The sequence below is a fragment of the Cyprinus carpio genome, chromosome B7, assembly GCF_018340385.1.
Source record: "Cyprinus carpio isolate SPL01 chromosome B7, ASM1834038v1, whole genome shotgun sequence".
NCBI classification, from domain to species: domain Eukaryota; kingdom Metazoa; phylum Chordata; class Actinopteri; order Cypriniformes; family Cyprinidae; genus Cyprinus; species Cyprinus carpio.
Genome location: NC_056603.1, coordinates 26192249 through 26249910, shown reverse-complemented (window position 1 = coordinate 26249910; position 57662 = coordinate 26192249). Strand labels below are relative to the sequence as shown.

The window sequence follows — 57662 nt, the reverse complement described above, 5'->3', positions numbered from 1 at the left end:
AATACTGTGATTTTAGTTGTATTTACAGTAACTTACTGGCTAATTGTTGCCAGTAAGTTACTGTGAATACGTTTTACAGTAAGGATACTGTACTTCCATTTACAGTATTTTGTGTATTCACTGTAAAATAAAAAACAGTGAAACACTGTGATTTTAGTTGTATTTACAGTATTGATTGTTTTACTGTAGAAGAAAAAAATAAATACTGTGATTTCAATTGCATTTACATACAAAAAACAGTTAAGCACTGTTTTTATGTATTGTATGCAATACAGTACTATAAACAGTAGATAACAGTTAATCATTGTAAATTCAGTTTCTCACTGTACAATTTAAATACTGTATCACTGTGATTTAATATTAGCCATCATTAAAAGAATCACCCATATTCTAAAACCCTGCAATCAACTGCAGACAATAAGAAAATTGTTAACAGTTATTTATTTAAAAACATTTGGTGAACAGGAATGACAAAACAGGTACAAACATATAGGGATAATGGACATTGGACAACATGCCATTATACCATCCAAGGTTAACGAACATTCTGTGTTTGTAATTTTTAATGGCGTGAAGTCTATTATCTGCGTATTCTACTGTTGCTAAATTTAATTACCGACTTAAGAAAATTTTACAAAACGAGGCTATTTCATTACAAGTTTTGTAAAGTTACAGAGCAAACTGTTACTAGTTCATTCACTAGTTCCACATGACTGGTTGCTATGGCAAAACAATAACGCAAATTGATACAACACGGTCAAAAAATTTAACTACTTTGAAGCTGTGCAAATAACTGATTATTACCACATTCTAAAGAGTAATAAATAACACTATGGCAATATTGAAATAAAATAAAACATTGAACATTAAAAAAAATTAAATATTTAACATTTGCATGAACATTTAAAACAGAAAGGAAAATAAACTTCCCCTGCCACTATGGCCTCTTGCATGCCCTGACCTTGGAGACCTAGAATCCTAGTTGGAGCCCTGAAATTAAAGAAGAAAACACATTAGATCAGCTGAATGGTTTCGAAAACGGTAAAACTCAACTGTTTAACTCTGGGGGAGTTATAAAATGAGCCTATTTCCAAAAAAAGTGGAGTGTTCTTTTAACAAATACAACTTTTTATTTTAATAATGTAGGCTACTAGTAAATAGTGAAATTAACATTTAGAAAGATTAATAAATGCTGTAGAAGTGCAGTTTATTATTAGTTAATGTTAACTAATGTAGTTAACCAGAGTTTAATAAATGGAACCATATTGTAAAGTGTTACCAATTTGTTATACACCGATTCAGACGACTCGCGAGTTCAGTGTTGGACAGATCAGTTGTTTTAACCATTCATTAAATATAATCGGTTCAAAGGAGTCATTAGTTCGAGAATCGGACGTGTCATTAGCGGACTATGGCACGCGTTTTATTATCCTGGGAGTTTAGGACATTGCACAAGATTTTTGTCAACACAGGAAACATTTTATCACTGGATAGTTTTTTATTTGTTTTTGAAAGTGTTTTTATTTCAGCTGATGCGGAACAATTTTCAGAGTACACAAGGCAACGTTTTTTTTTTTTAGCACAATTCACACCCAGCGGTAATTCAGGGGAAACAAAATCTCTGAATGCTCGACATGAACTTCGGTCTTCCGATCTTTTACCATCATGTCAATTCTCAATTGATTTTGATTAATATTTACATTTACATTTATGCATTTAGCAGATGCTTTTATCCAAAGCGACTTGCAGTGCATTCAGGCTAACATTTATTACCTAACATGTGTTCCCCTGGGAATTGAACCTATAACCTTTTGCGCTGCTAACGCAATGCTCTACCACTGAGCCACAGGAACATGCCTGAGGGAGCGAGAGAGAGCAAGACAGTTTGACGACTGTGAGAGTGCGCGCGCGGCCAGGGCTCTCTGCTCATTCTATCAGTAACATGCGCCCTGTCACAAGTGCAGCAGTCATCTACATCACACCATTCAAATGGCTTTGGCGGGACAAAAATTCGTTTTGGCGGCTGAGAGAAATGGAGGGTGAGTTAATCATTTTCTTTTAACACTATTTTTTTTTTTTCGATTTTCGATTAATTGTTTTTTAAAACGTGGTCGATTCAAAATCGATTATTAGGGACCACGAATCTATTTTTTTCCATATTCAGGGCTCTAATTTCGGCGTGGTATTATGCACATCATTTTAATCATTCCCGTTGGTCTCTCCCACTTATAATGCGGTAAATTCCTGCGAACACTGGTTCACTTTAGCCTGTAGTTGAGTATATTAATCCACACAGATTCTAAAACCAAATCAGTCATTTAAAAATCAACAAAAAAAAAAAAAAAAAAAAAAAAAAACACAGAAATTCAGGCCCTGATATTTATCTATCACCCAAAAGCCGGTATTAGTTTTCCTACACTGTTCATAGGCTTGCAGCCTCCATGTTACAGCTAATGCTGTGAGATTTTATGTATGTTTAATCTTAAACATAAAATAACCTGATCATGTTTTGATCAAGGCAAGCGACTGTTCTGACTTGCATAAAAATCCTGTCTATTCATTTGAAATATAGAGTTGGGTTCTTTTTTAATGTACCCAAGTGTACCTAAAATAAAAAGAGTTTAATATACAGGTTTGTGGCTCTTAATTTCTTTTTATTAATTTAAAATCAAGAATCAAAAGCTTGCGAATCGAAATCGAATTGGAACATCTGAATCGTTAAGGTTTTAATGGTATTACTACTCTTACCGATACGGCTTCGATCGATCGATCCGATACTTTAATGGTATTCTTGTCGGTACTCTTTGATATAGATATATATATATATATAAATATATATATATATATATATAACAAAAGATAAACAATTAACAAAGACACACATTATATAGGCCTACACAGTGCTTTAATTTCAGGAAGGTCTACTACTGTTCAGGTATGGTCTAAACAGAATTCTAGTAAAGCAATCAAATGTAAAATAACGCTGCATAGTTTATCATAGATAGAGTAATGCTTATTAAAGCTGAAGTTATTCATTTAAGCCTTTTTTTGTTTAATTCACAGTAATGGTGCAATCGTCAGCATGTTTATTAGACACTGCCTCTTTAAGACCGAGTGCAGATCTAATAGGCGACTGATGCACTATATTTTCTCACAACTATTTCCATACCTACGTCCATTTTAGACATATTTTTGTGTACATTTGCTAGTTTAGACGTGCACATGAAACCGAAAGTATAATTTGCTCATCTCGTTGCGTGCACCGCCTTGGGAACAGCATCTCATGACCAAATTTTTGTGCTATTAATAGCTCTTTTTATTATTAAACGCGTCCCGCAATTTAGCAACAGTAGCTAGACTGCATTTTACAACAATCACTGAATGCTGAATCTGATTCTGTCGTAACGTTTGAGTTTTAGGGAAAAATGAGAGCGTAGCCTACTGCTGCAAAGGGAATTAAGTTGCGCTATACAGAATGCAGCTATAGTTTTTAATGGTTTTACCTCAAATATATTATTATTATAATCTTTGGAAGCCAAAACCTAAAATAAAATCAGAGTAATCACAAATCTGAAGTGTAACCAGGATATGTTTGAATGTTTAGTTCTGTCCTCCATCGTCACTCATTAGGGCTGTCATGTGCGCGCTGTGGAGATCTCTCTCGCTCTTGGACTGCGAATAGCAAAAATGCATCACAGACAAATGGTTTAATATTATGGTATATAGAAATGGCTGGCGAGATAAAACGTCTTTATAGCAATAATAACATTAGGTGTATTTTTCCAAGTACCGACAGCAGAACCGATAACGTCCGAGCTTATCGATACAGCGGTCTTTCAAAATTCAGCCCCGGGGCCCGTTTAATACCAGCTTTCGGTACCCACCTCTACCCAGCCCTATATGTTAATGGAATATTTTTATGAATAAAGGCATGTATCACTGATATTAGTAATATAGCTACTGATGTCTCGATGAAAATGTTTAAGAATCAGTATCAGTTTTGCAAAAATGAGAATCAATTAAAATAAAAAAAATCTATATTTTTTTACCCAGCCCTAATAAATAAGGTAACAGTTTATGTTTTACTTGCATATATGATTTAGTCAATCAAGAGCAATCAACAAGTCTCTCTCTCTCTCTCTCGTCAGTTAACGTTGATAAGCTACTATTGTCTTGTTTGACTTTCTTTGCCATTTACATCTGACTGAACTACAAACTTTCCAATGACGTCAAAATAAAGCGCACGACCACCACAAGCTCACGCCCCTCTCCACCTCCAAACCCAAACCACATCACTCTCTTACCATCACCAGCACCAAAACAAAATCAATTACTATTACTACTAGGGATGTCAAATTTCGATTATTTCCATGATCGATCGTCGTTTAAATTAACGATCAATTAATCGATTAATCGTTAACCATAATGCTGCAAAATGCTCTATTGCATGCACGCAGTCACCGGTATGACAGGATGTGCCAAAGCCCCACAAACACACACACAACGCTTTCTCACTTGAATTAAAGGGATTTTAGTCTGAATAAAATGCTAGTAGCAGGATTATAAAATGAATAGATGTGATTAAGATCATTTGATAAAATAAAGAGAGCACGCCATACTTTTGAGGTAATTTTAGTTTGTTGACTGTTTTCTATCCCGCACGGAGACCGCTGAACTCGCCTCTTTAAATGATTTTGTGGTGCTCGTTGTTGTATTTTAAAACACAATTGCAATGTTTTCAAATGACATTATGGTATTTAAAATAAAATTATCCCAAACGTAACTGTGGCGCGCGTGTGGCTGCGCTGCACATTAAGTGAACTAAATCGGCGCTGCTGCAGCAAAACACTGTTGCTCACATTAATTTGATCCTGCTGGATTCTGTCCTATAAAATGTCAGATTTTTAACTTTTGCATTCCGGTAGGCCTATTTGTTTTTAAAAATCCGGCATACAGTGCATTAGATAGTGACAGTGCATGTGTGCAGACGATGACGAGCGAGCGCGGCTTTGGCTAGATTTATTTGGAGGTTATTGCTCATGTCTCATTCGGCACAAATCCAAATGTTTCCATATTTGCAATGTATTTGAATATTAAACTATTATTTATAATATTAACTAGGCTTGTACGCATTCGCATCTAGACGGAAAAGATAATCCTCTTCACATGAGCAAAAACGTCCTTGGCATAACAGCAGAGTGAACCGGTATAAGGTCTATTTAAACTGACCAGTGTAACCTTTTAAATGTTTAGTTGACTATTTTATTTTGATAATGAACAGACTGCGATGTAAGTTTGAATCGCTAGAATATACGTGTGCAGCAGGCTCCGGCGCGATCGAAACAGCTGAGACATTTAAAAAAAAAAAAAAAAAAAAAAAAAAAAACCTTTTCCGCAAAAGTGTTTACTTTCATTTGTGCGCACACACAATAAAAACAGAAGATTTGTGCTCTTGTAAAATAAAGCAAACAAACAGAATGCGTTGCCATCCTTTTTTTTCCGTGAACGTATGGAGCGCCGCCACACTTCTGTTTTAAATCCGTTATCTTAATTAAGTCGGATTTATTTCGCATATTTAAAAAAAAAAAAAAAAGTTATTTTTATGTTGGGCCTATTACTTATATAGGCTATACATTTTCCTTAAAGCATCATATTTTGTCCCAGGGCTTGAGAACCTGTGCACTAGTTAGGTCCATGCAGAAACTTGTGAGCGATGGCGTCACCGTTTAGTGAAAACGTCATTGTCGGTCACAGCGTCTTTTAATCGCTGTTTTGAATCCAGCAATTATTTATTTACAAATTATAAGCTCTGATTATGACAAGTGTGGTATAAAAGCTTTGTTTATTAGAGGAATAATAGGATAATGTTAGATCGTGACCATGCCTCTGGATGCGCTCGAGCCCATAGCCTTCATTTACGCGGCTTTGTTCTGGTTTGACGGTTAGTCACTAATTTCCACAAAATTCAATAACATATAGGCATCGTTTCTTTTCCTAAATCTTCACAGTCCTCTAATTTCGCAGGTTTATTTTATTATCTTTCACTTTTAATCACCGTTTTCGCATCTCTTACTGTGGTAAACATGGGAAGGGAAATTAAAGATTTCATGAATTAGGAATTCGTTCGATTTATTAGTTTGTTCCCTTAATTAGTTAAATCATGGGTTATTTAAGGAACAAAAATTAATGAAACATGGACAATTGCCACAAATTAATAAGTCGTAGGAACGAATTAACAAGTAATAGGATAGCCTTTCTGTCCTGTGTCCCGCAACCCTGCAAAGCGCATGATATGCTTTTTATGTTGAATAACTTTTATGTTGTTTCTATTTTAATGTAGGCTACTTTAAAGTTTAAATCACATTAAAAGCTTAATTTGTACATTGTGAATGAATGATGATGTTTTTACTGCTACCGTCACCGTCGCTCACAGCGCTCGCACGTGTTCTGCGCATGAGCCGCACGCAGCCCAACATTAAAGCGGTTAACCGACCATCGACAGCCTTAATCGATTGCATCTCTTATCGACAATTAATCGATCGTCGATTAATCGTTGACATCCCTAGTTACTATATTTCGTTTAATATTCCACTAGTAAGATAGATTTACTTCATAGACTGCCTTTTTTATCCCCATTATACCCTCTGTTGTCAGTGTTTCTTTTTCTAAACACAAACACTGTTTACACGCCTGGTATCGGTTGTTGATATCGGAGTAAAAAAATCATTTTTACGAGTACGAGAACATTGAGCTCAGTATCGGCCCGATATCGATACCAGTATTGGTGCATCCCTAATAATTATTATTATTATCAAATTATGATTAATTATATTAAACCCACAGATACCTATATTATTAATTGTATTATAATTATTATTAAAGCTATTATCAGAACCTCACCTGTATCTAGTCAGTTAGCAAATAGAACTCCGTGAAGTCCCTGATGAAGGAGATTACATGGGGGTTCATGTATGAAGTCTTCCGCTTCACCACTCTCCCAGTCGTCTTGCTCATCTGCTCCTTGGCAGTGCACTTGTTGGAGTCAGGATTAATCCTGACTAAAAACCTATGAACATGAGTATAGGAATTAGGGGATGGGACAATATGTGCACATTAATGAATAACTGTAAGTGCAGTGAGCAATGTAGAATCATACATAAAGGCCAGCTGACAGAGGCATTTCACATCTCAACAGGAGTTAGTCAAGGCTGTCTACTTTCTTGATTACCATTCCTCTTCGAAGGTCGACTAGATCATGCGGCAAGCCACTGACAACAGGCGCAATGGGATCCAATGGACCCCATTTACACAAATGGACGACGTAGACTTTGCAGATTATATCACATTACTGTCCCAAAAACACCAACAAATGCAAGAGAAATTGAGAGGAGTAGAACAGAAGTCAGCTGAGACAGGTCTCCACATTAGCACAACGACCAAAGTGCAAACAGAAAGACACTGGCCAGCTTGATGGTTAACCACAAGAATAGGCAAGGCAAGAGCTGCATTTGGCATGATGGGGCCCAAATGAAGAGTACGTAACATCACACTTAAGACCAAACTACGGCTATTCGACTCAAGCATTAACACCATACTCCTTTAAAGATCTGAGACGTGGAAAACAACAAAGAACCTCCTGAACAATCTACAATTCTTCAACCAGAAGATATATTCTCAACATCAGATGGCCTGAAAAAAATGAAGAATTAAGAGCTTAATTACTCCCAAAAGGTTTTATGTAAAAAGGTGTGTACATGCCCAACAGTCCTCCTAAAGCATTCAAGTTGTTAGGAGGCTTCAACCTACACTATTTAGATACTCAGATACTTTACACAATGGGGCTGGGCGATAAAACATTAACAATGTTTTCGCGATAGACATGTAATTAATATCAATAAAAAATGCGTTCGATAAAACGTTCGATTTTTTTTTTTTTTCTTTGTCGGAAGAAACCAGAGGTTGCAAAGCAAGTTTGGTTGCATGAACAAAGGCACTCACTCTCTGGTAACCTAGCAACGTAGGGAGTAACACGCTACCAGCCAATCATGTAACAGTTTAGTTGCACCATATCGTTGTCTCGTGTTGGATTCTTCAGTAACAGAACCGGCGTGGAGTGATAAGTGGAAAGCCTTATTTGTTCGGTCAGTGATGAAGAGTAGATGACTGACTGCTGCGCCAATTCTGACAGGCGCCCGCGCATGTTACTGAGAGAACGAGCAGAGAGAGAAAGAGAGCCCCTCCTCCGGCATCGCGCGCACACTTTCACAGTCTTCAAACTGTCTTGCTCTCTCTCCCTTCTTCGCGCATATTAATTAAAATTGATATTACCATCAAAATCAATTGAGAACTGACACAATGATAGGTCGGAAGACCGAAGTTTCACGTGAAGCATTCAGAGATTTTTTTTCCCTGAATTACCGCTGGGTGTGAATTGTACTAAAATAACGTTGCCTTATCTTCTCTGAAAAGCGTTCAGCACATTCAGCTGACATAAACCACACTTTAAATAAACGACAAACACTATCCAGTGATGAAATGTGTTCTGTGTTAACACAAATCTTGTGCGATGTCCTAACTACTGGAATAATCACACGTGCTGTCACCGCGTCATGATAGGTGCGCATTATATTTTCCTGCTTTTTTGTCCTTTGCCAATCACACCTATGAATCAGAGGAAGGTTAAAGGATTAGTTCACCCCAAAACGAAAATTTCCAAATCATTTACTCACCCCAATGCCATCCAAGATATCCATGTCTTTCTTTCTTCAGTGGAGAATAATTTTTTTTTTGAGGAAAACATTTCAGGATTTTTTCTTCATATAATGGACTTCAATGGCAACTAACTCAGTTGGTTGCTATTGTTTCCTCAAAAAACTTAATTTCTTTTCCACTGAAGAAAGAAAGACATGGATATCTTGGATGGCATTGGGGTGAGTAAATTATTAGGAAATTTTCATTTTGAGGTGAACTAATCCTTTAAGTTTAAAATAAAAATGTTTAAATGTAATATATTTTTCTCCTGGTCCTTATTTGAAATAGGTCATAAAAATATCAATAATTATCGATATCGACCAATATGAAACACTTATATTGTGATACAGTTTTCAGCCATATCGCCCAGCCCAATTACATAACATTTTAAATAGGGGTGTCAAAATTTATCGTTTCTACGATGCAGATGAGGACGATACGGTATCGGCTCAGTAATAGACCATAACCGATTATAATGTACTGACACTTCTCTGACGTCATTTGTCGCGTATGTGCTTTGTCGCGGTAGCATACAATGGCAGAGGGAGGCGAGACGCGGGTGCGAGTAATTAAAGATGCTCCAACTACTTTTAAAGCCTACATCTGGGCACATTTCAGCTTTTATGAACAACCTGGTAAGCACGACCTGCAGAAGACGCACTGTGTGCGCTCATGTCACGCACAAATAGAATATGCAGGAGGTAATACCACTAACTTGATAAACCACGTTAGCCGTTTTCACCCCGAGCTGTTAACGCCTGGCAGAGTCTGATTGCTTTTAGAGATTCATGGACGAGCTCCAACGCCGAATCCACAGCCAAAAATAAATCATCCACCCGCCCCAACAATTTTCTCTGACTTAAGTATCCGCACCCGATGGTCAAATTACTATTATTCTGTGTTGTTATGCGTGATTATAAATGGATGATCATAACCTTCAACAGCGGACTCAGCGACGGTTGATGCGTGCATCTTTAATGGTAACACAATACACCGATTAATAAACGCTGCTTTTAAATGAATATTTCTTTAAAACAATTTATATGACAGATTTTTCTTTTCTTAATGGCATAAACAAGCTTTACTCCCAACTGGAATGTCACCGTTTGAACAGGCGAGCACACACACGCGCGCACACATCACTTTTGAAGAAAAATTTAAAATTGAGAATGCGGTGCATCGCGATGCATTGTGATATCGAATTGAACTGAATCGATGACATGATAATCGCAATCGAACCGAACCGTGAGACCAGTGTCAGTTCACACCCCTAATTTTAAAGGGAGAAGATGATTTTGAAACAGCTTTTCAATTGTCAATTTGCTTTTACAATTCAATCAAACTATTTAAGATAAAAAATACCTCTGAACAAACTCCAGTGTTGTGCTGGCTTCCGAACTCTAGGTTGAATACATAGTAACAGGCCAAGAGAGCGGCCAAGGCAGTGAAGTCCGCCATGTGTCACCAGGTGGGATTACGACCCTCCCCTCGATCGACAGCATCCATTTTTTTGCAGTCAGGATTGTCTCTAGTAAAGACAAGAGTCATCACAAAAATTATATTTCATAGCAATACATTCTATAAAAGATTTTCTCCACATAAATTATTGTAAAAACAGGGCAGGGAGCATACATATCTTCGAAGCAGTGCATTAAAGGGTTAGTTCAGCCAAAAATGAAAATTATGTCATTAATGACTCACCCTCATGTCGTTCCAAACCCGTAAGACCTCCGTTCATCTTCGGAACACAGTTTAAGATATTTTAGATTTAGTCTGAGAGCTTTATGTCCCTCCATTGAAAATGTATGTACAGTATACTGTCCATGTCCAGAAAGGTAATAAAAACATCATCAAAGTAGCCCATGTGACATCAAAGGGTCAGTTAGAATTTGTTGAAGCATCGAAAATACATTTTGCTCCAAAAATAAAAAAAATTACAACTTTATTCATCATTGTCTTCTCTTCTGGGTCTGTTGTGAACGCGACTCCTGACGTACGACGCTGCTGACATGTTCTCTGGTGCGCCCAATAACAAAGAAAACACGTCAGCAGCATCGTACGTCAGCGGCGTCACTGCAGTGTTGTGAACGCGCTCACAACAGACCCGGAAGAGAAGAAAATGCTGAATAAAGTTGTAATTTTTGTTATTTTTGGAGCAAAAAGTTATATTCGATGCTTCAACAAATTCTAACTGACCCTCTGATGTCACATGGACTACTTTGATGATGTTTTTATTACCTTTCTGGACGTGAAAACTAAAACACACATACAATTGAGGGTCAGAAAGCTAAAGCACTAGCACCAAATCTAAAATATCTTAAACTGTGTTCCGAAGATGAACGGAGGTCTTACGGGTTTGGAACGACATGAGGGTGAGTCATTAATGACATAATTTTTATTTTTGGCTGAACTAACCCTTTAAAGGATTAGTTCAACTCAAAATGAAAATTTCCTAATAATTTACTCACCCCAGTGCCATCCAAGATATCCATGTCTTTCTTTCCTCAGTGGAAGAGAAATTAAGTCTGAGGAAAATATCTCTGGATTTTTCTTCGAATAATGGACTTCAATTGTAACCAACGTTTTGAAGTCCAAATCAATGCAGTTTCTAAGATCTTTGAAGTGCTTCAACGGGCTGTGCAGGATCCCAGCTGAGAATTAGGGTCTTATCTAGCGAAATGATTGGTCATTTTCAAAAAAAAAAAAAAAAAATGTATATACTTTTTAACTACAATTGTTAGGATTGAGCTGGGAACTACATCATCATGTCGAAAGGTTGCGCTCGATATCGCCGGCGGAAATACCCAAAGATGGCCGGCGAAATGGAGCGTGACCTTTCGATGTGATGATGTAGTTCCCAGCTCAATCCTAACAATTGAACTGCATTGATTTGGACTTCAAAACGTTGGTTACAATTGAAGTCCATTATTCGAAGAAAAATCCAGAAATGTTTTCCTCAGACTTAATTTCTCTTCCACTGAGGAAAGAAAGACATGGATATCTTGGATGGCATTGGGGTGAGAGTAAATTATTAGGAAATTTTCATTTTGAGGTGAACTAATCCTTTAAGCAGCAATAACTGGTTTGGTGATAGAAAAACAATGAGTGATACAGACATAGCAAGCAATCTGAAATAGCAATCACGACATTATAGGTGGCTACTAAAGATGAGAGATTACTCCACATAACTTAAGTTTTGGAGTGACTGTGCTGTTACTGACTGGTGCAGAGGCAGAGAATGACACAACACACATTCACTAGTGTTTTCCAGAAACTTTGCTTTGCTTGTGCCCTATACATTCAAAGGATTCGTTAGCATTGAATGTGAAACTTACCGAGCATGATGATCCTTGGAGTGACTGGGAGAGACAGCTGGGCCTCTGCGTCTGCGGGAGTGGTAGTCTCCTATGCCAGCAAAGATAAGAGTTACTTGAAACAAGGTAGACTGTATATTATCTCTAGGATAGAAAAAGCTTTTTGAAATTTGTTGATAAGGAAGCAATGAGCAATGGGCCTTTTTTTTTTGCTCTGAAGGTTTGTGAAAGGTTTACACAAAAAATTAACTAAGTACCACAATATCTTTATCGATTACAACACTACATCAATTTTCTCTTAATTAAAATATTGTGCTCACAGTGGACAACAGTGACTTTAGCCAGCATTTACCCAAGAATTGAGATAGAAGCTTGCACCATGTGGGTTATATTGTGAGGTGAGGTCTATCAAGGAAAAAGTGCTCAACCACCAATAACATAAACCTGACACAAACCTGTATTTATTTGAAAAACTGGAGGTTCGTCAACCTGCATTAACAATTTGGGGGGGGGGGTTCACTCTAATCAGGGAAAATGATTCTTCCACAATAAATGTGACAATTAATTGTTGAAAACTCCAAATAAAATATTTAAATAATTAAGGAACTTACATCAGCAATGAGAAAAAGTGACTCCTCTTGCTCTTTGAAGTGTGCCAACATCACAAGCATCGCTGCTAGGCCATCAGATCCTTCTCGGTCCTTCTTTATGGCTTCCTTCAGAACAGCTCTTACTTCTTTCCTCCACTTTGTAATCTGACTACTGAAGAAATCCAGGAGTCTTTTACCCTTTTTGTCCATATCTTCATTCAGTCTTGTGTATAGTTCAACATTGGTGAGATTGGTGAAGTGTGACAATAAAAACTTCTGTGAAAAGAGAAATGGCCACTCTACCCACATCCAGAATGCTTGGGGAAGGCTTTGCGTTGATGTATTCCCGCTGTTTGGCATAAGTGATTGCCATTAGGTCTTCTACCCTTCCTCTCTCAGCGCCCTTTAGTCCCTCTCGGCTGAATATATCAATCATCTCAAGCTTCTTTCCTCTAATGATGCTGATGTTTCCCCATCTGGATAGTCCTCTGGCTGCCAACAAACACACCCATAACTGTCGATTCTTGCACATGTAGCTACTGCTGGCTGGTCATCATCACCATCCTCATCATCTCTCTGGGTGCGTTTGTGCTTCCTCAGACGGGAAAGAGAGTTGCCTCGATTCAAATATTCTACTCTGGTTTTGAGCTGATTTATAACGCTGAAATACCCACATCCAATTAGCTCCCCCTCTTCATTTTTGTCTAAAAAGCTATTTGGATATTTTTGAGTTATAGCTTTAGCCACTACCACACACTCTCTGCGAGCAGGGTTCAAGGAACGCTCTCTCATCACATCAACAGTGACTTTTATCAAGTGTCTGCGGTCATCCGGAGCTGGCCTCTCACCAGCATCTACTGCTCTTCTAAGAGTCAGCCTCACTTTGTTCCATGGCACCTCAAAACTGTTCACCCATGCAGAGATGGAACTTATAGATGATATGGGGCATGTGCTGGAAGAGGCAACTGACAGTGGCTCAGACGATGAAGGGCTCAGCTGGGGATTGAAAGGACCTGCATTACACACGTATGAGTGAAAGCACAGAATAGTCAGGTGAAAATAAGGTTTGACCCTAAAAAAAAAAAATCTAACAAAAGGTTTCTTAGTGGTTTACAATAGTATCAGATGTACTTAAGGTTAAACCAAAAAATAAAATTAATTGGGGAAAAAATATACTAATTTCAAAAATGGTTGCCATGGCTTCATCTCAATTATGGCTAATCTCAATTACTAATCAGCCTAGATGGGTGATTTGAGGTCAACTGATGGTCAGAACAAACAAGAAAATTATTTTACATGTTACCATTGAAATATTTTTGATGATGTGCTTTTTTCAGCCGCATTGCAGGTGTATATTAAAATCAATGTGTTCAAAAAAAGAGCAAATGCAATGCATGACTATGTGATCTGCATGGATGGGGGAATATGGGCAATATCTTAAATGCTGTTTTCAATTGCAATGCGACCACTATCCTTCTGTACTGTATTGCACTGTTCTTACATACTTGGGCCTATAATCAAGTGATTGGGCTCTTTGGAAAGCTGTGGTTCTGTAGTTTTGCGTGGAATAACTGTATCTAGTGCAGAGACAGCATTGCAGAGGCAAGAATATAGTTTTTATTTTTCCCGTATATACCATCTTTTTTTTTTTTTTTTAAGCAAATTTGGCTTTATATGCTGCCATTAGCAAACTGCACATCCAGAAGGGCATTTATTGCCGCGGGGGATTTCAATAATTCTAACCTCAATCTGTACTCCTCAAGTTCTATCAACATGTCACCTGCCTGACCAAAGGGGACAGAATCTTGGACCAGGTATACACTAACATCCACATATAACCACTTTTTTTTTTTTTTTTTTTACAAAATTATGATTGAATGATTGCGGATTTATTTAGTTATTAATTGTAGCGGATCAACTAATATATGTTAATTAAAACAACTAATCTCACCTTTCAAGGAATGAATAATTTTTCTGCACTGAATGGGTGTGAGCAGATGTTTGATGTCATCTTCTTGAATAAACTGCAGATCATCTGGTCCTTCAACACCTACTTTCACCAACTCATTGACTAAAGTTTCAAGCTTTGCTTCATCTAGCTGTGGTAGCACGGCCTGTATTGCCTTCTCAATGGAGTCCATTACTCATTCTTCTGAAACACAGAATGATGCAGAGCAACAAGATTAAGACCAAATTGATTATATACAGAAAGAGGGTAATAATCTGCAAGGTTCTCTACAGTCAGACACTGATATTGTGCTTCTGAGTTGCTTTGTAAGCAATAAACACCAAGATCCACAACAGGCACAGACTGATACTGCTGGACAACAAAATGCACGTTTGCCTCGTTTACCAGTATCAACAGTATTTTCCCAAGTAGATACCCTGTGTCATTTTGGTCCACTACAACAGTCATGCCTCTTTTGTACAGAGTGCCTTTGAAAGTGACAGAGGGTGTTTCAGTAGTGTCTTCTGGGCGGAGACCCTTGAGACTGATAGCTCTCTGAATGCCAATCTGGTACAGTTGGTCATCGAATTTATTTGGTTGGCCCATTTGCAGAGTTGGAGGAAATAAGTTACCAGCATGTAAATATGCTTGTAGCAACTGGTGTCTTTCTGCTAAGGTACTGCAGAGGTAAATTTAAAGTTATGCAGTTTCCTTGCACACTGCTTAAAATATGAGTGCTTGCTTTCAAAGCGCAATGTCCACAACCTAATGAGGGGACCAAACTGAAGAATGAGTTCTGGGTAATGGACAAGATAGTGGTGTTTGGGTTTAAGTGTCTTTTCTGGGAATGTGGCAGTTCTTAGCTGGATGTATTCCTCAATGAGAATCTTAAGGTATGCTACTTGGTTGGTATGGATCTTGGGTGCACATATCAAATCCACAATTTCTCTGAGCTTTAAGCACAACTGCCACACCTCATCATCAAGTGGATTTTTGATTCGGTCTCCAACCAGAATAGGAAAGAGACGTAAGAGGCACCAGTTTTGAGCAGCATGTCCTCCCAGCTTCTCCGCATTAGTTTTAACCTCACATGGCTTGTTATTTGCATCACTGCCTAGGTATGTGAACTGTGATATAGTCCGATTCAGTTGACCATAGGTGAAGTGTTTGCCCACTGTCACTAAGTGCTTAATGTACATAGCAAGATCAAATGAAACAACCCCTTCAAACAGGTCATGACCCAGGCATGGAGGTAGCCCTGGCTGGCAAACATGAAAATATTTCAACTGATTGAAAATTGAGTCAAATTTTACTCCACTGTTCATTTCCTGGTCTGCCAGGTCTGCCACACTGGTTTTTGTAGCTATCTATGGTTCTTTTAGGACCAGATTTGCAGGGATCTGTTTGAAAAGACACTCTGTCGATGACACAGTACCGGCAAAAATGTGTGCTTTTACTGAAGTTTTCAGTAAACCCGCCAATACTGTGTGACCCCAGATTATCTCCAGTAATGGCAATCACAGAGCCTTTTATTTTCTCCTCAGCACCATATTCAATTCCATTTTCCTCCATTTCTTTTAAGTCACTGACTAAAGTGGAGAACACTTTTTCTTGTCCAAAAAATTGGAAATCCTCCTCTCTGCACAACATAACAAGTTGCATTGGATCAATGGAAGACCTGTTGTGTGGTGCAATCTCTGCAAGTGTCATGTACATGGCCAGTATTTTGTGTTTTTTTCTGCCTGAGCCCAGTGGGTTCGCAACTTCGAAAGAATCCTGATACAAGATGAGAGACAATGAAGATGGTGAATCTCGTAAAAGTATATTCTCTTTAAAGTTTCTACCATCTCTCACATCTTCGAGAACATCAGGATTTGTTTCTGTGTCACCTTTAGCTTGGGCATACTGCTCTTTAACAGAGTTCTGAGAGAGGAGTGATTTTACTGTATCCTTGATGGGCACGTACTGGTAGAACCTCTCTTTGCCTTTAGCATCAATGCCCAAATAAGTCTTGACTGGCTCAACATAGCTAAATCTGCTCTTAAAGAAGGTTTTACGGGTTTGATCTGTTCTAAACACTCCTTCGTTGCACATTTTCAGAAGGTTATCTTTTGAGAGATTATCAAGGAGCCTCTTAATATCACTTTCAGGCACATTCAGATTTGTTAACTCTTCATGCATCCTAGACAATAGATGAGTCAAACCAGTGTTGTGTACCTCTTGTATTTCCTCTATTAAGGTCTGAATTGTACTGGCTGGTAACAGCATTTTAGCCTGCATTCGGAGATAAAACATGGCCAGATTGTTCATAAAATCATCTGTGTCCACTTCATCTTTTGTGTTGTCATTATCATCGTCAAAAGTGGTCTCAAAAGTGTGATCTAGTTCACTGTCTGATGACATGGAGTCACAGGCAATTTCAATACAAACATCAAACGTACAACTAAATCTAATAAACAAATAAAATAAGATATACTCTTGTGTTTCCGATTCAAGTGCGAGGCAAAGGTTGAACGGACACGGAAATGTTTTAAACAATTAATATAAGGGCATGACACTTTTGTGCCATATTTAATATGCCAATGAAGATGTTCATGTAAGCTTGGAAAATTTGCTGACACATAGTTACAACCTTCAACAGAGCAAGCCAAATCAACTCCATCAATTTTCCTTTTAAGTACTGGTTTAGCTGTCTTATTGTGAAAGCGGTACATGTGGCTCTGAACGGCACCACGCGTCACAAAAGTGGCAAAGCATTTTGCTACGCCACATGGAAATCTAAAGTTAGCTAGATTCCTGTGTATGCTCAAATGACGAACAAATGCAGTAATTGAAGCTGTGGTGAAATTACAGTGCTTGCACGAGTAATTCATTTTGATGGAAAGCTAACTGGTTATACTCCTGGCTCTAGCTGTATACACATGGCTTTCCACAGCCTGACAAGGGTGTGGCACTGAACTTTCTTTCTTTTTTTTATTTTTTTTTGCTCGTAGTAGTGATGGTAAAGTTACTTACTGATTTTCTGGAAGTCCCGATAAGCAGTTGGTGAAGGATCCGCGATTCAAAGATGGAAACTCCGGCAGAGGCCACGGGTGGGAAAAATACGTTAAAGGCTGTGAAAACGTCTCCGTCGGAGCTCTCACGGAAACGTTTTCGCTGAATTCCTCTCAGGCAAAAAGTTAAAGATATCAACACAAAGACGAAAACAAAATAAATAACTTTACAACCACAAGACAAAGCCGTGTATAAAGAAACGTAAATTTGAGTAATAGTCTGTTATTAACGGAGCTTAACGTTAACGACTGTGAAGACGTCTCCGTCGGAGCTCTCACGGAAACGTTTTCGCTGAATTCCTCTCAGGCAAAAAGTTAAAGAAATCAACACAAAGACGAAAACAAAATAAATACAACCACAAGACAAAGCCGTGTGTAAAGAAACTTAAATTTGAGAATTAACGGAACTTGTCTGTCACTGACGACGAGTCAGAAATTCAAGTGCTGCCTCTTTCGCGCTTTTTTCCCCACAGATTCTAGATCTCTCTAGACTGGGTAAACCCCGCCCACTCTGGCGCTTTGATCTCGCCAAACAGCTCTGGAAACTTGGACGTTTATCTCTCCTGCTTCCGAAGAAAAAAATATAGCCCTGATGTTTGTAAAATAAAAATCCCATGGTACGTATTTATGAGTTAACCGGACAGCCCCAATTTTGGCAAGTAATGCACATGACATAGCCTACCCAAAATAAAAAGGCTGCTGCTCATACGTCATTCTGAATAGACACATAACCAACATATATTTACAAAGCTTGAGAGTTTTGGCTCAAGTTCAAAACTCAAAATTAATCAGATGTTATTAATATTGAGATATATAAGCTCAAAAATAAAAACAACAAATATTAAGATTATATTTATTAAATGTATAAAAATATTAATATTTAAATATTAATATACATAATTATGTGAAAATACTATTGCAACTTATAACCAATGGTCATGCTTCAGTTCAAATCTGAGGATGATATCTCAAAAAATTATGCGTTTATGAAGCCTATATGTTAGACCATGTCAGGGGAGACTTTGGAGAAGTTTAAGATAAGGCTTATCAAATATTTTATTGCCCTGTTAACACCCATTTACACCCAAACACCCATTTACAGTCACAAAACAAACAAACAAAAAATATTCTTAGAATCTTATGTGAATTCTTTAAAAAATATCTATTGTATGGAATAGAAACCTCCTGCAGCAGGTGCATCAGAGTACAAGTTACATGACACATTTTAATTTATTAATATTACACTTTTACTTAAAGCTCACCATCGAGTATTTACATCATATTCCGGTAATGAATTATGAACAACAATAATCTGGAGCCGTCCATGTGAAAGCGTTACAAAGAAAGATATGATAAAAAAAGGAAAATTACAGTAGTTTACTTTACTATTTACAGTACTATAGTGGCTAAATTGTGATTTTTTTACAGTAATGCTTTGACTACTGTGATTTCAACTGTAATGCTTGGACTACTGTGATTTTTACAGTCTTACTGTAAACTTTACAATATTTTACTGTAAAAATCTTATACAGTAATGTTACTGTGAAATCGACAGTAAATAACTGTAGATTTCACAGCCATTTTTTACAGTGTATATATATATATATATATATTATATATAATGTTCATTAAAACCTAATTTACCATATATGGTTAAGTGTCTTGTCTTCCCATTCATAGCATTTTCACATTGTTTGCTTTTAAAATCGCGAATTTCTGAGCTCAGCTTGAAAGACCAGCTTAAACCACTTAAAACTAGCAAGATGACAAATAATAATAATAAATAAAAATATTTATACCCTGACTTATTTACCTATTTATGTTCCCCCATGAACCATTTGTCATGTTCGGACTATACGCCTTTGCTTTACCTACATGCAGTGAAGAACGCATCTCATGGCTGTAGTAAAAGCGGGACATGATTCAGCCCTTCGCCCGCGCAGGGGAGGGAAGACCCTCGCAGAATTGTGAATCACACGCACTGGATCCCGCTCCTCCCTCAAAATGATGTTACTACTATAAAGACGCGTGGTTCTTGATCCGAGGCAAGCCCTCCCTCGGGCTGACGTCAGTCACTCGCATAAATAAAGGATGTGTCTCATCACCGATCATAAGCGAAACCCTCAGCGGAAGAATAACGGCGTTAAACGGACTAACTGGAATTTTGACATTAAACGAGAAACGCTGTAGCCGCAGTCACATGTAAGTATCATTTTGACATGTTTTCAGATCTTCTCAACTCCTCTTGGTATTTAATATTATAGGTAGCCTATAAGTTCATACTAAAGTGTCATTATACAGTACAGTTGTTATAATACAGTTTCACACAGACAGGTTTGGAGTCATGACTTTGAACAAAGGAGACAAGTTGAGAAACATGGACAAGAGGAGAGGTAGCATGCCGTTTCCCCTGCACCTGCAGAACCTGCACAGGAGGAGCATGCCTGTGGACGACCGAGAGCTGCGCTCGATGCCCGAGGCTCAGCCCAGCCTCCTGCGCTTCAGTCCGGCAGAGGAGCACAGGAACAGCTGCGTGTCCGACTCCTCCGACTCGGTCATCTCGTCCGGCAGCGACTCAGACGGACAGGTCTACAAGGTGGTCCTCCTGGGCGAGCACGGCGTCGGGAAGTCGAGTTTGGCCAGAATATTTGGAGGAGTCGAAGACAGCAGCGACTGCGAGGAAACAGGTAAATGTCTTTATTCTTAAGTGCTTGAATTAAGATTTTCCCTTCAAGCTAAACATTTCTGACCTTCATTTCAGGAAACACATATGACAGATCCCTTGAAAAACTTGTGTAACATTACAGATGTGTAATTAAGTATTGTGCACCTTCATTTCAGGAAACACATATGACAGATCCCTTGTGGTTGATGATGAGGAGACGTCAATCCTTCTCTATGACGTATGGGAACAGGTAAGCAATGGCATTAAGAGTAATATTTATTTTAAATAATTTAACCAAATTAAAATAATTAAAAATTAAAATAAATACAAATATAAAAAATGTTTATAGTAATTTATCTTGATTTAAACGTATATATATATATATATATATATATATATATATATATATATATATATGACAAAATGTTTAAAATTTATATTTATAATATAATATATATAGAGAGATATTTATATTAATATCTCTCTCTCTCTCTCTCTACAGGATAACAGCCAGTGGCTGAAAGATCAGTGCATGCGTATGGGAGACGCCTACATCATTGTGTACTCAGTGACAGACAAGTCCAGCTTTGAGAAAGCTTCAGAGCTACGAATCCAGCTGCGCAGAGCTCGGCAGTCAGAAAACATCCCCATCATCCTGGTGGGAAACAAGAGTGACTTGGTGCGGTCCCGAGAAGTTTCTGTAGATGGTAAGATTTCACCTGATGACTTCTCTATTTTTTTAAACCTGGGAGATAGAAACAGACTTTGCAGTCTCTGGTTGGAGTCAGGTTGTAGATGTTTTGGATAAAGTATTTCTCGGTCTCCTGAGCTCTGAGTAACAGCCAAGAGGCATAGTAAAGATGACACGTAGCCTCCATCCCTCTGGTAATGGAGTCAATGCTCACTTGCACGTGCGTCTCTTTTTCCTCGTCTCTCTAGAGGGCAGTGCCTGTGCTGTTGTGTTTGACTGCAAGTTCATTGAGACCTCAGCCTCCCTACATCACAATGTGCGTGACCTCTTCGAGGGCATCGTCCGGCAAATTCGCCTTCGCAAGGACAGCAAGGAAGAAAACGCCCGCCGCATGGCCAACTGCAAGCGCCGAGAGAGCATTAGCAAAAAGGCCAAACGTTTCCTGGGCCGCATTGTGGCCCGGAAGAACAAGAAGATGGCCTTCAGACAGAAGTCCAAATCCTGTCACGACCTGTCAGTGCTATGAAAAACTGGACTAATATGCCCTCTGATACCCACGACCAGAAGCTGTGTGTTTTTCATGCTTATATGAGGACTATTTAGCTGTACAGAAAAATATGAACTTGTTTTGTAAACTGAGAAGAGATAATATATGAAACAAAGCTGACAAAATCAAATTGATTATGTTGACTGGCATGAGGCTTTTTATTGTTATGTTACTTTTTTCTGTTATGCTGCCTTAATATGTATAGTTGTCATATTCTGCGCATGTAAATAGGAGGTAAATGCACAAATCACAATGTTCCCTTTGGAGGGCTGTGGGTATGTTTGCACAAAGGCAAAAGAAATAGGTTATTTTCCTTATGTGGACTAGAGCTGTATCAGATGTCTAAAGGATGAGCACAAGTCATTTTTCTTGTTAAATAACATATGGAATCAAATGTTACTTGAAACTGAGTGCGCAGGTTCGTAACTCAGCCAAGACACCGAACTAGAAGGTTTGGTTTATTTGGGGAGGTGGGGTGGGGTAGGGCAAGGGGCAATATAGGGTGTTTCGATATAAGAGTTCTAATTATTCTGCCATCTATGCTCCATGTGCAAATGAATGACATAGAAGCAATAAATTATGTGTTGTGAGCTGTTTTTAAAAAATGTTTGATTTGCACTTAATGCCATTTGATATTATTGAGTTTTGTTACATGTTTACAGCTGGATTTATAATAAAATAATAAAAAAAAATGCAATGTCAATTTGCATGGTGTTTTATCTACTACAAACACAAAATACACTTTCAGACTTGAGGCTATTATACCATGTAATTTATTCCCCCATACATATGCAAGCGAGGGACTTGCTAGTCAGTTGTGAAATTGGAGGAAACAAGGTAGTTAAAAGTTTTCTCAGCAAATTAAGAAAGCTAATCATTAATAAGTTTCAAAGCAGATGCAATGTTCTTGTAACACTTAAAGCCATTCTCAATTTCGCTCATGGGAAATGGGGACTGGAGGTAAGAGCTGCTTTTATTAAACAGCATGATCTACAAAGAAGCGCATACGATTTTTTTACAGTTAATTTGCAGAGTTGTGTTTTGCAGCATCACTGATTGCAGTACAGTGTCTTTATGGGTTTCTTTAAAAGTTCGACTACAGAGACTAGCCTATTTAGTTGTGCAAGGCGTAGCCTATTCATTTATATTTCTTTGTTTACAGATGAGATTGTAGCCTACAAACTTTGGTTTGTTTGTTTGTTTGTTTGTTTGTTTTCATTCATGTAACCGCTGGTTACACGCAGAATTTACTTTCATAGGCCTACCTGACAGATTGTTTTATGATCATGTTTTGTGTGTGTGTGTGTGTGTATATATATATATAAAACTTCAGCCTAAATCCTGTAGCCTACCTATCGCTGAAAATACGTAGGCTGCAGAAGTAACTCGATGCCTAACGTGATGTTACATTAATGAGGTGCATGATAGAGGCTATTTACACTAAGTGCAAATAGCAATGCATTCTATTTACAGTAAGTGAAAATAGCAGTATTTTTTAACAATATGCTATTTACATAGAGCTATAGATTCTATTTACACTATGTTAAAATATCAGGATGTTCTGCTATTTATACTGGATGCACCTTATTGGGACAATAAAGCCCAACTATATTTTATTTTCAACTTTTTGATTGTTTCCTTCATTTTTATTGAAAATAAATGCCTTTTCGATGTGATATGACTTTGAGTATGAAAAGGGAGGGCAAAAAGTTAGCCAAAAGGCGGGTTCGAAACCGGGTCGATCGCATCAAAAAGACTACTATATAATATTAGTGTAAATAGCCTCTGCCAACAAGGCAGGCTATTTGCACTTAATGTAAGACACTCCATTTCTTTTATGTTGGCCGGTCATATATGTATATTTGTATATATATATATATATATATATATATATATATATATATATATATATATATATATATATATATATACATATTGTTTTTACAGGCCAACAGCGCATAGGAAAGGTTTTCATCACTTGCACGATTTCACTAATAATAGCTATATGTTAAGCATTTGGCCCAGTCGACAACTGCCGGCCTGGTCCTGAGATGGGCAGACCGACCCGATCAGAGGATCAGAGGTTACCCAAACTGGACATTCAGTCAAAATCAAACACATCATCAGAGAAGTGCAACACAAGCTTACTGTCAGTAAAAGCCAGATAATTTACTGTAAAAAGGAAAGGCAGTGCAGAAGAACTTTGAGAAAGCAAAGTTTGTATAAAAGCCCTGCGCGAGACTGTTTTCTTAATCACGCTTTCACTGAATTTCTGACCATTACGCCTGCTCCTGCAAACATTCTAATATTGCATATAATTTTGGCGCATCAGGGAGCCACTATTAATATGTAGGGTTGTTAAATCGCTTTTGAATGAGCGCTTACTGTTCACTTTCACTTTTCACTTTTGATTTCACGATCACGTGCACTCTGTGTAAAGGAAGCACATGTTATAAAATCATATATCTGTCAATGAACTCAGGATCTGTTGAGCAGCAAAATCCTCCATTATGGTCTTGTCAGTGATCCTTAAGCCCAGAACACACCAAGCCGATGCCGACGAATTAGTGGCGACGAAAGCAAACTGCGGGGTCGGCTCACGTCAGCAGCGTCTGGGTCCAAAGTTGCCCTGACACACCAAGCTGACGCTCGACACCTGGCAAAGTAGCACGTCCGTTCTGCGTTTTTTCTCGTGCACTGGTTCGCCAGCTGAACAGCCAATCAGAATGATCAGATGGCCTGACTGACCGACGAGTTCCGACGCAGATTCAACATGTCGAGGACCAACTTCAGCTGACAGTGCGGAACACACTGAGAAAACTGAGGAACAAAAGCTGCCTGACGGCCGACCGTCGGCTAGATGTGTTCCAGGCTTTACTCTCAACCTGTGATCAATCAAATCTGACTCCTGCATGCTGCAGCTTGAGTTGGATGAAGGGTTGCCAAATCCGCATTTTTTTTTTTTCACAGAAATTGGCTACTTTTAAACTGTTGCAGCGGGTTGATTGTCCCCATGGGTTAAAGGTTTGAAATATTACATAAATTACATTTGACTGAAATCCTTGTAATGAAACATTTTGCACCTATGCTATGATAAAACAGTGCCCCCCATTTCATCCTGTCCCCACTATGTCCTATTTTTGAAAAACTAAAATATGGTCACCCTAGGTAAAGAGACTGCTGTGGGCTATTTGCAATATAGTCTATTTAGGCTACATCACAACACAAACCTACAGTATGGCAGCTGACGCTGTGGCTTTAAGATAAAATAAATATCAACACAAACTTACAAAGTGCACCTTTAAAAGAAAATCCATTAGTCAGTTTCTGTCTCTTAGAGGAACTTTAAAAACTACTGTATGCAGGGACAAAAAAAAAAAAAAAAAAAAAAAAAATACATCAACAACAAAATAGACTGAACTTTGAAGCAAAGCATGAATGCTAAAATGATGTTGTTGGTTTTTTTGTCTTAAGGATGAAGGCACCTGTTGTCTTGATGGAATCTCTGAGTGCTTGGTTTATTGCACTGAGTGTAAGTTCTCTTAGTTAGCCTTTTTGCCTGTACTATATAAATGTTTATCACTCAACATGTTTTACCTTCTGCAATTAATTGCTTTCTATTTTAGGTGCTGTCTCAGAACATTTTGCTTTCTGAGACTGCTCATCTTAAAATTGGTGTTCCAGAAAACTATGATGGTATTTTCCCATGGTACCTCACCAAGGTGAGTTCTTTCTGTAAGGAGGACAAAATGACTTTGGAAAGTTTACATGTGAGTAGAAGCTTTAGCTTGGCTTATATTGGGTATGTCCATAGTAAAAAAATAAAAATAAAATATAATAATTATTATTATTATTATTATTAATAACAGGCTCAGTTGAAGCAGGTAATTAATCCAGTAACTGAAACTGTGTGTACAGACTGAGTAGATGTGTAGACAGAGTAGACAGATGAAGAGGGGAAGCGCTTTGAAGAGCTGAGAAGGTTAAAAGGAGTGTTTTGCACCTAATACAAGATGATACAAGTTGCCAATTTGTCTAGCTATGTTTTCGTTGACTAGACTGATGAAAATGGCATTTCAAGTAATCAAGACAGGAGATGATGAAGGCATGTAGAATGCAAGCCTCTTTCATATTACGTGTGGTGTGGAGGTGTACTGTTATTTAGTCTAGACAGACAAACTGATGTCATTTTTAAAAGTGTGCGGATGTGACACCAAGGTTCTGAACATTTCAGTAGGCAAAGAATTTTAATAAGCAGTTCTGACTTATTAGGATACACGTTGTTAGATCAGGTGAGTAAAGTACAGTACCACTGAGTGAAAGAAATTGCTGTGTATGTTATTTATAGACTGCATGTACTGTAGATGGTTAAAATGGACTGTCCTTGTGCTGTGATGTGCACAGAACTAAAGAGTTCTGCAAATGTATTAATGACTGCTTCTAAGAGCAACATAGAGAAAGGACTGAAAAAGCAGAGCACTGAACACGCCATTCAATAAACCCTACATCCCACTTCCCAGAGCACTCAGAACTCAAGGTGTAATTATGAGCAGGCATTCACGCACAAACCAGTCGTCACCAGACTAAATATGGCGCTCCTGTACAATGCCTTACTTCAAACCCTGTGTCAGACATCTTTACCAGATGTCGTTTAGTAATAGCCTGGTTGCTCTCCAAAAAGCTTTTCACTTTGACACTGTAATTGGAGGCATTTCTGAAAGACTGTTTGGGTCCTAGTGCTACTCGCTCATCATTTTCTGTATCTGACGGCATGCTATCAAAACTGTTTTCTGTGTCCAAATCAAGTATAATGGCCTACATACGAGTGGGTGGATAATTACGTGCCCCCTGTATGATCACTGAAAGAACAGAATGATGGATACATAATATTTGTTTAGGCTTACAAAAATAAGCGACAAATGATGCCATTTTTTTTTTTTTTAGCTCAAGTTGAATTGTGTTCTTGCTGCAGGTGCCACAGATAGAACTGATCCATTTTTGTTAGCTTTTTTACCACAGTCAGTCAAAATAACCAAGCATGGGTTTAAAAGACTCTGTTCCCTGGATATCCTGTGCAGACGTGTAGGCAGCATTTCAGATTGAGCAAGGGGAAAAGCGAGCTACAAAGTGCCACACGAGTCATGCTGTGTGGAACTAGCACTTCGATCAATCTTTACCTTTCCTAATAAAAACTCACTGGCATGCCATTCTAAATATGCTAGGCAAGCATGAAAAAAAATAAAAATAAATTTAAAAAAAACTATTCAGAGATACATTCCAGGAACCAGACAAAAGAATTACAATTCGGGCCAGGCAGATGGGAATTTTTGGCATGACACTGACTGTTCAGGTCTGTGTGCTATTTAAAATATGTGACCACATGCACACTGTACCCTGTATTGGATGTGCCAGTACTGAACACAAAGCATTTGGAGCCTCATGCCCAGCTTAATTCTGAATCTCTATGTGCACTGGTGTCAACCACTGAGCCACACAACTGCTGTCAACAGCAACAGCCACATTTATTCACAGACATTTAGAGAACGGTCAGCCAAACATCAATACCGTCTCACTGACCACTTCTACTACGCAACCAGTGTTTACACTAACAGCCATTAATGTGCTCTTCAAGTGCTCTTTTTCGTAAATATCTTAACTGCGAGTTCCGACCACACAAATGACCAAGCCATGTTTACAAGTGGGAACTTGTATTTACTAGATGGTACATGAGATGCCAAGCTGTGACGCTGGAAGGAGCATGCCGATTTGAAACATGGCAGAAACACTGATCTAAATATGGATGATATATTTATAATCTATAAAGAGATCTGAATGCAAGTGAACAGAAAGCAAGTCTGTAGTTAATGGTGTTTAATATTCAACTTTCACAGTTTGCTTTACATATAGGCCTATTTGTGATTCCCCATACATTAAGTTAGTGACATAAATTAATATTTCCAATATATCATTTTGAATTCTGGTGTTGTTACGCTGGTTTATTGCTCGCAATATAATTAAATTGTTTTGTTTAGGGTACTTCCATGTTATGTACTTGAAATCATGAGGTCATTACAAAGAATGCCTGACTCGTTTCCCAGAATATGCATTTAAAGGCAGCAAAAGGTGGTCACTGTGATTTAATCAAGCAGCTCGAATCATCAGCCATTTAGAATGTAGCTTGTTTAACTCGTCCACATAAAGTAGCTTCGGTGGCCAGATAACTGGTTAAATTACGGCTGCGTAATTAATCAAAAAAACAAAACTGTGATTATGATTACAGCTCCCGCAATAAAATAACTGTGAAAAGTGTCGGATAAACCAGCATTCTGTTTAAATATAGTACCACTGCAGCAAATGTTATTTTCAACAATGTGCTATTTTGCAGAGTGGAACATTGTAACTAATTACAGAGCACATTGACACAACGGCCAATTGGATGCATTTGAATGTCACCTGCTCAAAATGCCAGTTTGGTTTAGCGCAGACACTTTTATTGTTAGCAGCAAAGTACAGACATAATGTAAATAAGGTATACTTTCTGTAGACAGCTCTATTGATTGTTAATGGATTTGTTTTTTGCGAGAGTGCAGAACTGAAGTGATTCATAGCTTCAGTGATTATAAGGGGATTTTTTTGTGCATGTCAGTGTACAAACTATTCACTATTTGAAAAGAAAGTTTTTCATGCTGTTAAAAAGAAAATTGGTCATCTATACACTGCAAAATGTAGGGACTGACAACCAAAGAAATGACAAAGTAGCATTTGCGTGAAAAGCTAGTGATTCCTTTCCAAAGAAAAAGGGTAGGTTGACCTGGTAAAGCCCTTGGTGGAGTGGGTGGGGTGTTTGTGTGTTTTTTTTTTTTTTTTTTTTTATGTAGATATGATGACTATATGCATATTTAAAGATTGTGTTATACTTATCATATTTTGATTTTACAGTTGCCAGATCTCCCCCTGACCTTCTCTGATCTGACTGTAAGTGGTGACGATGAAGGGATTTTTGGGGTAGAGTCAGGCTTCCTGTATGCCCTTAAACCTCTGGACAGAGAGAAGCAGCCGTCTTACTCCTTGCAGGTGCAGAATCTTAAAGGAATTTCATTTATGTTAAAAATCAATCAAAAAAAGAAATGAAGAGTTTAAATGCAAAAGCCTCTAAGTGCCATTTGAAATTTTCTTCTAAATTTAGCATTTTTCTCAGGCTCCTATGTTTATGTTCCATTATTTCACTGACAAGAATCTATTTATTGCCATTAATGTGAAATTTCTGAACCTACACATACAGTAGGAGCCTGATAAAACTGCTCACTTTTGCATCTGAACTCTTGAAATGTTCCTTTGTCTTAGACCCATATTTAATGCAGATGTCTTTAATGTAAGACTTGTTTTTGTCATTCATTCTTTTAACATTTGCCTACATTCAGCATTGGCTATAGCACATGGCTTCTTGAGTGCAGCCCAAAATAACAAATGCTGACGAAAATCGCAGGTCAATGAAACGTGAGGCAAAAAGAATTGAGCTCTAATAAGACATGCTGCTCGAGTGATTTGACCTGAGTATTTTTTCCCAGGTGTCCTTCACAAAGTCCATGCACGCTCAGAGCTTTACTGTCGAGGTGTGCGTCATCGATAAGAACGACAACGTGCCGGTGTTCTTGGAAGAGAGCATGAGAGGCAGCGTGCAGCTGGGGCTTCTCAAAGGTGGTTGGGAGAAGAGCACAGCAGGCCTGTGCTAGAGAACTTCCTTTGCTTGATGCTCATCCTAATTGCCTTGACTTTTTCTTAAATTCTACAGGCGTGCGATGCTAAACGAGATCAACTGTTAGTCTGAATGCCACACATTTCTTATGCCACACCATAAATTAGAGTAGCGTAGTAGCACGGTTAGAAATAGCTTAGTGTGGCATAATTGAATGGTATTTTTTTATTTTTCATTTCAATAATGAGACACATGAAAAGCCTATTGGATTATGAGGACAAGCTGTTTTACTGTGATGACAGATGAAATGAAGCACTAACACTAACATGTTCTTCAGGTTTTCTCAGAAACGCTAACAGAGATTGGAGTGAATAACAAGACCAAAATGAAAAATGCCATTGCTCAGTAATGCTCAGAGATTTCTCATCTTCTATTTTAAGAACATGACCTCAGAGGCTTCATGCTAAGGAAGAAAACGAAAATACTTAAGAAGCAAATGTTGATAATGATTCAACATTTATGTCAGCGCAGTGAAGTCACCCTCTTATGCTGAATATACATTGGTAATGATTTGAATATAGAACATCATTAATGACCTGTGTTGAATGTCAGCCTAGTTGTGAGATTGTAAACTGTTTTGCAATCACTTGATTGCAATCAAACATTAAGAATAGGGCAATGAAGGAAAGTAGAATGTATTCTGGTTCAACAAAATAAACTCTATAGCCAGCTGTCGACTCATGCCAGTAATTAAAAAATTATTTTCTGTGGTAATCAACGACTTTACATGATGCGTAGTATAGCCAGTCACATTTCCTCAATCTTCTCGCTGTCGTTTCCTGTCTCCTTTCACACTGTATATATTAATAAAATTATTTAATTGTAAGAAAAAGCTATTTTTGAAATTCAGTTCTGTTAATATGCAAATAACCACCATTTGCTCGTCAAAATCTAAATCCGTCAGTTCAGTCGGTTCATGTAGATTGTGATAAATAATTCTGATGTGTGTGTGTCGTTGTCACAGGAATCCCGTTCATGCAGGTGGAAGCGCTGGACCGAGACGACAGAAACACGGCCCACGCGGACCTGCATTTCAGTCTTCTGGACCAGATACCACGCATCCCTGCCAGCTACATGTTCTCCATCGATTCCATCACTGGAGAAGTGTTCCTAACAGAGGATGGTAATAAACTACTGCTGTTTGTGTGTGAATGAAATGAATAATCAGACTGATATATTTGGCAAAGAATAATTAATAATATGATATGCATTACATCAGTCAGTGTCTCTTAAACACCATGCCATTGCATCAGTCAATCAAATCCTGAAAAGGCATAGAAATATACCTACTTTTTCTTGTGAATTCTGTATAGTTGCCTCATGCTTTTTTAGTGTCTTGGTGTTAATTGAAAGACAGTATCCCTTTTTGTCTCCCTTCCTCATCCTTTACTCCTCTCAACCCAATTCCTCCATGAAATCAGCTAATAACTCTCTCTCTTTCTCTCTTTCACTCAGCCAGTCCAATACGCTCTGCTTATTGCATTGTTAAATCAGCTGTTAACTACATTACCCTTTGGTTTTTTAAACATGGCTGCTAAATTAAAATGATTTTGAATCAGTGCCAAACCTCACAAAGCCAGAAAAGAAAGCTGGTTAATTTGAGTGAGTCACCGAGAGCCCGAGCCATCAGGTCAGCTCAGAGGATTCTGGTTCATATATAACTAGAGCAGCCTGGCATCAGCTCAGAGAGAGATAAAAACAGAAACTTAATATGCTCAGAGAGTGTTTGTACACTGTGTTTTCATGAGGCAGTGCAGACAATAGATGGTCTTTACTGCTGCCTTTAAGTTGCTCACGGGGAGAAATAAACTGGAATAGTTAGGCAATAAACAAAACCTGTAGCTGAATTAAAAACAAAAACAACTGATTTTTACAGTTTAGTTACACTCAAAGAACTGTGCATTTAATATAAAGTGGGTCCATATATGTGACCATCTCTGTGAAAACCCAGCTAAAGTCATTTTTTATGACATTACATTATATCTTTAATATTGTAGGGCTATGTCAAAGATTGAAATTATAGTGACATTAATGGTTGAAATCAAACGTTGATGCATGTTATCTCATAATAAGATTTTGAGACTTTAGATTTCACAGAGAGGGTCACATATTAAAATAGAAAATTCAAGTTTAAAATGATAATAATATTTCACAATATTGCTGTTTTTGCTGTATTTCTGATCAAATAAATGCTTCAAATAGACTTCATTCAAAAATGTAGGCTACTACATATTTTCCCTTTTGATCTTTGTGCTTCAGCTTTATTTTATTTTTTTCTTAATGTGTCCATCTGGCCAGGTGCCTCAACTTTAGATCCAGAAATGTGTGGCCGCTACAAGCTGTCTGTGATGGTACAGGACATGGCCGGCAAGTCTAACGCTTTCTTCTCCACTGGAACTGTGTTAGTGGAGGTGACTGGGAACGCATGGGCCTCACCTGACCCTGTGAGACTGCAAGAGAATCTGCCTGGACCATACCCCATCCAAATCTCACAGGTATAACGAAAGCAGAGGACTCTAGGAGCACTGACGGCATGAGATGGATATCCTGTGTGTGTGTGTGTGTGTGTGTGTGTGTGTGTGTGTGTGTGTGTGTGTCTCAATACTAAAATAACATATTTATATTTTTGTTACATTCATACATTATATATATATGTATATATATTAACATAGGTGAGTCTGTTTTATATTGCATTCATCCTCTTCAAAGGCAAGTTGTAGCAGCATCCCACAATTGCACATGGCTTTCATCATGACATGACCTTTTGCTTGATGTTCAGAATTTATATTAGTCACGACTCACTGCCATCCTAACATACAGTCACTGTCTATGAAACATCTGATACCATGATAGTGGATGTGGGGCATCTACTTTCTACCGCTTAGCACTTATGTTTAATTAATTTTGCATCTATTTTCACAGCAAAGGTGAAATCTGTTGTAGAAAGTGTCGTAGTAAGAAATGCTGGTAACACTTGCAGTATATGAACCAATTCTCACTATTAACTAGTTGCTTATTAGCCTCCCTGTTAGTAACATAATGGCTGTTTATTAGTACTTATAAAGCACATATTCTGCATGACCATACTCTACATCCCTTATCCTACCAAATACCTAAACCTAACAACTACCTATTAATAAGCAGCAAATTAGTTTTTCAGGTAAAAAGTCATAGTTACTGGTTTGTAAATAGTGAGAACTGGATGTTAAAATAAAGTTTGACTGAAATGCTTGAATACAGCCAGTGATATTTGAGTAAAATTGCACAGTATGCAGCGGAAAGTGTATATGATATGTTTTTGCAGAATAATCTTTTACAGTCACAAGTTATTTGTGGGTTTGTGGCAAAAGATCCTCCTCTCTCCTTCGTGGGTGCCTCCTACACACACCAACACCTTTCCACCCACTAAAATTCCTGGATCACACACACACACACAAACACACACACAGAGCTATATGTACTCAAGCAGGGTGGAAGATTTCTATGTTGCTTTTTAAACCTAAAACATAAAATTCCAACTTAAAAACATTAGGACTGTCAATAGAAATGACCATGATTGGAAGTTAGGTCCTGTGAATGACATTTGTAAAAGAATGTGTGTGCTTTTGTGAGTTTATTTATTCACAGTATTCATTAAAGTGAAAGTGACGTGACATACAGCGAAGTATGGTGACCCATACTCAGAACTGGTGCTCTGCATTTAACTCATCCAAAGTGAGTTGAATGAGTTGACAAACACACACACACACACACACACGGAGCGGTGGGCAGCCATTTTATGATGCAGTGCAAGGGAGAGCAGTTGGGGGTTCGGTGCCTTGCTCAAGGGCACCTCAGTCGTGGTATTGCCGGCCCGAGACTCAGACCAACAACCTTAGTGGTAGGAGTCAAACTCTCTAACCATTAGGCAACGACTTCCCCTTGTAGTAGTAGTAGTAGTATTTACCTGCTGGATACATTTTATGATAAAAATTATGCTTTTGTGATGTGGATACAGTATTGCAGGTATAGTATTGGTTTTAATAAATGCAACGGAATCTTAATTGAATCTTAAAATATAACTTAATCTTAACATAAAAATAACACAATGGAACATCAGATTGATATTGCATTGCATTATATTTAAATTCATTTATGCCAAAGAACTGTTGAGTCAGATGAGTACATTAATACGTGTGCAGTGTCTGACTTGCTTTTTTTTTTTTTTTTTTTTTTTTTTTTTTTCAATGGGAAAAGCCTTTTCCCACCCACTGGTGTGTGCTGTGATGTGCATGTGTGTGGCTGGAGTTTCATTGGTTATGAAACAGATTAGTGGTCATAAAGGACTCAGAGTCTCTCATTGCATCACTGCAGGTCAGCCTCGGCTATGCTCTCCTCATTTCATCCTTCTCCATTTTTCTATTTAAAATAGCATAGAGATGAACCTAAAAAAAGTTGATCTCAATCCTCTTAACTCCATGTGTTCCTACAAAACACTTTTGGTATTTCAGATAAAGAGCTTTATTTGATCATAATGCTTAGTGGATGGCTTAAGCTTGGGATGTCAGCTTTGTTTGTTTGCTCTCACTCAAATCCACCAAATACAGGGGTGACACAATTCAGGAGAGCAGCTGAACTGAGCAGCCACCCATTCTTCATCCCCATTTCATCCATATTGTGTTTAGCTGATGCCACAATAGTGCAATCACATTTTTCTCTCCTTCTTCATTCAAATTGACCTTACATGACAAATTACTGCTCAAGAGTCACAATTTGATGTTTGTGACTGAGTATGTATCAGAGACAGATAGGCTGACAGCAGAAGCATTTTGAATTGCCATGTTTAAATCAAGTCTGTGGAGGATGTTCAGCTTCAGGCTGAAAAAAAAAATGGCATTGTTCCAGTAAATCAGTGATCCGTGATACTCTGTAGTTTATTTTGCAAGATGCTGGTGTGCTTTAAAAATGTCTTGCTTAAACACTCTTCAGGGTGCTGGGATTTCACCATGCTGAATTTTAATGAAGTTCTAAACATAAGTTTAGGAGAAGCCTGATCATTCTGTCCTTCACACAAGGGTCTGCAAGGAACCACCTAATTGTGTCCAGTTTAGGGGGGTTACCACTACTGTAGCGCTTTAAAGTCAGGTGGGTTGGCAGTGACTAGCTTATTAGCTGGACCCCAAAAAATCAATCTGACAGTGATTACAGTGATACTGATTCTATGGAAGTTTGGATAAGATAAGATAAGATAAGATAAGATAAGATAAGATAAGATAAGATAAGATAAGATAAGATTTATATATATATATATATATATATATATATATATATATATATATATATACATTTATAAGCATAATATATGGCTGCATCATGGATGAGCTTTTTTCCTACTCCTCTTTGTACACTTTGATCAGAGATTCACTCGTATGACTCAGTGATGGAGCATTTACAAATCGGTAACACTTGAGGAGGAGGAGCAGGAGGCTACAGCTATCATCATAGACACAATAGTGACTGAAAAGATGTGATCAATTTAATTGTTAGCCAGACTGAGTGTCTGGGACACCTGCATGATTATAGAATGATATTTGACGGATGCAGTTAAATGATTTTGTTTGATTAGAGAAAGGGTGAGTATTTTTTTTTTTCTTGTGATCTTAAGAAAACAAAAGAGAACGAAAATAATAATAGCCTCCTAGGGCTCCTCAGTGTGCATGGATGGACTCTTTATCTCAAAAATATATTTTCAACATCCAACTGTTAACACTCTATCTTGCAGCACTACACATCAAAGGCATGAACTGACTCGTCCTAAGAGGATTCTATCACTTCTGTCAAAAACAGGCCTTGGAAACAAAATAGATGACATCACCTTAGCTGGTGCTCGCCATTTTTAGAACAGCAGGACGAGACATTAATCTCTTCAAAGCTCTGCTCTTGACAGTTCATAACAGTGTGGGCAGGTCATCTTTAGAGAGGGCCGCTGATGTATACAAAGTGCTTGAGTTTGGAGAGCCATCTCCATAACAAACGGTTGGAGGGCGAGGTATTGAGGAGATACACATGTCTCCTCTCTACAGGGTCCTGTCCTTCTTCGGTGCGTTTCCACACCCTTCCCAGGACCGTTTGCATCATTTGTCGCAGCGCAGTGGAAAATCCCTTCATTGTGAGGGCAGCTGGTTTGTTTTGGCAGGTGCCGGCCTCACCGCACTTATCAGCAGTGCCTAAACATGCAGGTTTTTCCTCAAACATTGTATCTCATCGTTGTTTAAATCTGATGTCCAAGCCATTTGGATGGTGCCCTCACATTGTATAAGGAAAGCAATCTTTATTTTAACATCAGCCTTTGGTTATACATTTACTTTTGCATTTAGTCATTTAGCAAATGCTTTTATCCAAAGCGACTTACAAATGAGGACAATAAAAGCAATTAAAATCAACAAAAGAGCAATGATACGTGCGCAAGTGCTATAACAATTCTCAGTTAGCTTAACACAGTACACATAGCAAGGTTTTTTTATCATATAATAAATAAAAAGAAAACAGGTAGAATAGATAAAAAGAATAGAGCAAGTTAGTGTTAGAGGCCTTTTTGCTATTGTTACTTGTATAATAAATAAAAAGAAAATCAAATGGATGGAAAAAAAAAGATTTGAAATATACATATATACTGTATATAACAAGTATACGTTCATTCAAGTTAACTACAGTGGTTTTGATTGGTTATGTTGTCTGTGTGTGTGTATTTGTGTGTGTGTGTGCATGCGTGTGCGTGTGTGTGTGTGTGTGTGTGTGTGTGTGTGTGTGTGTGTGTGTGTGTGTGTGTGTGTGTGTGTGTGTGTGTGTGTGTGTGTTTGCAGGTGAAGTGGAGTGGCAGTCCAGTTGAGTATAGTCTTGAGGGAGAGTTTCCAGAGATGCGCTTCACTATCAACAGAGAAGGAATAATTTACCTAAATGCTCCTCTGGACAGAGAAACGCAGGACCAGGTAAAAGTTAAAAACTTCTCTCATACTTTTATAGTACTAAATATGCTAAACACTGTCTAAATGTTATGAAAATAGAAACTCTAATGTGCAATAGGTAAACTCTTATGTAATTGTGTTGTTCTGTTTTTGAACATTTAAGTGATAAGTGAACAAGAATGAGAGTCTGGTGTTGCTCCAACCCCATTTTTAAAATTTTTGATGCTAATTTTTATCCCTTTATATTTATTCCTTTAATCAAGTAGTCCAGCTGGGATGTTAATGCTTGAGCCAAGTCCTGCACTCAAGCATGTTTTTGACAGCACACCAAATCCTGTGTCATGCTTGAGAATTAAATGAACTAGTAAATAATTAGTACGCCTAAATATACCATTCTAAATCCCAGTCGTTTGTTACTAATCACACAGTGTTGTTACATGACTTCACTCCTCCATCTATGTAACTGCCACATTCAAACCGCAGAGGAATCCAGTTGCAAGTGATGTGTCTAAATAATTAATACAGTTGCATTCGCACAAATTTCAGTTATTTATGATAGCCCCATTCTAACAAACTCACACCAGTAAATTTACAGGACTCATGATCAGTTGTCTGTTACATTATACAGTGCGAGAGAGCCCCTCTGCGGCATGTTGTGGCTTTTCATGTATGGTTTTGGTAATATTCAGAGATGCAGCTATATGAGCTTTGTGTCATCTGAAGGTTTAAAGCCAGTCACCGTCCTTTACCAGAGCTACTCCAGACAGTTTATTTGGTCTGCGGTTGACTCAAATCCCCTCCTTACTGAGGTATAAACTGCCTGTTGATTAATTAACATGGAACGCCTCAGTTGAAAAGATTTTGCAGTATTGGATGTCGCCATCTTTGATATTTACTTTAGTCACTGTCACTAGGTGATAGTCACAACTATAATACAAGCTTGACTTCAGTTGCACATACATACAGACAGTATTCCAGCCTCTGTCATGAACAGAACATTCACACTGTTAGTAAATGAAGCTGTCAATCCCAAACACTGACAAGTGTTAACGTAGCCTGAATGTCTTATAATATTCCACTGTAAATATGTCTGCTGACTGGAGATTCCCTGCCATCAGATAAGCCTTTGGATGTAAGAAACAAACCAATTTTCCATACATTCTTATTTCGTTTTTAATAATTTTTCTATTCAATATGTAGTACAATTGGGATTTCAGTGAGCATGATTTCTTTTCATCATGTACTCCAGGCCACAGATGACTACAATACATCAGCAGACTACAACACTGATTTCTTTGCAAATGAGAATTCACAAGAATCCCTTTTCCCTTTTAGTTTCATATTGACATAGTGGTAGAGAGGCCAGATGGCAGAGAGATTGCTAAGCCCGTGGAGCTGCGAGTGATGGTGGGGGACGCCAATGATAATAGGCCCACGTTCCCACAGATGCAGTACCACACTGTGGTCAAGGAGCTTGCGACTAAAGGTTAAACACACAAACACACACACTATAAAAATGCTGTTTAAATACTAAAACAAAGCAGGTTTAGCGAGTGGTATGATCTTCTGTTTACAGGAACAGAGATTCTCACAGTCCAAGCAGCTGACAACGACGATCCGAAAACCGATAACGTGCGGATATTTTATCGGCTGGTGAGCCAGATGCCTGAGACTCCCCGGAATTTGTTCCGAGTGGACCGGGACTCAGGAGTGATCACAGTGCAGGCGGACAGCATGGAGGGCACCGCTCCACAGTGCACACTCACTATCACGGCAGAGGACGCTAAAGGTCGACGCATCCCCAACACTTCTCAATGCTAAATTAGTCTAGTAAAATGGCACTACGTAATTACCAGTGTCATTTTGTGCAATTTTCTCTGATTGGTTTGTGTGATTAGAGACACCTTTTTTCATAATTCACATTGTGATGCTCAAACATAATTTCATATAACACTTGAGGTGGTTACTGTAGTTATGCAGCATGATGGAGCTACTATAATTGATCTCTGTCATTTTATGGACCCAAATAATGGCTCTCAAAATGTCACTTCTTTCCACACACAAAGTGTGACTAGTGTGTCAGCTGACATAAATAATATGCCATGTAGAATCTGATATGCTGTCACACAGTAACACTAGATATTAAAAGATAAACAATATATTAACTGAATTCAACATAACTACCAAAAATCTTATTAATAGATAATCAATATGTTCTCTGACTTGTTTCTCAGGACTAAACAGCTCCTGCACTGTCATAGTCAAAGTTCTGGATGAAAACAACAACCCACCAATCTTTTCCCATTATGAGGTATGGACTGTGCACTATGGGGACTGCTATGTCTCTGTTATATAGTATTTTTAGTTTTGTGGTTGAGATCAATTCCCTTTAGACACTTTTGATGTTTTTGCTGTCACCTCTGTCATTGAAAACCAGAGCATTGTTTATACTTACAAAGCTATGCATTTATTTTGTTATTTTCAAAATTGTTATATTCAAGGTACCAGATCTCTACCTGAAAATGTATTACATTTAGGAATGAATGATGCATACCATATAAATTATCAGCCAACTTTATATTATATATTTTTAATTTATTCGTATCAGTTGATATTGGATATACCTTCTCGATTTTTATATTTAGGTTGAAGGGATAGTTCACCCAAAACTGAAAACTCATGATTTACTCACCCTCATTTGAACCTGCATGCATTTCTTTATTCTGCGGAACACAAAAGAAGATATTTTGAAGAATGTTGGTAACAGTGTAGGTTCCAATTAACTTCTATTGTATATACAGTACTGTTTTGGTTACCAGTATTATTTTTCTTCTATAATACTTCAGAATATCTTCTTTTATATTCCACATAAGAAAAAAAAATGGATTTGGAATGACATGAGGGTGAGTAAATCATGAAAGAATTTTTATTTTTGAGTGAATGTGTGATGGCGAAGGTAAAGCCAATTAATTGAATAGTTAACCATCAAATTTACCATTAAACCATAATTTTTAGCAAATCTCAAAATAAGTTTTTTGAAAATTAATTAATTAGCCCTGTTTTTTTTTTTTTTTTTTGCTCTGTGTAGTAAAACACAGAAATTCAGTAAACACCTTATTATGTATATTTTGTACAGGCAAGCATATGAACCCAGAATATAAACACAATGTGCAAAGTGTCACGTTAAAGGAGACCTATTATGCCCCTTTTCACAAGATGTAAATTAAGTCTCTGAGTGTGTATGTGATGTTTTAACTCAAAATACCTTACAGATTATTTTTTATAGCTTGTTGCAATTGCCACTTTTAGGGTATGAGCCAAAACAAGCCATTTTCGTGTCTATCCTTTTAAATGCAAATGAGCTGGTGCTCCGGGGAAGAGGGCGGAGCTTCAAGAGCTCAAGCTCGGGCAATACCGGTGCTAGCCTTGGCAAATAAACACTCCACTATTAGTACAAGCCTGTTATCTTTACAGAAAATGCACTCAGTTTAAAAGTAAGTAATCTTATTTTACTGTGCATAAAAAAATGCTTTATGAATTAGACAGGAGCAAGGTGCGATAAAAATAACTCATGGTCCCATCGCTTGCTATTACAAACTTTATAAGCCCCACTTGTGATTATGAGCTCGACTAATTCCAGCGGTCGACTTCACATTGCTTTCATATGCAGGTTTAACTCCCACTTTCCTATTCACAATCAATCTGGTAGCACGTGAAGGCAGCATCAGTGAAAACAGACAGACAATGGTAGCTTTAGCAACATTAGCCTTACAGAGTGCCAAGAAGCTCTTTCAGAAAGGCAATTTGGAAAACTAACGCGTAATACTTCTTCTGGAGGTGTAGCTGGATCACGAACAGATGGCACAGCTTCATCCTTCAGGAGCAAATTTTGTGCAAAACCTGCTTTATACTGACCCTCATTCACAAAGCAGTCTGGTGTAAATGATTTGTGTACACATAAACAAATTTCGGTAGAGTTGAGGGATCATTTTCTTCAAAAACAAAATGAATCCATCTCGTCTTCAGTGGCTCAGATTTCGGGAGTAAATGGAGAGAGCTATGTGGATTCATACATCCAGCTACAGAACACCTAAAGTGCTTGGGAGACATTCTCGTCAGTGCAGTAAGGGTGGACTGTGTACAACTCGCTGTGTACTCACTCAGGGCGGTTCTATGTTAAAACGGCAGTGTCTGTCAACTTTTGTGGGTGGGGCCTGTGGCTAATGTGACGTCAGATTAGCAGCAATGCTGAAAAACAGGTCTTTAGGAGACACTGCTTGTTACTTATGGGCAGGGGCGTCGGACTTGGGGTAAAACCAGTACTGATTACCAGGGCCTAAAAGGAAGAGAGGGCCCTTGAAATGTCTGGAATATATTTTATTTTACGTGGATATTTTCATGGTGGGGGGCATGGGGGCCCATCAGGACTCCCTATGCATAGGGCCCGGGATCTTGTGCAACGCCCCTGCTTATGGGGATAAAAAAAATAAAAATAAATAAAAAGTGGGTGGATTTTTATCCTTATAGTGTGGTTGTGTACACACACTGCCAACACACATTTATGACAAACAACAACATGTGAAAGTGAATTTTGCATAATAGGTCCCCATTAAATGGTTTCCCATAGAAAACCATTATAAGGAAAACACTGAACCATTAAGCGGATTTCGTTCATATTCCGACCTCATCTGCTTGCCTATGTTAACTATGCATAATTAATATAGTGATTACTGAATTTGATCTTTTAATATTACTGTTTTAAATATATTGTGGGTGCTTAATATGGATTGCAAATGGCCAAATTCTTTTGAGAGGTGATCTAAATATTTGCAGCTGTAAAACAGATGGAAAATTTATAGGCTTGTGCTGCAGTTCTATGGATGTTTTGCCCTCCAGGTCTTCGAGCCGGTCATGTGACTGAAAGCTATCAATTGATCTGCCCCAATGACAGGTCAGCGCGGCGCGGGCTCTGGAACATTGCACTGTTTCGTCCCACTTTCAGTGCATTTCGCTTCCCAGACGTATGGCTAAACACTGGTCCTCTCGCTCTCAGTTATGTTGCTTCTACTGGCTGTTGCTGTAGATATGCAATGCAGAGAGATGCATATGTGACGCCCTCTTCTGGAGATGGTGTGGGTATCTGCAGCTTATTTGCATTTAAAGCGATACACTCCAAAACAGCTATTTTTTTAGACACACCCCAAAATTTTTATAATTATCAACCAGAACAATAACATAATTTTTCACTTATATTGGCCACTATATTGACCAGAATGTTAATATCAGTACATAATCGCATTGAGTAAACAAATAAAATATAGACTGCTGTGATGTTAATGTGGAGCATAAGATCAAATTTTTGCAGAACATAACTGATTCTCCTATTTTTGGAAAAAAATATCTTATCCTGAGGTGATGTTCTAAATATGACCACTTACTAATTTGTAGCACTATCTATTTATGGTACATGAGTGCATATGCAGAACAGCCTTAAGTGCCTTTCTTATGTCATCATCTTTGTTCACTGATGCAGCCGAGTTGAATAACATACAGTGAGATGCTCACTGACTACAGTGACGGGAAGAGATGAGCAAAAGGAGAGATGGAGAACAGAGGCAGGATGGAGGCAGGCAGTGGTTCCTGATTTCTGGAAAATACCCTGTGTGTTTACGCCTACGTGTTGTGAATAATACAGGAGATGTACGTGGGTGCAGACAGAGTGCCGGTGTGAAGATGGAGGGCAGCAGCAGTGGAGGGATAAAAAAGCAGCGCTGGCATGAATTCAGCAGGTATATTTAGATCTGCTTTGAAAGAAGAGGAAGACATGCCCTGTTTTGCATTCTGGAAACATCCATAAAGCTCTCCTCACTGGCTTTGTGCCTTTCATTTTCATTATGTATCCCCTAATTTAGTTGACAATAAGTTTTAGGCACTATGATGCAGCCAAAACTTCTTAGAGGAATGATGTTTTGATGAATGGTGCTGTACTTATATTAATGAACAGCATTGTTTGCAGAAATACAGGACACACAAACACACATTTTTTACTCTCCTGTGAGACACTGCTTATTTTTAGTTTTTTAGTTTTATTTTTTATTTTTTACTCTCTCTTAAAGTATTATTATTTTTAGAAGGTCATGTCTGTATGTCAGGAGTATATCTGGGAAGGCTGGAGGTGTGTTGGCAGTCATTGGTTGGGCAGACCAGTGAAGAGTATCTAGCATCAGAATACAGCACTTTTAAGACTATGAAGTTTTCAATGTCAGCAACACTATACCAAGTGGCCATGGTTGTCTAGTTAGGTGTGGTTAGCTCCCGCTGGTAGATGTTGAAAGTACACCTATGAATCCAGAAAGCATCTTTCTCCACTGCTATTCAGAACAAAAAAAAAAATAAAAAATGGGACTGAGTAAAGGGGGACCAGAGCTATTGGGGGCCCACAACATTTTGGTATTTTTAATATAGTTGAAAACAGCTGTGCTGCTTAATATTTTTTTTTCAAGATTTTCTGATGAAAGTACATCATGACAGAAAGTACAAAAGAATAGTTTTTTTTAAGTTTTTTCTTTTCTTTTTGTAACTATATTAATGTTTTTTTTTATTACTTTTGATCAATGTCAATGGATTGTTCACCCAAAAAATTAAAATTCTGTCATTTACTCCAAATTTGTTCCAAATCTGTATGAATTTATTTCATTTGTTGTGCAAAAAAAGAAGATATTTTGAAGAATGTTGGAACAACTTGAGGGGGAGCAAATGATGACAGATTTATTTATTTATTTATTTATTTTTATTGCTAAATAAATTTAATAATTTCTTTAAAAAAAATAAAATAAAATCTTACTCACCCCCAAATTTTGAACAGTAGTGTTTACTGATAATATTTAATTAATAAAAATTACACATTTTATCCAGACATTTGTTCATTGTGTTTTGCCTTAGAAACTTAAATATAATTTAAAGGATCTGACCATATAGTTGTCACAAATATTCTATTTTCTAATCACACACTTTTTAATGATTTCTTTATTCTCCATTTTTATCATAATTACATACAGTATCTTAGAAATATTGGTAACACTTTAGATTAGGGAACACATATTCACTATTAACTAAGAGTTTTCCCTCAAAAAACTCAAAAAACTGTTGCTTATTAATAGTCAGTAAGGAAGTTGTTAAGTTTAGTTATTGGGTAGAAAGGGATCTAAAATATGGTCATGCAGAATAAGGCATCAATATGTGCTTTTAAAGTACTAATAAACAACCAATATGCTAGTAATATGGATGTTAACAAGCAAGTTAATAGTGCGAATTGGTACTTAAAATAAAGTGATGCCAAAATCTTTCAATCATTTCTGTCTCTCTAGTATGGACCCTTCCACCTGACTGAGGACTCCTCAGTGGGCACCACAGTCACTGTAGTGTCGGCATGGGATGCGGATGAGTGGGGTGGAGACAGCTGGCAGGTGGACTACAGACTTGAATCTGGGAATGAGGAGGAGGTTTTCACTCTAGTGACTGACAGATGGACCAATGAAGCTGCCCTCATCCTTGCTAAGGTATCGCCTCTGCCTGCATACTACTGCCAGTCATACAGACAAACATCAAACCATATTGCACTTGTTTTAAAGAATGCGCTTTTAAAGCACAAGCATACTTTCAATGAAGGGGTTGGGAAAAGCTGAGGATTTAAAAAAAGACCTCTCAGTGGTCTGTTCTTTTTCACCCAATTAGGAAAAAAATCTTGAATTATCCCCCTGACATAATGTGATTGTTCTTTGTTTATACAACTTTTAATCTGTGATCTGGAACTGATGTTCTGTTGGAAACTTCTAAACACATCCAAGTGAGCCACATGCAGTTTTGTGAAGTGCTTACAGAATGGAACTGACACTGGAGATACTCATCGTCAAATCGTCAAAATGTATGATCGTTCATACTCATAAGTTACTATAATTATCTCTGTGTTTACCTTCATTGAAGAGTTTCATTTATGCTAGCTGGTATTTTTATAGGTAACGTTATGTACATGATGAGGTTTAAGTGTTAAGTTGTTCTCCACTCAGCCCTCAAGAGTTCAAACACTACTTTTCAAACAAAATATTTCACAAAGAGTTTATATACTTATCAAAAATGGTGTGAACTAAAAATGTCGTAAAAATAACCCAGTTTGTTTAAAAAAAAAAAAAAATGGCTCACATTATTAAATTACCAGAAAGTGTCTAGTATCATTTGTTGTCAAATGCTACTTGGTTTCATCAAACACAGTTATATTTATACATATTAAGTGGGACTTAGGTTTTTAAACAATTTTTGAGGTCATTGTATGAAAGCAATTTAGCAGACCATTCATCCAGGGCTCAAGACCTGATCCACACCGTGACCCACATTCCCTTCAGGTGATGCAGTTGTTCCACTGATTAGTGTCACTGGTTCCCTTGATCTCAGACTCTGTCCACCCCATATGTGATATACAACAAGTTTGATCCATTCCTGACATCTTTTATTCACCTTTCGTCAGATTGTAAGCTGCTAGCTGATGACATTTCAACAGAGGGTTTATAAATCATTGTATTTACATATGTGTCAAGGAACTGAGGCATTTGTTTTACTTTGTGTTCATCTGTGTTTTCATTTACTCTGCACAACTCTCTCTGTTGTTGTTCTGTGGCCCAGTAATTAAGTAGATGCATTGTATTCTTAATTAGCAAGCGCTAATTACAATATGTCATGTTTGCAGCATGGGCGATCGACACTGGAGTCCACATATATTTTGTGTTTCTCAGTAGAATAACTGTTTTTAGGTAAACAACAGTAATAAATGGAATTTGTGTCTGTTGCCTTGAAGCCTGTTAGAGCAATGTTTTTACAGTTGTCAGGAGCTAGTATGAACAAAGGATTTGAGAACAGCTCATTTGGTGGCAAGTGTAATGAACACACTCATGTAACTTTCTGTAACATTATTAGAAATGCATTGTTGTAAAAAGAGAGCTTCTTAAACTGAATTAGAAAAAAGAGGTCAAAGTAACATGACAATTAGGTTCTCATTTTCCTGATGTCATAAAGTTGAACCTGCAAGGTTGTCTGGTTGTGGAGAAGTGGCCAATTAAGTCTTACCTGGTCATCAAACACTAATACCAGGTTTCTGGTCACCATTAGATTTGTAGATCCTAGTTGTACAGGACACTGTTGTTGTGGTTGACTGAGATAACATCTGGAATAAGGGCAAAGAACGGCAGAACATCAGGGTCTGGTCAGAATGCTGTCTGCTCTTTAAAATAAAAGTGAATTAAGTGACTTAATGAATTAAATCAAGTGAAGTTTGGATGTAATATTACTAGTGGAAAAAAATGGTAATGCTGTTCACTTCCAGTCAGTAGCATTAGTCTCTGTTTTTCTAATTTTCTCCTTTCTGGGAACTTAAATCATCATTGTTAACAATTATAGTCAAGATGATTTTTGTTGATTTTTCAACAAACAAGCTTTAAAGGTGAAACCTTGAGAATTAAGTTAAATGAGAAATGAAAATGTAAAGATGACAATTACAGGTATGGACAAACACAGTGTTTTGACATTACCGCCCACTCTCAGATCGACATTTATCTGCATTCTGTTACCTTTTGTATTACAGCCCTGTTTTCCTGGAAGACAGCCCAGTGCAGGACATACAGTCAGATTGATGTCAGCAGGTTGTGCACATCCACAGAAATATCTGACCTTCAGTTTGATGAATGACATCAGAGCATATAATGGGTCATTCAGAACCTGATTTGAGCACATTTTACCTTCAGAAATGCAGGTTGACACATTGTGATGAGTAGTGAGACACTCTCAGATTGTGCGATTTTGTCCTGGTCTACAGTGTGCTGGTACAGATTATGAAGAGAAAATCAGAGCACTGCCTTTTTGTCTTTTTTTTAATGTTTATAATTACAGAGTGGCTTTATTTTCTCTTAAAGCCATCCTCCATGCATCAGAAAAACCATACTGTACTAACAGTGTGTTCATTTGTGTGCAGGTGCTGGACTTTGAGAGGGAGAATGAGTACATACTGGTGCTGAGCGCTCAGAACTCAGTTGCTCTGGTCCGAGGCAGATATGGACCAGCATCCACAGCAACTGTCACCATTTTTATCGATGACATCAATGAAGGGCCCGTTTTGTCTCAAAGCCATTATGAAGTCACTGTCAGAGAAGGGGAGGAGCCAGGACGTGTTATTGCCACAATCAGAGGTTATGATCCTGACTCTCATCCAATCAGGTAAGGTGATTTTTCACTCATTTAAAGTAGTACAACTACCTATCACAATACCAGTTGCATCTATACATCGATTCCCACCCTGCAACATTTTCCAGCTGTCTCTTACATTCGTAAACTACGAGATACCCCAGAGTAATAAATCTCAATTTATACAAAATAGCAAATTCTCTAAATCTAAACCACACAGAGGAAATGCACTATTTGCTTAAACACTAAAACCCTTAAAAGACTCTTAATCCAGAAGTGTACACCAAAATATAAGCATGCAGAAGCACTGTAATTGTCAATTACTGTGGTCTGTTCAGGTTGTGGATTGTACACAATGTACAAGCAGGTGTTATCCTGTCGTTCAGATGTTGTCACATAATTTCATGTACCTGACATGACTGATTCTGGCTCCTTGGCTAAACAGCAAATGAAAGTAGTGCATAAAAGGCATCTGGTGTGATTTGTGAGGACTGCCTCAAGAATAGTTATTTGTTTATATAGATTCCAATCGTACATTTTCAACCGGAAAGTGAAAAAAAAAAATCTTAATCTTGATCTAAAATACATCAAAAACAGTAATATTGTAAAATATTATTACCATTTAAAATAACTGGTTTCTTTTGTAATATATTTTAAAATGTTATGTATTCCTGTGATTGCAAAGTTGAATTTTCAGCAGCCATTAATCTAATCCTTCCGAAATCATGCTGAAAACCTCTTAGAAGATCATCATCAAAAATACTTTAACAAATTCATACCATTTAATTCATCTTGCCATTATAATCTTTTATAATCCATAGTGTTATAATTGCTTGATTAGGAAAGAGAATGATAATTCAAACTCTCACTGTTCTTTCAACAGGTATTCACTGAGAGGAGACACTAAGAAATATTTCTCTATTGGGAAGTACTCAGGAGAGCTCAAGATGGTCCAGGCTTTGGACAGAGAGGAGAACAGCACCTACACCATGGAAGTGGTGGCTGAAGATGGGCGTATGAGATATTTAACTACCTCCTCTTGCTGTGCATTCACTGTGGAGGGCTGTCAATTCATGTTCTTTGTTTGAATAAACATGTCCATCAAACTGAAGTTATTATACAGAGCAAGTACAAGAAGAAGATGCTATCAATGCGAGACATCTGGGGAAAATCAACATCCCTCGACTTTCTCTTTCAAAATCATCAGCGCTGCCGAGATACTTGACATTTCAAAACGCTGTGACAGGCTCTATTCAGTATCAAATCTCATGTAAAAATTCTGGGCCACATCCACACACAGTGAGAGAAATCTCAGGCATTGTAACTAGCAGTGAATGAGTCACCATCTGAGATGTTGTGGCGTGTGAACGATGTGTGTGTGGTATAGAATTCCACATCATTCCTCCGCACCTGAACGTAGGGCGCAGATCAAAGGTTTGAGATGTGAAGGTCACACAGTTCCCCCACCAATTACCTTCTGCTCCCATCAGTGTGCTCAGATGAGAAATCAGTCCAGTCCGGAATGCTCAGTCACAAACGTTTACGGAGGAGAAAAAAGGAGAGAGATGAGACGAGAACAAGAGATATGACTCACAACTCCCTGTCTTTCATGCTCTTGAGTTTTGAAGCAGGGTCGAAAATGAGAGGGAGGGTATAAGAGGAGGGAGAAATAAAGAACTATAGATGATAGACAAAAATAATACACCTACTTCAGTATCTGAGAGCTTCTGACCTTCATTGTATTTTACTCTGGACTGCAGAAAGAGATTCATAAAAATAGACAGTGAGGGTTACAAAGCTGTAAGAAGGAAATTATGTCAAATGCTTTACAGATATTTTTAAGTATGAATATTATATATATATATATATATATATATATATATATATATCAACACAATTCCTTCAGTGTGATGTTTGATTGAGTATTGTCATAAACTATAGTTAAAGGTAAAGAATGCACTACTCATGTCACCTAGTGTAATTACAAAAATAAAGTAAGGATTATTCTTATGCGTACAATATTATTTGATATTGATTTATTGATAGTAAACAGCTAACATGTGCCAAATATTAAGTTTAGCTTACCTTTCAAGAAGAAGCTCTTGATTGAAACCCAAACATTCCATTTAAGTCCTACATCTTTAAAAGTGAGTCGTTTATTAGTGAAGGTGTCTTCAAAAGGGGGTAAAAAAGGTTTTGGCAGTGACATAAATTTTGTGTTTTGCAAAGTTTGCTCCTTCAGTATTTGTAGATAATTTTTCCACATGTTTCTATGATATACTGAAAAACAATGATAAGCATATCATAAGTTTTAAAGGGTTTTATTGGCAAAAAAATATATAATTAGTTAATATTTACAGTGTTGATCCTTGTTCTTCATAACCTCTGCAATTCGCTCTGGTATGCTGGATATTAGCTTCTGGGCCAAATCCTGACTGATGGTGATCCATTCTTGCCTTATTAGTTCTCTGAGTTGATCACAATTTGTGGGCTTCTGCTTGTTCACTTGCCTTTTGAGGACTGACCACAGGTTCTCTGTGGGATTGAGATCCGGGGAGTTGCCCAGCCACAGATCCAATTTTCAATGTAATGATCTTCAAGCCACTTCTTTATCACTCTTGCTTTGTGACATGGTGCTCCATCATGCTGGAAAATGCACGGATCACCAAATTGCTCATGCATCGTTGGAAGTCGCTCTTGCAGGACATTTTGATACCATTCTTTATTCATGACAGTGTTTTTGGGCAGAATTATGAGAGATCCCACTCCCTTGGTTGAAAAGCAACCCCACACATGGATGGTCTCAGGATTCTTCACTGTTACAGGACACACGTCACCAGACTCATGGTAGCATTCGTTTTTTTTTGTTCTCTGAACAATCGATTTTCTAGAGGTCACAAACAGTCAGAAGGGAGCTTCAAAGAAAATAACTTTGTGCCAGTCTTCTGCTGTCCAATCCTTGTACTTCCTGCAGAATTTCAGTCTGTCCTTGAAGTTTTTCTTGGAGATAAATGGCGGCTTTGCTGCCCTTCTTGACACCGGGCCATTGTCCAAAAGTCTTGGCCTCACTGTGAGTACAGATGCTCTCACACTCACCTGCTGTCATTCCTGAGCAAGCTCTGCACTGCTGGAGACATGATTCTGTAGCTGACTCCTCAGGAGGAGACGGTCCTGGTGCTTGCTTACACTCTGGGACGTCCTGAAGACTTCTTCACTGCAGTCAAACCTCTCTCCTTGAAGTCCTTGATGATCCGGTAAATGGTTCTTTCAGGTGAAATATTCTTTGTAGCAATTTCCTTGTATGTGAGGACATTTTGATGCAAAGCGATTGTGGCTACACATGTTTCTTTGGAGGTAACCATTGCTAACAAGAACACCATGACTGGAAGAGCTTCTTCCCTCCTTTTATAGCAACCACTCTGCTCTTACAATCTAATTAGTATGATAGTGATTTTACCTGACTAGTACTCCTTCAAACTTTCACATGTGCTGTTGATAGATTAGTCAACTAATGTTAACTGGCCGTTTTGTGTCAGGATTAAAAACAGTGGAATCGGTTTGTTTTGTTTTTTGTTTTTGTTTTTTGTGAAAATTTCAATTTTTTGGCCAATGAAGCTTTTAGCAATTATTTAAAATGCATCTGATCACTCTATACAATAATCTAGAAATAATGTGAATAAACACCACAACATCTTAAGCAGCAAACTTTGCAAAACATAAAATGTACTGTATGTCACTGCCAAAACTTTTGGCCATGACAGTAGGTGTCATAACAAAATATGTTATTACATAAAAGTATGAAAATGTGCATGTTTTGCAGGACAGGCATAAAATGCAAATTCACCCTGAAATTAGATGCAGTTTTATTCATCCATTTTCTGGGGGCTCGCTTGTAGGTTTTGTGATTCTGGCTGTCATTTGCGAGATAAATGTGTAAAGTTGGTTATTCCTTTTCAAATCAGTTTTTATTGTTTTATAATACGGTAGCTCTCTCTGATGCCATTGAGCTTTGTAGCACTAATCTCAATCTGCACAGCCTTTGATACATAACTTTACCAGTATTTAGCATCAGGTTAATGTGTGTTTTAAAACATATCCTGCAGCAAAGAGGCCGAAGAAACAGTGCAAGCAGCAGCTTAATCTAACAACATTTTAAATCCGCTGAACAATGGCTTGATCTCCCGAGCACAGTATAATAAAGCTTTTGAGGTATGGCATATGGTGTGGATTCTATGTAGTTAATACTCTTGCAAGTATAGTAAAAAAATTACATCTTTTCATCATTTACTTACCCTTATGACAGTCCAAACCTGAATGACTTTCTTCATCTGAAACAGAAGATATTTCGAAAAATGTCTCAGTCTTTTGTTATTTTTGTTGCATAGGGTGAAATTCAATAGTCACCAAAACTGTTTGGTTACCAACATTCTTCAAAATTTCGTCATTTTTGAGTGAGCTATCCATGTAAGAACAGCAACCATTTCCAAATAGAAACATACTGAAATACACTTAATGTACACTAAGTACAGCTAAAGATGAAAATGATTAATATGTTCTGCCACCTCTTCTCTCCTTCAGGTAATTCCTCTTTGTCTGCCTCCACACTGGTGACAGTGCACATTCTGGATGTTAATGACAACAGCCCAGTTCTGGTGGGTGATTATTCCTGGAAATACCTGTGCACACCTCGCTGGGAGGATCAGGCTCTGGTTCTGGCCTCTCGGGACAGTGATGGGCCCCAGCATGGAGGAAGGCTCAACTTCTCCCTCCGCAATGACGCCACTGTTCGCCACAACTGGAAGCTCACTCCCATCAATGGTTTGTCTCTTTCTTTACCCACTTCAAGCCCCTCTACGTATTGAATAAGTTGAATGAGAAGTGACAAATCTGTTGCTGAAGAACTACGTGACCCGTCTTTAAAGATCTATTTGTCTGTCAGTCATTTCAAAAATACATGTCAGACGATCCTAATTTGCCCAAACCTTCTATAATCACAATAGCGCTGACATGCCCGGTTACGTTGACCTCCTCTAGCAATGACGTCAATGTGGATAAAATTAGAGATTTGAAAAGAAAAAAACTGCTGTTCTGTGGCTGTAACATCCGTGCAGTCAAATTGAGACGTCATCAGAACTGGGTGTAATGCTTTCCACCTGCTGAATCACACACACAGCGCAGGTCTAGGGAGAAGAGCGTACTGACAAGGAAATTGCCCTCCATGTCTAGTGTCTTCAGACAAATCTGTGTTGGATGTAATAAGCGTAATGGCTTTCTTCCTGATAGCTTCAGGCATCATTAATGTGCCTAGCTCATGCCGGTGAGCAGGTTGACTTAGGTGCAGCGTCTGAGTCACGGACCAGAATCCAATCAATTTTGATTCTGTTGTTCACTCCTTTTCTTTCACGCTCAATTTTTTCTTCTCGATCTGTGTCTAAGTTTTTCTCATGGTTTTTTTTTTTTTTTTCTTGTTGTTAATAGATAAAAAGGCCCCCTCTAGTGACATGGGGTAATTATGTTGCCTTTAATTTATATGATCTCACAGCTGGGGCCGGTTGGTTGAGAGGCTAAAAGTGTACTTTCATTGACTTTTCATCTAATTGATCTTTAGACATCCAACAGTGAGTTTCTTTTTTTCCACACTCACCTCTCTCTCTTCCTTTTTTACTCATCCAGCTTTACATGCTCCATCATGAAAGCATGTCAAGAATGATGGTGAGGGATGATGTAGTCTGGCGTCTGTCGATCTCAATTTTTTATTTCACCCTAAACACGTGTCTTTGCTTGTGTGATGTGTGTGTCCACTCATGACACAAGCACATCCACATCTTTAATGTCAGATGTAGTTCTGTTCCGGAATATGAGCTGAATTTGAATAAAGGATAAAAAAAAAATAAACATTCAAAATTGCAAATAAGATGTCATCTGCTTGCCTGTATTTAGTACGCATCATCAGTAAGGTGTACACTGAATTTGATCTTTTAAAATCACATCGTTAAGTGTTTTTCATGGTAATAGTTTTAGGCTATCCAGCTGTTTTTAGTGATTGAAATACTGGCAGGTGCTGTATATGGATTACACATGCCCAAAATATGAAGTCTGATCAAATATATTTGTTTTTCTTCATTTGAGAGGTGATCTTAATATTCAGGGCTTGAAACAGATGGAAAATTGACACGCTTGTGCTGCAGTTTTCCCGGTCTCCATGTCAGTCACATGAATGAAAACTATGAATAGGACCAAAAGATAGTTGTAGTGTACTGTCTATTTTGTGTAGAATAAATTTCTTTAAGTGCTTCCACCAGAAAACTTTTGATGTGGAGGCAATGGGCAACATATTGGTCACCTCTGACAAGAAAGATACCTGTGAGAGATAATCCTGTACTAGTACTGGTGACCCCTTTAGTCCCCAGTTGATGACTAGCATCTTAATAGCTCATTTCCACTGAGCGGTACGGTACAGTGCCATTCAGTACAGTATGATTCGGTACAGGTAACCCTGATCAGGCTTGTGTTTCCACTGCCAGTAGTACCTTACTTGGTAGGCGTGGTGTATGCTGGAAAGTGGCGATCAACGATAAACCACGACAATAAGCACAACTCTGCCTCTTTTTGTTAAATGTCAGTTTTAATGAACGATAATAGCCATTATAAAATTATAAAGTATAAGAGGCTTATATAAGAGGAAATAGAAGACAAAAGCAGACAATTCAGTCAAACATATGCTACAAAGTCAGCGCTGTACTACGGTAAAGTTCAAATTAAATATATAAAGTTAAACGTAATTTTGTGCTCAGCCAAAATGATATGACCAGGAACAAATAATAGATTCATGAGTTTTAAACAATTACCTTCTTGCCTGCAAAACCCTTAAAACTACATTTCATGACACAATAACAGTAATATTTAGAAAATTATGTTGGTTTTGGGCAATGACGTTAATAAAGGAAGCCATAAAGGACTCTAGTGTCAAAGGACACTAGTGGGACTTCTTGGACCATTGATAAGAGTGAGAAGAGACTGATAACAGCCCCTTGTTTACTGGACTGAGTTCTTGCTTTTGCGTCACACGGCCAAATCCCGAAGAGTGAGGAATTTTTCCATAAGATTTACTCAGCAGCATTACACTCGATTGCTTGACTTAGCAATGGACTTAGTAATATTAACTTGATGCTAGCATATTTTAGTGCATTGATAATATTTATATTGTCAAGCCAACAGAGCATTAACATTGTTCTTTATGACTAATCTTTCATGGAAATGTAAGCTGGGACTTCATTTTTTCCCACAGACACTCACACCAATCTGTCTTTGAATGTCCCATACCTGCCTCCAGAGGTTTACATCGTACCCTTTACCATCTCAGACAGCAGCTCTCCACCCAGAAGCACGTTCACCTCTGCCAGGTAACATACACGCACTTACATAGAACTGAATGAATGAAAAGAGAGCATGTTTACGTAAAGAACAAAACCATGTACGTCATTTCATTACATTCATACATTGCATTCACTAGCTGTCTGAACACAATGTTAAATGGACTCATTGGAGACTGTAATGTTCACTGGAGGTCGCAAATGACATTTTTAAATTTAGATCTCTCACAATGTTCCCCCAACACATAAAGAACGCAATTAAGCCACGTTTCCATCATAGAGCAAGCAGAGTCACGTCATTCACATTATTAAAAATGCACAAATAAGCTTAATGACTGTTCAGTCAGAGGATATTTGAGAAACAATTTAGCACTAATGTAGTCAGTATTTGTAATGATGGAGCCTTGTTTTCTCATAAAGCTTACTGATGTGAGGTTGTGAGAATAGGTGAGGGGTTTTTTTTCCATGTTAAATCCATTTTTATTTAGATTTTGCCACCTTATGCATATTTTCTGGAAGGTTCATTGTAAAAAGTAAAAAGCAGTTGAAGTTTAATTCATTTAAAAATAAATAAAACATGCATACCTGTTACTTTAAAAAAATACTGGTCTTATCACATGAAAAGAACATTTAAAAATGATTCATTCAAATTTAATACAATTTGGGAATTTAATAAAAACTTTATTTTTATGTTGAGCATACTGTATGTGAATAGTAAGTACATTATCTGACAACAAGGGGTTCTCAGCGAGGCCACAGGATGATTTAAAATTAATTTATTATTAATTAATAATTATATTAAAAAAATTAAACAATTAAAATGCTAGAAAACAAGATATAATCTAAAATTATATTTATAGTGAATCATGTTTCATTTAATATATCAACACTGCCAGTTAATAAAAAAGATTATAAAACAAGCAGTGTTGTTGTAATTACAGCAGAAATAATTATCTTAGCAAATATGGGAGTCTTTTGAGTCAAAAAGGTTGAGAACCAATGCTGTGTGTTTTTGTGTCCGCTTGGTCATGCATTCACATTCATTAGTTTAATAGATTCTTTCTTGAAACATCCTGTTCACACAGTCTCCAGTGATGCATGGCATGGCCACAGGTGCATGGCTCCTCTCTCTTTCCCTGTCACGGTCTTATCTTGTCTGACTCTCTTGCTAGTTTCCCACGAGATCTCCCTGATGCAATCACCTTCACCTAGTGCTCCATAAATATGTCCTATTTTCTGTGCCCCTCTAATGCATTTAAAACGAGCTTAATGGTCGTCATTTCTCTCAGAGTGACGGTTTGCCTATGCAGTGTGAGGGGGAACTGTAGAACAGCACCAAAACAGCCTCAGGGCATGCCCACTATTCAGTCAACAGTGGGCATCCTGCTCGGAACCCTGGGAGTTATAGGTGAGACATGTACACAGCTTATTCAGAACATCCTAAAATGATTGGAAACGGAAGAGGATAACACAATTTGCAGTTCCTGCAATCACATTTTATGTTCTTGTTTACAGGCGTCATACTGATTGCTAAATTTGTGAGACTGTCTTACCAGAATTCAACACCACCAAACAAAGGCTGCCAGGAACGTGTGCCACTTAAAGTCTCTCACTAACTTCTGAGAGTTTTTAGATCATTCGGTCAGTTGGTTACTACAGTTTTGGAAGTAGCATCAACACTGAGGGATTTCTCTGTTTAAAGTCTAGTTTGCTAACATTTGAGAACATATGATTTTGGTTTTAGTGAACAGTAACATATTAGACTAATATATATATATATATATATAGAGAGAGAGAGAGAGAGAGAGAGAGAGGGAGAGAGAGAGAGACAGAGAGAGAGAGAGGGAGTCTAATATGTTAGTGTTCACTAAAACCAAAATCATATGGTATATATATATATATATATATATATATATATCGATTAGTACCACTGTGAAGAATTCAAAACTTCTCTCTACATGTGATATTTCTATGTTATTTATGTTTTTAAGCCATGTTGTTACTATCTTTACTGCAATCGTACATTAGTTTATAATAATTAGTGGTGATTTAAAAATGTGGGATCAAAAAATAAATCAGTTAATTAATTTTCTTTCCTCTTTGAGTTGTGTGATCAATGAACTGAAATAAAAAATAATCAGAAAACAAGCTCTGTTTGATCACTCATATACACTCAGTTAATTAACTTTATTTGAATTTATTTGTTATTTATTTGAATGCTTGTTTACAATCAAATAGATAGACACAGTACAGTGTCATTACAGTACAGTACATTATAACAGTACAGTTACAATACAGTAGTGGCAATTAAAATGTTTGGAATGATAATTACATTTTTTCCCTCTGGCACACGATTGATTTAGTTCAAATGTAATAAACAAGCCACTCATGATAACACATAATAATAAAAAACAAAAAACAATAAAACAAAAAAAACAATAAAAACATTAACCTCATTCATGTTTTTTTTTTTTTTTTTCAGGCCAAGCTGTTTTAGAGATGGAGAATAATAATCCCATCCCCCGGGATAATAACCAGGCTGAAACAGTTTCACATTTAGTGAGACAGGAAAGGTTACCCACAATCCCTTTTAGCCAGCCATCTCCTGTTTATGTTGAGATGACACTGGCGAACGTGACCCAGATGACCTTACAAGTATGCTATATATTGACATTCAGTGCGCCAAAAATAGCCACGCCACTGAGTCACAACAGTAGCCTTCCTGCTACGACTGTAAACGAAGCCTGTTTGGCATCGAATGTATAGCAGGCACTATTATGTTCTGCTCAGGTGCTCTTTTAAAATATTGGTAAGCGTGTCACATTGCCTCATGCACTTCCTGTCATGTTTCTGCTAAATCTTGCCATGAGGACATCATTTGTGTAATCTCTCAGGATCTATTTCATGATTATTCTGCTATTAAAGCATAGAATCATAATATCACATCCAGGGTTGCTCATTCTGCCGGGGCGTAAGGAAAGAATTGTAACATCCAAAAACAACATGCTGATTATTTACCCTCCAGCAGAGTTCCCAATACTGACGTTTTCAGGATGTCCCCTAATGTAATCTTAAAAATACAACATGTACGCAAATACTACAAAATATGAATTGCTTTTGGAACTGTCAACACATTGCTTTGCTATGAACAACCCCATGAGGGTTATGAATGGTTATGGTTGCATATTTTTGAAGGGCAGCAGCCCAAAAGAATGTTTACAAAAGACCCAGTCATTGCTAGGTCAAGCCTAATAATACTGTGAAAGGCGGGGTCTATATTTAGATTCTCTGGCCTTGTTTTAGTTCTCTTAGGATCAGATCGGTACAGCTGGCTAACAGGCCAGATTATACTATCAACCAGCTGAAACTGTGAGCTTTAGCTTTTTAACCTTTGTCAAAATGTATGTACATTTTGTTATAAAGAGAGGAAATGCAAACTGAAAAACAGGGTTTTGTAAAACTCCAAAAACGTACGTATTGATCACAGCAGTTTCCAGCTGAAATGAATATTAGCGGCAGTAAAAAACCCATAATTTTTTCCTGTTAACACATATTATGAGCACAGGGTAAAACATTAATAAAGATGTATTATTGTTTGGTTCCTACAGAACAGTAGTTGAACAATATCTGAAAACACTTTTATCATAGTGCATAATTGACCCTTCGCAAAGCCCCGCCCCCTTCATTACTGTTGCTACATCCGACAAGTCATGGTGATCTCACGCCACACATCATGTTCTCACGCCGTGAAACTGACAATCTGTCAACAGACATGACAGAGCAGGTTACTTTAGGTATGAAAC

At 37.7% G+C, this 57662-nt stretch overlaps 2 protein-coding genes and 2 long non-coding RNA genes across 5 annotated transcripts; 3 read left to right on the top strand and 1 right to left on the bottom strand.

Moving 5' to 3' along the window:
• Positions 1–552: 552 nt before the first annotated feature.
• LOC109065875 lies at positions 553–10146 on the bottom strand. The gene is made up of 3 exons (XR_006155210.1): positions 10114–10146; positions 6901–7066; positions 553–990 (listed from the first exon to the last, which is right to left on the bottom strand). It is a non-coding gene; the product is annotated as an uncharacterized LOC109065875 (long non-coding RNA).
• Positions 10147–19540: 9394 nt separating this feature from the next.
• On the top strand, positions 19541–22250 carry LOC109055156 (GTP-binding protein RAD-like). 2 transcript variants are annotated; one of them, XM_042728131.1, is made up of 5 exons: positions 19541–19858; positions 19991–20343; positions 20498–20571; positions 20824–21028; positions 21261–22250. In XM_042728131.1, coding segments are annotated over exons 1-5 (912 nt in total). In that variant the 5' UTR covers positions 19541–19856; the 3' UTR covers positions 21539–22250. The 2 variants fall into 2 exon arrangements, with proteins under 2 accessions (XP_042584065.1, XP_042584066.1); XM_042728132.1 differs by having other exon boundaries at positions 19545–19858; positions 19987–20343.
• Positions 22251–22506: 256 nt separating this feature from the next.
• LOC109070849 (cadherin-17-like) lies at positions 22507–53948 on the top strand. Its single transcript, XM_042726834.1, has 17 exons — positions 22507–22519; positions 23585–23708; positions 25034–25091; positions 25186–25281; positions 28499–28633; positions 29128–29281; positions 30280–30438; positions 31614–31810; positions 36158–36283; positions 37595–37745; positions 37836–38048; positions 38494–38570; positions 43627–43818; positions 46278–46519; positions 47370–47500; positions 51065–51304; positions 53775–53948. Exons 1-17 carry the CDS (start codon positions 22507–22509, stop codon positions 53891–53893), a joined length of 2427 nt encoding a protein of 808 aa, XP_042582768.1. The 3' UTR covers positions 53894–53948.
• A 1203-nt stretch (positions 53949–55151) lies between these two features.
• Positions 55152–57333, top strand: LOC122137990. Its single transcript, XR_006155209.1, has 3 exons — positions 55152–55267; positions 55375–55500; positions 56342–57333. It is a non-coding gene; the product is annotated as an uncharacterized LOC122137990 (long non-coding RNA).
• The last annotated feature ends 329 nt before the right edge of the window (positions 57334–57662 follow it).

Bases quoted from the DNA above. Each gene is read 5' to 3' on its own strand.
- LOC109055156 (XM_042728131.1), top strand. The intron at 20,572-20,823 runs GTAAGCAATGGC...CTCTCTCTACAG, and splicing joins TCTATGACGTATGGGAACAG to GATAACAGCCAGTGGCTGAA. The intron at 21,029-21,260 runs GTAAGATTTCAC...TCGTCTCTCTAG, and splicing joins CCGAGAAGTTTCTGTAGATG to AGGGCAGTGCCTGTGCTGTT.
- LOC109070849 (XM_042726834.1), top strand. The intron at 37,746-37,835 runs GTTAAACACACA...TTCTGTTTACAG, and splicing joins CAAGGAGCTTGCGACTAAAG to GAACAGAGATTCTCACAGTC. The intron at 47,501-51,064 runs GTATGAGATATT...TCTCTCCTTCAG, and splicing joins AGTGGTGGCTGAAGATGGGC to GTAATTCCTCTTTGTCTGCC.